This window comes from Oryctolagus cuniculus, unplaced genomic scaffold (assembly GCF_964237555.1).
Source record: "Oryctolagus cuniculus unplaced genomic scaffold, mOryCun1.1 SCAFFOLD_57, whole genome shotgun sequence".
NCBI lineage: Eukaryota > Metazoa > Chordata > Mammalia > Lagomorpha > Leporidae > Oryctolagus > Oryctolagus cuniculus.
In genome coordinates this window covers 737,083-798,030 of record NW_027208388.1, presented here as the reverse complement: position 1 = coordinate 798,030, position 60,948 = coordinate 737,083, and the positions used below count along the sequence as shown (strand labels likewise).

General features: G+C 43.7%; 1 protein-coding gene and 3 pseudogenes across 1 annotated transcript; 2 read left to right on the top strand and 2 right to left on the bottom strand.

Annotated features, from left to right (window-relative positions):
- Positions 1-310: 310 nt before the first annotated feature.
- Positions 311-2,348, top strand: LOC138848384 (transcription factor SOX-2-like; annotated as a pseudogene).
- A 125-nt stretch (positions 2,349-2,473) lies between these two features.
- LOC138848397 (alpha/beta hydrolase domain-containing protein 17C-like) lies at positions 2,474-19,359 on the top strand. The gene is made up of 3 exons (XM_070067879.1): positions 2,474-4,874; positions 8,256-9,474; positions 11,677-19,359. Exon 1 carries the CDS (start codon positions 2,879-2,881, stop codon positions 3,569-3,571), a length of 693 nt encoding a protein of 230 aa, XP_069923980.1. The 5' UTR covers positions 2,474-2,878; the 3' UTR covers positions 3,572-4,874; positions 8,256-9,474; positions 11,677-19,359.
- LOC127486730 (L-lactate dehydrogenase A chain pseudogene) lies at positions 7,865-9,372 on the bottom strand (annotated as a pseudogene).
- A 9,682-nt stretch (positions 19,360-29,041) lies between the features above and the next one.
- Positions 29,042-32,336, bottom strand: LOC138848396 (protein LYRIC pseudogene; annotated as a pseudogene).
- Positions 32,337-60,948: the final 28,612 nt, after the last annotated feature.

Below are 60,948 nucleotides of genomic sequence, written 5' to 3'. Positions count from 1 at the left end.
GAGGTATGAACCTTTGCCGATTCAAGCCTCACAGATTCTTCCTGTTAATATATAAACAAACATAACGACAATAGAAGACGGTTGTTTATTAGCTTGTTCCAAAATGTATCAGGAGTTGTCAAGGCATAGAAGAGAGTGTTTGCAAAAGGGGAAAGTAGTTTGCTGTCTCTTTAAGACCGAGACCGAGAGAAAGAAGAGAACGAAAAGCCTTTCCAGTAATAATGATAATAATAATAATAACAACAACAACGACAGTTGGTGGTGGTGGCAGTGGCACCGGCTGGAGACCGAGGGAAGCGCTGCTTTTTGATCCCGATTCCAGTCTCTCAGTCTCTCTCTCTCCTGCTCTCTCTCTCCGCCAAATCTCTCCTCATCTGGTCTCCTCGGGAAGCCCCGAGGAGGTGCTCACAGCACCTCTGCCCCTTCCCCTCCTCCTCTCGCCCCGCCCGCAGGCCCCGAGTCCCAGCCACCAAGGGTCGGGCCAGGCCTGCGCACAGCGCCCACAGGTGCAACAGGACCGAGACGGAGCCGGAGCCGCCGGGCCCGCGCACACACAGCGCCCGCAGGTACAGCAGGATGGAGACGGAGCGGAGCCGCCGGGCCCGCGGCAGACTTCAGGGCGCGGGGTGGGGCGGGCGACAACCACAACAGTCCGGATCGCGTCAGGCGGCCCATGAACGCCTTCCTGGTGCGGTCCCGCGGGCAGCGGTGCAAGATGGCACAGGAGAACCCCGCGATGATCAGCAAGTGCCTGGGCGCCGAGTGGAAACCCTTGTGGGAGACGGAGAAGCGGGCGTTCACCGACGAGGCCGAGCGGCTGTGAACGCTGCACGTGGAGGAGCACAGGGTTATAAATTCCCGCCCCGGTGGATCAGTGCACGCTGCCTGGCAGGCTGCTGGACCCAGCGGCCACAGCAGGTGAGCGGGGTGGGGGGCGGGTGCCGGCCTGAGCTCAGGCGCGAACCAGCGCGTGGACAGCTACAGCGCAATGCAGGACCCGCTGGGCTGCCTGCAGCTCCCGGCACCGCCTAGATGCAGCCCAGGCAGCCTGCGATGTGAGCGTGCTGCAGTACAACTCCAGGAGCAGCTCCCGGACATGCATGGAGGGCTCTCCCACCTACAGCACGTCCTACTCGCAGCAGGGCACTCCGGCATGGCGCTAGGCTCCAAGGGCTCGGGGGTCAAGTCCAAGGCCAGCTCCAGCCCCCAGCCCCCAGGCCTGTGGTTGCCTCTTTCTCCCACTCCAGGAAGCCCTGGAATACGGCATGTTGATGACTAGGCCCAATGCCTGTCCCAGAGTCGATGTTCCTAATCAATATATTCCATGGATCATATAGAGCCTGATCACCTGGAAGGCCCCCTTCGTGTCTAGCTGAAGTCTTCCATGAGGCAATTCTAACAACTTCGCTCTTCCCCAGTTATTAATGGGGCAAAAATGTCTGCAACTGAAAATCCACGAGCACCCACTCCTTCCAAATCGCTCTCTGCCTCCCAAACAGTTTTTAAGAAACAGGACAAAGATGGAGACATTTGTCTGGATAGAGGGAGCCAGTCGATTTTCAGCTAAAATACTGCTCTTGACTCAATCACAATCAAAATCTCAGAGCCTGGGGATGGTGTTGTGGCATAGCAGATAAAGCCACCAGCTACAACACCAGCGTCCCATGTGGGAGTTGGTTCGAGTCTTAGCTGTTCCACTTCTGAACTAGCTCCCTGCTCAGTGGCCTGAGAAAGCAGTGGATGATGGTCCGAGTGTCTGGGCCCCTGCTACCCATGTGTGAGACCTCGATGAAGCTTCTGGCTCCTGGCTTCCACCTGGCCCATTGCTGGCCATTGTCCAATCTGGGTAGTGCACCAGCAGTTGGAAGCTCGCTCTGTCTCTTTCTCTATGAGTTTGAAAAATAAATCTTTAAAATAAATATCTTCTCAAAACATATTTTCATTAAATTTGTATAGAATAACGATTTGCATAGACTTAAAATTCATCTCAAATAATAATATTGCCAAGAGAATCCTGAAAGAGAAAAATACAGGTAAAAGCTTTCTAACTGTAGCAGACTTTTAAATGTTAACATGTTCTATCCTTTCATTTTATTTTAGCAGCAGAGAGTGACAGACACAAAAAGAGATCATCTTGTCACTGGCCCACTCCCCAAGTGCCAGCCACAAATGGGATGTGGTCCAGGAAGAAAACAGAAGCCTGGACTCGATCCAGGACCCCAGGGAGTCCTGTATGGGCTGAGGGCATCCACGTCGTCTAAACCAGTGTTCCAAACACTCATTCCAGTGCACTGCATGTTTTGTAGATAAGCAAACATTTTAGTACTCATTTGAAACACTGAGTTACAATGAGGGAGGGAGGGAAGGAGGGAGAAGTAGAGCGAAAGGGTGGTGGGAGGCAGGGAGGGAGAGAGAGAATAAGGGAGGGTGGGAGGGGGAGGGGGAGAGAGAGAGAGAGAGAGAGAATCTTCCATCCACCGGTTCACTCCCCAGATGGCCACAATGTCCAGGGCCCAGCCTGGAGGCAGCCAGGAGCCGGGAGCTTCATTCGGGTCTCCCTCGTGGTGGCAGGGGCCACGCACATGGACCATGTCCGCTGCTTTTCCCAGGACATCAGCTGGGAGCTGAATCGGAAGTGGAGCAGCTGGGACACAGACGGGCGCCCCGATGGGATGCCGCGTGATAGGCCACGGCTTTCCCGGAAAGGCCACAATGACCGCCCCTAGAGCACCGAGTTAGAGCACTGACCATCCGGAACGGCGCCTCCGTCTGACGCAGTCTGGGAGGGCTGCACTGCCCTTCACGCACGCTCGGGCCGCCCCCTGCCCCTCGCCCTGTGCCCTGCTTGTCCTGCAGCGGCAGGCGCCAGGCCGCCCTGATGCCAGGCCCCAGGATGAAAGGGCATCTCGCTGGGAGAACTGCGGCGGCTCTTCACTGCCCTCCCTGCCCGAGCATCAGCTCCGCCAAGCCGGCCTTCCTGCCGCCAAACCCACCTACGCCGAGCTTGTGCCCGAGCGGCGAGGCCCAGGGTCACCGGCCTGAGCGGCCGCCGCGGCTCCAGCCCCTGCCTCTGCAGACTAAGGAGGGCCCGGCGCAGATCCCAGAGTTTGCAGCCTGCACCGAGCGAGCGCGCGACTGGCGACACCGGCAGCGCGAGGTGGACGCGGCCGAGGTGTTCTTCGCGCCCTCGGCCAGGCACGACCCGCGGAGCTGCAGGTTGGTGGCCCGCCCGCCCTGCAGCCGCTGCGCGCTGCTCTTCTCCCACACGGGCACGCGGGGGACCAGGGCCAGATGTCAGCTTCCATGTCGGCCTCGGCTCGCGCATCAGATGCAGCGTATGGGATTCCTCGGTCTACGGCTTGAGCCCGGCCAGCCCCCCAGAACCGCCATGCAGACCCGCAGGTGCTGCGCCCTGGGCAGGGTCCCAGTCCCGAGAACTTCGTCCTCTGCAGGCAGAGCCCGGGGACTGCGGCCGCGGGGGACTCGGCCTCGCGGGGCCGCGCGCGCTCGTCCTCTGCTGCCCCCTGGCGTCCGCTCTGCGCGTGGCCTGTCCGGACCCCAGGAAGACTGACCGCTTCCTGGCTGTCCCAGCACCGAGGGGATTTCTGGTCTCCTCTCACCTGCGGGTCGTTCTGGGGTGAGCATGAGGTCCTCGGCCTCTCTCACGGCCTGGCCGTGTGTGAGCGCTGACCCCGGGGGTGAAGCCCTTCTGGGCATCAGGTGTGCAAGATGCTTAAATTGCTGTATGACTTTATGACTTGTATCGGATGCTGGTATGGGTTGTATCGGATACGGGTATTTCTCTTGTTTCTCCTTTTTTCCCTCAAAGTTAAAAGCGTTAAAGCACTGTAAGCCTCGGATCGTGGTGCAACTGGACTGTAGTGATTGCTGGGTTGTCTACTGTTGTTTTAATGGGGCACAGGGGCTGGTAATGGAATAAAGAATGCATGGATAGGGAAAAAAGAATACAAAACAGAACATTTAATTGGGCACAATGAAAAAGACAGAAACGGGAAAAAAGGGAATTTCAAGTAAAAAAAAATGGGGCATTTTAACATACCATCAACTCATGAACTGTTTGGGACAAGTGAACATTCATTTTAGAAAGTTTATAAATACAACACCATGTTTCAAAATAATGCATGGATCGACCTAAAGAATCCAATTAAGGGAAATAATATAAAAACTAAATGTAATGAAAATGTAAAGGCTGGGCAAATGCAAGAGGCTTGAAGACATTTTTTCTGGACGGCCTGCTTTGATTTCTTAAGATTGACCTAGATGGCACATGTGCCAGTATCTGAAATCACAGAGCACAACTTTGTCTTCGCATCTGTTAAATTCCCACTGCAGCCGCCCAGGACTCAGGGGGACGTGGCGGGAGCATAAACTGAGGAGCAGGAGCTGTGGAGAGGGATTTTAAGGGCGTCTACTCCGGAAGAGGCCTTCAGCATCCTGAAATCCCACGCCCCTGAGTCCTGGGCGGTGCAGACGGCTTCCACAGGCTCCAGTGGTTCGTCTCCACAATGACCCCAACACTCGGTCAAGTCCACCAACATCTGTAAACAATCTAATCCCTCAGTTTTACCAGGTGGGAATCAGGCACATGCGCACTAAGCACACTTGGCCGCCGGACTTCTGTGCGCAGGCGCAGTGACTGCCCTCTAGAGATGCGCTTGCGCACTTGTGTTTAAGGGCGTTGCTAGGTTACAGTCATTGTGAGCTGGGCGGCTGGAGGGGCCCTGAGATTCTCTGTTGGGACCTCGAAGGAAACCCGTGTTCATCACAGGACGGCCTTGGGCTTCCAAGGAGAGAGAAGTGGCTGCAAAAGCTTTTGGGAATATAATATATCTAGCGTTTTCATATATTTATATGTAGGTATATACCGTTATAAATTATTTTATATATACATCCATATATATTTTAAATGTTTTTGGAGGATATACATGTATAATCTCCTAAAAGTGTTTAAATAATATTAAATAGTTGTTTATGGAGTAAAGATAGCTAAATTATTCTTTTTTTAAAAAAAAAAGTTGAGTTTAGGCCCATGCTGTGGCTCACTAGGCTTATCCTACGTCTGCGGCACCAGCACTCTGGGTTCTAGTGCTGGTTGGGGCGCTGGTTCTGTCCCGGTTGCTCTTTTCCAGTCAGCTCTCTGCTGTGGCCCGGGAGTGCAGTGGAGGATGGCCCAAGTGCTTGGGCCCTGTACCCACATGGGAGACCAGGAGGAAGCACCTGTCTCCTAACTTCAGATCGGCGCAGCTCGCAGGCTGTAGCAGCCATTTGTGGGGTGAACCAACAGAAGGAAGACCTTTCTCTCTGTCTCTCTCTCTGTCTAACTCTTTCTGTCAAAAAAATTGAGTTTATTTATTTGAAGAGTTACACAGACAGAGGAAGACAGATACAGAGACAGAGAGATACGCCATGCACTGGCTCATTCCCCTGATGGCCACAATAGTCAGGAACTGATTGGGCCAAAGCCAGGAGCCAGGTTCCCCCATGGGTAGCAGGGGTCCAAGCACTTGAGCTGTCTTCCTCTGTTTTACCCAGTGCATTAGCTGTAAGTTGGATCAGAAGTGGAGCCACTGGGACACAAACCAGCACCCATGTGGGTTGTAGGTATCACTGGCAACAGCTTTATCTCTCATACCACAATCCTGGACCCCAACATTATTTCTTGTTTTGTAGTTGTCTTCTGTGTCTGAAGAAACAAGTTAGTTCCTTTGGTTAACTATAGGAATTAATAAAAATATTTAGTTGCACTAGGTATAATAATTAGAAATATAACTATGTATATTAGATAATAGATATTATTTTTAACTCCTTATTAAGTTATTATAAGATGAATATCACATGTATTGCTTGTTTATTATACTGATAAATTTTTCACCTATAAGTTTCCTTAAACTTATAGGTAAAATATTGAGATTATAGCCTATTTATATGTTTATGTATATCTTTGTATGCATTCATATAAAGGTATATTTATAAATCCTTTTGTACAAAGTTGTACACTGATAATGTGCCAGAAGACTAAAATTATTATTTGAATATTTTTTATGTGTATGTAGATTGATGGAAGTTATTTTTCATGAAGTTATTGTGTTAACTCTTGGTGTTTCTCAATATCTTCTAAAATCATCTTGTAAAAAAATACTTACTTTTAAACAAAAAGATAATTTCCTTTTTCAACTCTTTATTGGTGAGTGATTTCACAGTGTTAAGTGTATATATTTCTTTCTTTAGATGTTTATGACTTACACCTTGTCCCTTGTAACAACAATTCATAGTTTTATCCTCCCTACATGTAGCATAATACAACTACTAAGAAGTCTTTATGCCCAAATTGCATTTTTGTTTCATAAAATGGTAATCAGGTAACACAAAAATTTGCTTTTTCATCCTAAAAAAGAAGGGGTAATGGGAATAACTACATTTATCTAAATTTTTCCAACTTTTAATTAACCTAGTTATGAGAATTTTGTTTACTAAAAAGCATTAAAAAACATGCAAGTTAAAAATAAAATTTATCTTCTGGATGTAATGAAAATATAACAATATGTATTTTAATGAGTGAACATTTTCAAAAGTTTTTTAAGAAACCCACTCACATTCAAAGACAAATATTGGCTGGTGCCATGGCTCACTAGGCTAATCCTCCACACTCTGGGTTCTAGTGCTTATTGGGGCCCCGGTTCTGTCCCAGTTGCTCCTCTTCCAGTCCAGCTCTCTGCTGTGGTCCGGGAGTGCAGTGGAGGATGGCCCAAGTGCTTGGGCCCTGCACCCGCATTGGAGACCAGGAGGAAGCACCTGGCTCCTGGCTTCGGATCAGTGCAGCGCACCAGCCATGGCAGCCATTTGGGGAGTAAACCAATGGAAGGAAGACCTTTCTCTCTGTCTCTATCTCTCACTGTCTAACTCTGTCTGTCAAAAAAAAGACAAATATTGATATATAATACCTGCCTACCAAGGATTTCCTATTTTAGATTCACAAGCTTTTTTTCCATTTTTCTTCATAAAGTTTCAGGATAGAATGGAAGGAAAATAGACTAATTCCATAACAATGATTAGAGTTATGCTGCTTATTTCAGACTTTCATTAGATCAGTGGCTGAGGCATAACTATTTTACATAAGAGTTATAACAGCAACAACATGTAAAATCTACAAGTAGCTTAGTTCTGGATCTCCATTAAACCTCATGGTTCTCCAAGCTGTGCAGTCTTCTGTGGGTGAACCTGCTCACCACTTTTCAGTTAGTGACTAAGCATCCTAGGATCCATTATTGCTTTCCTGTTCACCCTGTATTGCTGTAACCCTCTAAGCCCAGTCCTACTTTTTCATTTAGTCACAGCAGGAAAACCTACAAATACTTCTTTTTTAAGATTTATTTATTTTATTTGCAAGAGTTATATAGAGAGAAGGAGAGGGAGAGGGAGAGGGAGAGGGAGAGGGAGAGGGAGAGAGAGAGAGAGAGAGAGAGGAAGGTCTTCCATTGGCTGGTTCAATCCCCAGATGGCTGCAATGGCCAGAGCTGAGCCGATCAGAAGCCAGGAGCCAGGAGCTTCTTCCAGCTGAGCCAGAAGCTTCTTCTGGGTCTCCCATGTGGGTGCAGGGGCACAAGGACTTGGACTATCTTCTACTCCTTTCCCAGGCCATGGCAGAGAGCTGGATCAGAAGTGTAGTGGCTGGGTCTTGAACCGGCACCCATAATGGGATGCTGGCACTGCAGGCGGCAGCTTTACCTGCTAAGCCATAGTGCCAGCTCCTCAAGTATTTCTTTTTTTTTCACTGTTCAAGGTTTATTTAATGATTTAGTTGGTATGACACATGGATAGCTGGTTGCATTGCTATATGTAGATCTTTCTTTTTACATTATGTGCAGTGTACACTACTCATACATACAATACACAAAATAAGATCCTTTAGAACAGTTATGCACAAGACATGCAATATTGAGTTTATACAATATTGGATCCCAGGTTATGACTGACTAGGAAAAAAAGTTGGACTAAGCACGTTTGGTGAAGGGACCAGAAGTTACGTAGCACACAGTAAACGCACGTCTAGTCGGAAGGGCAACTGGAGCTCGTGCAACACAGGCAGTGGCACCTCAGAGGTGGGGAACTATAACTTAGGCTGACCAGCTCAGGATGACACAAAGTCAGTGTCACCCAGTACCTGGATGTAGCTGTCGGATTTTGTAAACCATTCTATTTCTAACTTTAGGAAACATGGTTTTTTCCCTCCCTAGGCCATCATGATCTCACTGCTTTAATCATGGATCAGATTAAAAAGGACCACATGCACAACCTCCAACTAAAACCCTGTAGTAGCCTAGACAGTGAAGTGGTAGGACATTATCCAAAGACTTTAAAACTGCAGCTCTTTTTGGATTCCCCAAAGCGTGTCTGCGCTCTTCTTCAAGTGGGCCTCTTCTTCAGAGGTCAGAGTCACCTTCACAATGTCTGAGATCCCATTTTGTCCCAAGACGCAAGGAACACTAAGAAGACCTCCTCCTTTATTCCATAGAGCCCCTTAATCATGGTGGAAATCAGATGCACCCTCCTGAGATTCTTCATTATGCTTTCTGCCAGATCTGCCACAGACAATCCAATGGCCCAGGATGTGTAGCCCTTCAGCTTGATCACCTCATAAGCACTGTCTACCACTTGTTTGTGAACCGGTTTCCACTGTTCCTTGTCTGCATCGGTGCCTAACTCTGAGTGCAGAGTCTTCAGGGAGACATCAGCAACGTTCATGCCGTTCCACACAGGCACACTTGAATCTCCATGCTCGCCAAGGATCCAGCCGTGACAGCTCAGTGGGTGAACTCCCAGCCTTTCCCCCATCAGGTAATGGAAGCGGGCTGAATCCAGATTGCAACCACTTCCAATCACACGGTTTTTGGGAAAGCCACTTATCTTCCAGGCCACATAGGTCAGGATGTCCACTGGATTGGAAACAACAAGCAACTTGCAGTTGGGGCTGTACTTGACAACATTGGGAATGATGAATTTGAAGATGTTCACATTACGCTGGACCAAGTTCAGACGGCTTTCTCCCTCTTGCTGTCGTGCCCCAGCCATGATGATCACCAGCTTGGAGTTGGCCGTCACACTGTAGTCCTTGCCAGAGACAATTTTAGGGGTTCTAAGGAAAAGGCTGCCATGCTGGAGATCCATCATCTCTCCCTTCAGTTTATCTTCCATGACGTCAACAAGAGCAAGTTCATCCGCCAAGTCCTTCATTAACATACTGATGGCACAGGCCATGCCCACAGCACCAACCCCCACAACCGTGATCTTATTTTGGGGGACATGTTCTTCCTTCAAAAGGTTGTAAATCAGCTGATCCTTGAGAGCTGCCATTTTGGACCTGGAACCAAAAGGAATCGGGAGTGCACGTCAGACAGGCGTGAGGGGCGCTCGGTAATGGGACCCGGGCTCAGCGGCAGCGGCTCCAGCACTCAAGTATTTCTTAAATACTTTTTTGTTTGAAAAAGTTACAGGTGGTATTGGGGAAAGGCAGGTAGATCTTCCAAGGTTTACTTGCCTGAAGGCTGAAAAAGTCAGAGATGGGCCAGACCAAAGTCAAGAGCATCAGCTAAGTCTCCCACATGTGTAGCAATAGCCCAAACACCTGGACCATCTTCTATTGCTTTTCTTAGGTCATTATCGGGGAGTTGGATTGAAGTGGAGTCTCTGGGACACAAACTCTTGCCCACATGGTATACTGGTGTTGCAGGCGGCAGTTGTATCCACCACATCACGATTCCAGCCCCTGTTACCAAGCACTTTTGATAAGAAATTTTCAAACCATAGCACAAGTTTTATAACTGATTTAGTCATTTGCCATTTTGGCTTATCCAATGAAGCATTAGAACATTATAAATACGAGTGAAACATTCCCCCAAATTTCCAGCAAAATCACCATACAGTGTGTATGAGATCTGTTACTATGAGGCAGTTGAATTTGTGGGGTTTTGTCATGTCTCATCAGTCAATGAAGCTTCTGGTTCATTCCTATGTGTGGCCTTCCCAGTACCCTTGTTTGAGTTTAATAAGTTTATCCAAATATATTGTCCAAAGACAGTTGATTCTATGAGGAAAATTAGGGTACTGGATGATGAGTCTGTTTTCTTTTTAACAAAATGTTCATGCTGAATGGAGACTTGGACCCCAAGATTCAGGATCCACTCTTCTGGCCAAACCCTCTCCCTGGAGCTTCATAGTAGAGGCAAAGGAGTCCTAGAGTGGTAAAGGCCCTAGCTTTTCATGGCCCAAGCAATTATTGATCCCGTGGTCCAGGGTGACCAAGATTGAGTGATGCTAACTCACCTCATCTGTAAGCTACCAAAGCCTGAGTGCAAGGAAGATGTGAGTAGATGAGAAAGATAGACAAGGGCCTAGTAAATGATATTTATTGGAGGGATCTTGGAGATGTGACTTTCAGTGAAGGGCTGACTTGTCATATCTGAAATATCACCCCATTACACACTCCCATTGCTTCATTCTGCCTTTGTTATTCCCAGAATGTGAACTGTTTGAAACCTATCCTCTCTGCATTTTGTATTTGGAGATAATGCTGAATCTCCCTGTATCCTGATAGTTTTTTCTGGTGGCTCAGGAATTGTCAGGTTCTTTGTACCATATGAGAAAGATGTAACAAAGCGTGCTCTAGGACATTGTCTGTTGACAAATGTCAAATGATTAATAGATGTCAGATACCATGGATTTTAAGTAGAAGCATTTACTTTATAGAAATTGTAAACCAATGCTCATGATGTTCAAGCAGTTTAAGTGGCAGTGGTCTTGCTGACATCCTTGCTGACATAGTCGGCATGAATCATGCCCATGATAATATCTATGTGAAGCTCTCTTGATTGTATTTGGCATACTATTAAATTTTTCCACACTCAGCAAAGTGTATCAGCATTTGATGTATTACAAATCAACAGAGGCTTTTTGTTGTAATTTTATTTGTAATTTTTAAAGTATTTATTTGAAAGGCAGAGCATGAGAAAAGGGAAGAGAGAGATGTTCCATCTGCTGGTTAATTCACTTGCCAAATGTCCTAACAGCCAGGGCTATTCCAGGCTGAAGCCAGGAGGCAGGAATCCATCTGGGTCTCATATGAGGGTAGCAGGAATCCAAGTACCTATCCATCATCTCAGATGATGTATTTTAGGTATGTAATAGCAAGGACACAATCCAAGAATGTGCATATGGGATATGGTTGCCCCAAGCAGTAGTCTAGCCTGTATTCAACCTTCTCAAGTCTGGTGATTTGTCCTGATTCTTTCCTAGACCTTGTATCTCCAACAGGCAAGTCCCAGGTTTCTTCATAATATCACTATTTACTAAAGTAAACTCCAGTAGGCAAATACTTTTCAAAGGGTGTTGGTATCATATATGTTGATATTCCCATTAGCCTAAGGATAACTAGATTTAATCACTGCCAATTACTCTAATTTTGTGTGCTCTTTCAAAAAGTCTTCTGCCTGTTTTCAATTGTAAAGCGCTAATTCTCCACAGGGAGGTTGATTTTTATTTTGTTTCTCCAGCTAAGGTGTCGGTTATTCTGTATTTGCATGATCTTCATTAGCACTGTGGACTCTAGGAGAAAGTCAGGCCAATTCTCTCATGATTCCCTGCATTTACCTTCTCTTCCAGGTATAGTTGTAGAGACCTCTACATGTTTCCAAGACCAAAGGAAATGAATACATCTCCAGTAAGTTGATTGATTATTTCTTATTTTGTTTTATATCATATTATAGGAGATTTATGAGGGCTTTAAGTTAAAATGAAACAAATAAATGTGATAAGGTAAAATTTTCATGGTTATAAGAAATTAGAGCCATCAAAGCTGATTGTATATTGGTCTCCAGGTCTTCTGATGCCACAATAAAGGCATATTTGTTACATAGGATTAAAATCAGAATTTAGAATTTGCTAAATTCCTATGGGATATGAAGTCTGAAATGGTCTTTATTGGTTGTATAGATGATATAGTAGAAGTTAATATCAACCTACAAATAAACATGCAACATTCTGCAGTGGTGAGAGTTACCCTCTGCTAATATACAAGTCAGCCAATGAAGTTTTTAGGGAATTGCTGAAACAGCGTTTGGGAGATTGTACTGCATTTATGGATCAGACCAGGAATTTTTGGAGAACAGAATCTGCTGCAGGTTCTCAGACGGCTCTGTATACTTTTCTTCTAGCCAGTCTCTATAGGTTGTTTGTGTTGCAGACTTTTCCTAAGTTATATTTTCAGGCAGATATTCCATTCTTCATTGATACTTCAAACAACTCACAGTAGTTTCAATTGAATTATTCAAACATGAGTCAATATCATGTTATATTCTTTAGTCGTTGCTTTGCTTGATTATTGTCATATTAAAAATTACATATGTGTGGCCGGCGCCACAGCTCAATAGGCTAATCCTCTGCCTGCAGAGCCGGCACACCAGGTTCTAGCCCTGGTTGGGGCACCAGATTCTGTCCTGGGCACTCCTCTTTCTGTCCAGCTCTCTGCTCTGGCCTGGGAGTGCAGTGGAGGATGGCCCAAGTGCTTGGGCCCTGCACCCGCATGGGAGACCAGGAGAAAGCACCTGGCTCCTGGCTTCGGGTCAGCGTGGTGCGCTGGCCACAGCATGCTGGCCACAGCAGCCATTGGAGAGTGAACCAATGGAAAAGAAAGACTTTTCAATCTGTCTCTCTCACTATCCACTCTGCCTGTCAAAAAAAAAAAAAAATACATATGTTTGTGTGTGTCTGTATGTGTGTGTGTGAGTTAAAGAGACATAAAGAGAGGCAGGTAGGCCAGGAGAGACAAAAGAGAAAACCTCTTATCCACAGACTTACTCCTCCAAATACCCACAGTAACCAGGGCTGTATCAGGGCTGAATCCAAGAGCTGGGAATGTACTCCTGTCAGAAGCCCAATATCATGAGCTATCACTACTGCCTCCCAACATCTGCATTAGCAAAAACCTGGCATCGGAAACAGCTGCGAATCAAACCAAGCACTCTGAAGTGGGATTAGAGTCTTTTTTTAAATTTTTTGACAGGCAGAGTGGACAGTGAGAGAGAGAGACAGAGAGAAAGGTCTTCCTTTTTTGCCGTTGGTTCACCCTCCAATGGCCGCCGCGGCCGGCGCGCTGCAACCGGCACACTGCGCTGATCCGATGGCAGGAGCCAGGTACCTATCCTGGTCTCCCATGGGGTGCAGGACCCAAGTACCTGGGCCATCCTCCACTACACTCCCTGGCCACAGCAGAGAGCTGGCCTGGAAGAGGGACAACTGGGACAGAATCCAGTGCCCCGACTGGGACTAGAACCCGGTGTGCTGGGGCCGCAAGGCAGAGGATTAGCCTAGTGAGCCACGGCGCCGGCGGGATTAGAGTCTTTATAAATTTTATCACTTTATATAAAGGACTAGATTTCCTTTATTTCATATATACAGGTTTTGCAAATAATTATTTTATTTATTTATAAGGCTAAGTAGAGGGAGAGAGACAGACACAGAGACAGAGAGATATCTTCTCTCTGCTGGTTCACTGCCTAAATGGCCACAATGGCTGGGATTGGGCCAGGCTGAAGCGAGGAGGCACGTGCTTCTTCCAGGTCTCCTACCTGGGTTCAAGGCCCAAGCACTTGGGTCTTCTTCTGCAGCTTTCCTATGCAAATTAAAAACAAAAATGACATTTTGATATGTGATGATCTTAACAGCCCTTATCTTGACTGTTGAGGAACCTTTTTTTCATACTAATTATTGAACTCTTAATTGTTGGATTAATCCTATGACTATAATGTTAACTGTAAATATATCTTAGTAAAAATAATTGGAATAAGAATGGAAGGAGGAAGAAGAGTGGGACCATGGGCAGGAGGAATGGTAGGATGGAAAGTATCACTATGTTCCCAAATCTATATATATGAAATACATTAAATTTGCATATTCTAAATTAAAATTTAAAAATAAGTGTGATATACAATATTATCATAATAAAGAATAAAAATCATAAAATTGTCACTATATGAGCAGATGCAGAAAAACAACTTGTGAAAATTCAAATTTGTTCATGGGAACTCTCTAAAAGTTGTCACAGAAAGAACATACCTCAACACAATAAAAGCCATAAACAATAAAAGCAGAGCTAACATTAAAGTCACTGATGAAAAGTTTAAAAAGTCTTTTGTCTAAGATCAGAAATAATACAAATATGTCCATGCTTACCATTTCTTTTCCATGTAATGCTGAAAATCCTAGAGAGAATTATTAGGCAAGAACAAAAATATCATCTGTATAAGAGGAAGAAGTAAAATTGTTTCTATTTGCCAGTGATAATAATGAATCCAATAAAAAACTGTTAGAAAATAAATAAATTCAGGAAATCTCAAGTTCTAAAATCAATATAAATATCATTAGTGTTTCTACAGATGAATAATATGTTATCTGGGAAAGAAATTAAGAAAATCATCCCATATATAGGAGCATGAAGAAATAATGTTTTAGGAAATAATGTGTCCACATAGGTGAATATTTTATACACTAAAATTATAATACATTGATGAAATAAAGAAGATACAAATAAATTAAAAAAGTCTCTCATAATAAATTGGAATAATATTATTAAAATAGGCATATGACCCAAAGCAATCTATGCATTCAGTTCAATTCCTATAAAAATAAAAACAATCTTTTATTCAGAAATAGAAAAAAAATCTAAAATTTCCTTGGGACCAGAAAATATACTACATAGTCATAGTAATCTTGAGCCCAAAGAACAAAACTGAAGGTATCACACTTCTCCCTTGAAAATATATTATAAAGCTATTGTAATTAAACAGTATGACACCAGCATGAAACAGATACATAGGCCAATGGAATAGGATGGAAAGTCCAGAGAAAATATCCAAGGATTTAAGTCAACTTATTTTTGACAGACATATCAAAGAAGCACAATGTGGATAAGATAGTCTCATGATAAATGGTTTTGGGGAAACTGTAAATGCAAATATAGAAGAATGAAATTAGTCTCTTTTCCATGTCATATACAAAAGTCAACTAAAAGTTGATGAAACACTTAAATGCAATACCCAAAACTATAAATCTACTGTAAGAAAACACGTGGTGGAAGCTTTACTCTTCTGAGCAGTACTTTCTTGGATAGGACTCTAAATCTGCAGACACCAAAAGCAGGGATGGACAAATGGGATTGTGCAGTTGATGAGAATGTAAAGTAGGACATCAGTCATCATGGAAAACAAAGCAATGAGAACAGAAAACTGTCAAATAATCCACCAACTGTGTTCCTGGATATATATACAAAAGAACTAAATCATTATATTAAAGGGATAGCCCCACTCCCCTGCTCATTTCAGCATTGTTAACAACAACCAACATAAAGAAGTTACTTAAGTATCAATAAAAGGATGAATAATTAAAATATCTATGTGTGTATATATATGTAATGAAATACTAGTTAGCTTTAATAAAGAAAATAATTCCACAATTTGCAGAAACATAGGTGAAATTACAGGACATTATATTGTGAAATAAGCTGAATAGACAAAGACAAATACTGTATTATCTCATGTATATGTGGAATTAAAAAAATCTCACAGAAACAGAAAGTAGAAAGGTGGTTACCAGAGGCTAGGGTATGGGGCAGGATGGGGAAAGGAAAAATGTTCACCAAAAGGTACAAATTTTCAGTTAGTCAGGAGGATATGTTATAGTAATCTATGAAACCACTTGTTTGCCGCAATTAATAATGCATTGTGTATCTAAAATTGCTAAAAGAGTAGTATTTTACCATAACCAAAGATAATTTGGTAATTAGCATGATTAAATCTTTCTACAAACATACATACATTTTAAAGGTAACATCGGGGGCTAGTGCTGTGTCATAGCAGACTAAGCATCCACTTGCAGAACCAGTATCCCGCATGGGTGCAAGTGCATGGGCTGGCTGCTCCTCTTCCGATACAGCTCTCTGTTTATGGCCTGGGCAAGCAGCAGATGGTGGCTCAAGTGCTTGGGCCCCTGCATCTATGTGGGAGAACCAGAAGAAGCTCCTGGCTCCTGGATTCTGCTTGGCTCAGCTCTGGCTATTGCTGCCACTTGAGGGGTGAACCAGGATGCTGAGCTGTGTAGACGCTGGCTCCTGATTTCAGCCAACAGTCATCAGGGATCCAAGAACTGCTTCTGGAGGCCCAGGATGGATGGAATTGTTTGGCCAAAGAGAGGGGCACAGGTTACAGCAACCAAGACCTGGCCCTGGGCTGCTGCAGAAAATCAGCTGGAGCAGCAAGGGCCAAGGGAAAAGGCCAGTGCACACTGTGGGGACAGCAAGATGCAGCATGCGACACAGGGATCTGGTGCCGGGAGCTTTTCAGGTATCTTAGGATCAAGGCCGGGGGTGCAGAGGCTGAAGGACCTGGAGCTGCAGCAGGAGCAGAGCCAAGCTAAGGCAGCAGGATGGGGATCACAACTTTCTCAGGCTCGGGCAGCTCCAGTATCAGCCTGGAAAACCAATATGGAACTACGCTCAGAGCTGTCTGACTCACTGTGCACACTGCAGCCTGAGGGCACACCCCTGGAGATCATTGCCAGTGCTTCCAGAGGAGAGACAAGTGGAAATCAAAGTACAAAGTGAAGCTCCTGGAGAACTGGGCATCCTAGAGACCCAGCTAGAGCAGTATTGGTGTGGGAGCCACCACCCTTCAATAACAACAGTAAAATTTAAAATGAACCAAAACTGATGTACACTTAAAAATGAGGATGTGGGCCGGCGCCGCAACTCAATAGGCTAATCCTCCACCTGCGGCGCCAGCACCCTGGGTTCTAGTCCCTGTCGTGGTGCCGGATTCTGTCCCAGTTGCCTCTCTTCCAGTCCAGCTCTCTGCTGTGGCCCGGGAGTGCAGTGGAGGATGGCCCAAGTGCTTGGGCCCTGCACCCGCATGGGAGACCAGGAGAAGCACCTGGCTCCTGGCTTTGGATCAGCGTGGTGCGCTGGTGGCAGCGTGCTGGCCACAGTCTCTCTCTCTCTCACTGTCCACTCTGTCAATAAATAAATAAATAAATAAATAAGGATGTGATAAACATTAGAAACCATGGGTTCGGATATCTCAGAGTATTTTATCATGGCTCATTAGACAAAAAAAATTATTATTCTCAAACAGAAGGGAAAAAAGGCATCTTGGGCCAAATATTAGACAGAATGTAACTGAAGTTTAAAGCCTTTAACAAAGAACTATGATATTTTGGCAAAAAGTAAGGAAATATTGTACAAAAACACAGCAAACGAGAAATCAATGAGGCAAAATGTATTGCAATTGGAAACTCACACATAAGTTATAAAAGATTTCAATTACCCAGGTATGTTGGCTATATTAAATAAACAACAAAATAATAAAGATTTGGAGAACATAAACCCAATTTTAAAAATCCATATTTGTAGGTTTAGATGAATTAGATTAAAATGAGAACATCATATTTTTATAACTCACTACATTTAATCTACACTACAACTGAAAGTTTTCTTGCCAGATAAAATACAGAAAGCAGTTAAATGTGTTTTAGATATAAAGGGAACACATGGGATGCCATTGCTGAAGGCCAAGGCATTAAGGGGCTGGGCCACAGCTTTGGCCCCTGGCTTGAAATTTACATACAAGTAGTTTCTCTGCATTTCTATTTGCAAAATTAGTGGCCAGGCTTTAAAGAAATCACACTTGCTACATAAAATAGAATTTTGCATTTAAAGCAAGATTCACAAAAATTAAGTAATAAATGACAACAGAAACCTTAACTCCCCCCAAATCATACAAACGAAACCTATATTAAATGAAAATTGAGAAATACTCTCTGGAAATTCAGTTAACCAAAGAGTGAATAAAAGGAGAGAACACAATTAGGAGCTTGTTTTTAAATTACAATTTAAAAACGACACACTGTGCCCTAGACTCACAGCTACACAAAGAATGGCTCCATGAAATCGCAGATCCAGCATCACACTGGCGCTTGTTAGACCTGCAGAAATTTATGTTCATTTAAGACTAGTAAGTCATTTTCCTGCCGCGCTCAGACAGAGGGCCGGGGCCGCGGGGAGAGGCGGAGCCCGGGAGCAGGGCCTGGGCGCCCCGCGGGGAGGTCGCGGCCTTGACCTTGACGGGGCTCGGCCTGCTCCCCTCCCGCCGGAGATGAGGGAAGATGGCCGTGTCTGGGCTGAAGGCCGAGCGGAAGTTCCTGGCGTCCGTCTTCCCGAGAACCACGGGCGATTCCGCATGGTCAGCGGGAAGCTGGAGGAGCTGCACTGCCCGTTCCTGGTGCCGCCGCCGGCGCCGCGCTGCTCTCGCCGCACCGCAGCATCGCGGATCTGAGCCCTCTTCTTCAGAACGCGCTCCTCGGACCTCTCTCGGCGGCGGAACTGCACTATTATGACATCAAAATCCTGCAAGATTACGTGTCTTACACCACCGGGTCTGATCGGACAGCTCGCATAGCCGTCAGCATGGACGACACAGAAGACGCAACAAATCAGCATCTTTACAGCAGGGACGGGAACTCCAGGCCGCTCCAGATGGTAGAGAGGCGAGGCCTGGGTTCAGGGGCCAAGGGCCTCCCCCAGGGCTGCACCCTTTCACCAGTCCCCTGCTGGGACCCTCCTGCCTCCCCAAGGGTCTTCCTGGGAGAATCCCACCTGAGGCTGCAGTAACCTGCTTAGGGTGAGGTAGAGAGTATTGGCTGTTTATTGGCTTCTGGGCCTTTTCCCTTTCTTCATATTTGTAACTCATTTCTCTGTGTGTCATTTGTGGTGGTTTTGATATTTATCTTGTGAATGTTTACAATTATTACATAATATAATCGTTTTATCTCTTGTAGATATTTGTTTTCTACTCTGCTTCTTGCCCTTTAATATTTTTTTTATCTCTTGCTGGTACTTAGTAAGTAGTGGAAATCTTTCTAGTAATCTCATTACATTTGTTTATTATTTGTATTTTTTTAGATTTTTATGAATTATCTCTATGTAAGTGTCATACTATATGAAAGTTTTATTCCTTAGAAATTATCTTTACACCTTTGATTTACTTTTTGCCATTTTATTTCCCTGACGACCCTCCAGTAGGAAGTTGAAGATAAATAGTGGCAGCCTCCTGATCCAGGCTTACTTCCAGGGAAGAAAGCTGTCAGTGGTCCTGTATTAGCTGTGTTGTTCGTTGTAGGTTCCCTTTGTTCTTGACCAGATTGAGGAAGTCACTTTTTGTTTGTTTATTTTTACTGATAGCAAGTATTTTTTCACTAGATGCAGAATTCTATTAAATGCTTTTCAACATGTAATCTAACTGATCACGTGATTTCCTTTTTGTATTTTTCACCTGTTTAGATGACTTGGTAACATTAACAAATCTTATATTTTTAATTATCTCTTGCTTGTAGTTTATTATATTTTCATACATGATTTCATTTATTATTTCATAATACTTTGCTTAGCCTATTTGTATCTCTGTTTATGAAAGGGCTGCTTTTAAATCCTGGTCCACTTGCCTCATCATTGATGTTAATGTTAGTTTCACAAAAGAAATTTAAAAATATCTTCTGCTTATTTACACTTTGCATAGGTCTGGGAATTTTTGTTTGTTTCCTTAGAAGTTTGGAGTATGCCATGTTTAATTTGAACTTAGAAAGATTTCACTTTAAAATTGTGTTTCTGAAGGATTTTCAGAGTATAGAATAAAATATTCAAGGACAACTTAAGAGAATCCAGAACAAACATGACAATGAGGGGGATTTTGGACAACTGGCCTTTGTTTCTGGTAAGTCAAAGAAATTTTAAAGCAAATGTGCAAGATTAAATGACAGAAATGGGCTAAAAAACAGATCAGTCATTAGTCCTGCTTTGTTCCTTGGACATGTCTGACGTGGAAAAAGGGAAGTAATCGTTCTTCATTAAACTGGGTAGAGGCCGGCGCCGTGGCTCAATAGGTTAATCCTCCACCTGTGGTGCTGGCACCCCGGGTTCTAATCCCGGTCGGGGCACCAGATTCTGTCCCAGTCACTCCTCTTCCTGTCCAGCTCTCTGCTGTAGCTCGGGAGTGCAGTGGAGGATGGCCCAAGTGCTTGGGCCCTGCACCCACATGGGAGACCAGGAGGAACACTTGGCTCCTGGCTTTGGATCAGCGTGCTGGCTGCAGTGACCATTTGGGGGATGAACCAATGGAAAGTCTCTCTCTCACTGTACACTCTGCCTGTCAAAAATAAATAAATAAATAAACTGGATAGAAATGCACTGTTGAACAAAAATAAATATTCATGAAATCATATAACCGTGATGCTCATAGAATGTTCTCATATAGGAAAAAGTAATGCTGTATTTTCATTATGAGATCTGGGATGATATGAGTCTTAAAAGTTAATAGAAAATGTGTACTATGGAAAAAACTATGCAGGTATATAAATATTTTTGCACAAAGTACATATCTTTTAATTTCATTTTTCTACAATCTCAATATTCCCTTGTGTGTATATATGCTAAGCAATCTCCTATGAATCCCATGTTGTTTTTGTACTACCCAGTATTCAGTGTGAGTCTTAACCTACTTGTTCTAAGGTTATACATTATGACTAAAAAAAAATAAAACATCACATCTGCAGTTGTTAAATTTTGGACTTTTTTATTTTCAAAGCTTTACTTATTTATTTGAAAGGCAGAGTTGCAAACTCAGAGAGAGATTTTTTCATCCACTAGTTCACTCCCTATATGGCCACAGTGCAGAGCTGGGCTGATCTGAAGCCAGGAGCTAGAAGTTTCTTCCAGGTCTCCCATATGGGTGCAGGGGCCCAATTAGTTGGGCCACCCTCCACTGCTTTCCCAGGCACATTAGTAGGGAGCTGGATGGGAAGTAGAGCATCCAAGACTCAAACCAGCACGCATGAGATTCCAACACTACGGTGGTAGGTTTACCTGCTATGCCTCAGCACCAGCCCCAAAACTTTGGACTTTTAAATCAGAAACTTCATGGATTGGAACTTAAAGATGCTGATCTTGCTTTCTCTCATAAATATTTGGCACTGACTACCAATAAACTCAGGGTGCCAAACTTCACTATTTGGATTCCTGTCTATGCTGATAAGCATCCACTGCCAGCTGTCTCTTTTATTTGAAATTTGGTTGTATTTAAACACAAAGCGACAGAAATACCAGCACTGCTGACACACATAGAATTTATGGTAAAATAAACAATACTTAAACCTTCAGTTGCAACAGTCTGTAGTTTCTGTTTCATCCTGTAAATTTTCAAAGCAGCCAAAGCCAACAAGAATAAAATGAGGAACAGTAAGACTCAAAGACAATACTTAGCAATACTACTAATGTCGATGATGTTAAAATTTTAGTTATGTGCCCTGCACAAATTAAGTTCTTTCACATTCTGACCCAAGAACATAGATCCCCAAAACTACCTTAATGTATGCTTAGAAATCTGAAAACAGATGTAGAAAAGTACTAATCTAAACCAGCCCTCATTTCACAAGGGAAGACAGGAATCTACATATGCACACTGATTTAACACAGTAACAGGGAAAGAAAGCCAAAGCAAAACAGTCCAAATGAGCAAAACTCTGCTTATTGAGATTTCACATAATAAACTTTATAGCTGTTCTCATGGATAATCTGCACATACATAATTATCCTTCATTTTCATATATTTCATTTTCCAAATGAGGGCAAAATAGTGTCAGTAAGCTCTTTGAAGGGCATTATAAAAGCTATTAGCCAACCTTTTATGTGAGTGTAATCTACACATTCATTTCTCCAAGCTGGGACAATGAAGATACTTAACTAGTGACTGATATGAATCAGGATTTCTTTTTTTTTTTTTTTAACGGGCAGAGTGGACAGTGAGAGAGAGACAGAGATAAACGTCTTCTTTCCATCGGTTCACCCCCCAAATGGCCGCCACGGCCGGTGCGCTGCACCAACCCGAAGCCGGGAGCCAGGTGCTTCCTCCTGGTCTCCCATGCAGGTGCAGGGCCCAAGGCCCTGGACCATCCTCCACTACACTCCTGGGCCACAGCAGAGAGCTGGACTGGAAGAGGAGCAACCTGGAAAGAACCCAGTGCCCCAACTGGGACCCAGGGTGCCGGCACCACAGGCAGAGGATTAGCATAGTGAGCCACGGCGCCAGCCATGAATCAGGATTTCTAATACCCATTAAAAACACTTGAAGAGAATTACTTACCTAAACTATTTTGGAGAATCAAATTAGGTAAAACTCAAATGAAAAAGACTACTTTAAGCATGTCTCCACTCTCACACTATTCTAAACCTTCTACTCTGGTTTCAAAAATTATCTAAAAAATTTGTTGTCAAACACCAGAAATACTAAGAATATAAATCAATGATATGATACCAGGAATTTGGCTAGCTATATTGAGAATTTGAAAAATATTGAGAATAAAGAAAATACTGAGGGGGCAGCAGATGGTGTGGTTACAGTAGTCTCATATGAGTCCTGTATATGATTCACATTCACAAATAGGTGTATATGCAAGCAAAGACCTAAAATCAACCTTAAATCTACATTTATGGCCAGTGCCATGGCTCACTAGTCTAATCCTCCACCTGCGGTGCCAGCACCCCAGGTTCTAGTCTGGGTTGGGGCACCGGTTCTGTCCCGGTTACTCCTCTTCCAGTCCAGCTCTTTGCTGTGGCCTGAGAAGGCAGTGGAGGATGGCTCAAGTGCTTTGGCCCTGCACCCACATGGGAGACCAGGAGGAAGCACCTGGCTCCTGGCTTCGGATCTGCACAGTGCACCGGCCATGGTGGCCATTTGGGGGGTGAACCAATGGAAAGAAGACTTTTAACTCTGTCTGTCTCTCTCTGTCTAAATCTGCCTGTCAAAAAAAATCTCCATTTATTTCTTCTCCTGCATGTAGTTTATGTTTTTAATCTTTTTTAAAAATATTTTTGACATATATTCATTTTATTACTTGTCTAATGCTACATTCTTAATTTATTACCTATGATTCTCATCGCACTCAAATTTTCAGATCAACTTTCTAGCAGTTGTTATTGCCTTCTCATTCAAGTTATCTGAAAACATCACTATAAACTCCACATGTAACTTGTTCCCATCATTTATGGTTTCTGGTCTTGAGGGTTTTGCTGTTTTTTTTTTTTTAATACCTTAGATTTTATTATACCATCCAGAATTTTTATTTTGTTTGAATTTCCATTGTTTTTCAAATAAAGTGTTTTTAATTTTATTTGCTTTTCTTTTTTATTTTTTTTTTATTTGACAGGTAGAGTTATAGACAGTGAGAGAGAGAGAGACAGAGAAAGGTCTTCCTTCCATTGGTTCACTCCCCAAATGGCTGCAATGGCTGGCGCTGCGCCGATCTGAAGCCAGGAGCCAGGTGCTTCTTCCTGGTCTCCCATGCGGGTGCAGGGGCCCAAACACTTGTGCCATCCTCCACTGCTTTCCTGGGCCACAGCAGAGAGCTGGACTGGAAGAAGGGCAGCCGGGACTAAACCCCAGTGCCCATATGGGATACCGGTGCCGCAGGTGGAGGATTAACCAAGAGAACCACAGCACCGGCCCCTAATTTTATTTGTTTTTTAAAAAAAAGAGTTTTACATTTTGTTCAAAGTGTTTTTCACTTTATTTGAAAGCCACAGATAGTAGAGACAGAGAGATCTCCTATCAGCTTGTTCACTACCTCAAATATTCATAACTGGCAGGGATGAACCAGACTGAAGTCAGACACTTGAAAGCCTGTCTTGGTCTTTCATGTGGGTGGCAAAGATACAGGTATGTGAGTCATCACCTGCTCCCTCCCAGAGTTCACATTAGATGGAGTGTGATAGAAAGCAAAGGAGCAGGGACTCAAACTATGCATCTAATATGACACACAGGCATTGAAAGTGATATCTGGGGGCTGGTGCTGTGGCACAGTGGGATAAAGCCCCAGCCTGCAGCCCTAGCATCCCATATGGGCACTGGTTCAAGTCCCAGCTGCTCCTCTTCTGATCCCACTCTCTGCTATGGCCTGGGAAATCAATAGAAGGTGGCCCAACTCCTTGGGCCCCTGCACCCACTTGGGAGACCTGAAAGAAGCTCCTGGCTCTTGGCTTTGGATCATCTCAGCTCTGGCCATTGCGGTCATTTGGGGAGGGAACCAGTGGAATGGAAGAACTCTCTCTCTCTTTCTCTTTCAAATAAATAAAAAAATTAAAAAGTGACATCTGAACTGTTGTGCCCATCACCTTCCCAGTTAAAAAATTGTACCAAACTAAATTTTGAGCCTATTCAGGGAAAATTACTTATTGTCCTGACAGCTTTGTTAGACTATAGTAGAGCCCGGCCTCTGAGCACTGCCCTTTTGCTGGAACTAGTATGGGGCAGCTCATGGAATCCAAGCAGTCTTATGCAAGAGAGAAAATTGCATACCCATTTGCTTACATATTCATTTTTCTTTTGCTTCTGCAATAATCCTGTAAAATATTCACATCACTTTTATGGAGACTAGCCAAATTAGTTTGGTTATACAAAGTGTTTTCATTTTGATACCAGCAGTATAATGATATATACTTAACTTAAAATCAGCAAAAAGGTTGAATAGAGAGAACACCTCACTTTTCATAAAGATAATAGTTTATAAATTGTTCTGCCTTCCTTAAGTGGTGGGAAACCTTCAGAGTGCTTTGATAACTTCTATGAAGACAAATAAAGCAGTTTCTGAACAGTAATGCTTTCTTCACCACTTCTTTAATGTTCTGATGACAGAGAATAAAGCAAAAATAAAAGCCTGTGCTGCTGTTATCTTTGAAACTAACTTTATTTAGTGAGATACACACACACAGAATAAAACTCATTTCAAATAGATAATACATGCAAAGGACTGTATATTTCAAATATATTTATAGTAAAAATAATTTTTGTGAAGTTACATAACTCCCAGCATTCCTTTCTTGTCAAGGTAACATAAAATATCAATATTTCACAACACTTGATAAAACATAACTATCAATTTAATAACTGCAGAGAAACAAGTACAGCTGGTGCTGCGGCTCAATAGGCTAATCCTCTGCCTGTGGCGCCAGCACACTGGGTTCTATTCCTGGTCTGGGCACCGGATTCTGTCCCGGTTGCTCCTCTTCCAGTCCAGCTCTCTGCTTTGGCCCAGGAGTGCAGTGGAGGATGGCCCAGGTGCTTGAGCCCTGCACCCACATGGGAGACAAGGAGAAGCACCTGGTTTCTGGCTTCAGCTCAGCGTGGTGCGCCAGCCGCAGCGGCCATTGTGAACCAATGGAAAAAGGAAGACCTTTCTTTCTGTCTCTCTCTCTCACTGTCCACTCTGCCTGTCAAAAAAAAAAAAAAAAAAAAAAAAAAAAAAAAAAAAAAAGAAGAAGAAAAGAAAAGAAAAAGAAACAATTACAGTTGGAAAATGTTACAGTTGGAAAACCAAACCCTGTAAGTATACCTAGAAGTTCCCATGCTGTCTGAACATTTCAGCCTGAAATGGTATCCATTCCACCCATTTATATTCATTGATATAAGCTCAATACTCAGAGCCAACTACCTCTTACAGACAGCAAATAATCAGAATTTGAGAAGAGTTCAATATTATACTATGGATAGCAATAATGATGATAAATATCATGATTTCTCTGATTTTGTATCTCATGCTCATTTAAATTCAGCATGGTATCTTCAATCTCATCAAAGTATTCCACTTAAATATTTATAACATTTTTGGAAATAGGTGAACATTGTAGTTTGACAGATAAACAGTTATTCATGGGCAGTTTATAGGCATTATAGCCCAGAAGTTTTTTTTAATTGTTTTCATTCAACTGTTTTATAAATAACTTTACAGTTTTATTAACGATGTTTCATCAAAAGTTTTAGAGATATAAAACTTTTATAGTACCCCCAGTACTATATTCAAGAAGATTGGTGAAAGTGGACATCTTTGTCTTGTTCAAGATCTGAATATAAATTCTTTTAGCTTTTCCTCATTCAGTATGAGATTGGCTGTTCTTTTGTCATATATAGTCTTTATAATTTTTGTAAAGATTTTATTTATTTGAGAGGTAGAGTTATAACAGACAGAGGGAGAGACAGAAAGTTAGTTCTACCATCTACTGGTTCATCTCCCCAATGGCCACAATGGCCAGAGCTACATGGTTCCAAATCCAGGAACCAGGAGCTTCTCTGGGTCTTCCACATGGGTGCAGGGACCCAAGTACTTGGGCCTTCTTCCAGGATGGAGAGCAATGTGGTTTCCTTTTCGAAGTCCTGCAGTTGCTCAGACACCAGTCAGCTTCCCAGAGTAAAGCATAAGTCACTGGATGGGTGTGGAATTCCCTCTCTGCTAAAGCTGCGAGTGGCAGTCATTTTTTTTCTACCTTCATTTGGTAAGATGGAGGCAGAGGCTCAGAATGAGCAGCTGGTTGCACTGCATGACAGACCACAACTGTGTTCCTGCCTTCTCTCCTCTTGCCCCACAGAATCTTCATTGTTTTGTCACTTCTCCACCAAAAACACCTGCCCCTGGAACTGTGGTCCTTCCTTTGTTCTTTTTATAACCCAGAGCAGCTGAAGTCAGCACGGCTATGCCCTATTTAGACATCTTGGATCTCCATCTGAATGCATTTCTGCCATGTTGTTTTGATTACTACAACTTTGGAAAAATGTCCAACATCTCTGCTTAAAAATGCACATTTACACCACATTGTGGTATTCCCTCCCATGTTAGATTGGCTATTATCAGAAAGATGAGAGAAAACAGGTGTTGGTCAGAATGTGGAGAAAAATGAACCCCTACACACTCTTGGTGGTATATGTAAGGATAGCCATTTTGTTGTATAACATGAATATTACTCAAAAAATTAAAGATAGAAATACCATACAATCTAGCAATCCCACTATGGGGAACACCCTCAAAGGAAATTAAATCCTGATGTTGAAGGGATATTTGCACTCACATGCTTATTGCTGAATTATTCACAACAGCTAAGAAACAATATACCAGTCCATCAGTGGTTGAAAGGATATTTAAAGGGATATATGTTTATATTCAGCTTTTAAAATTTGAGACAACATGGATGAACCAAAATGACACCAGGGTAAATGATACAGACCAGGGATAGAGTAACCAATATCATCTCTCTCACTTATGTGAGAAATCTAAAACATCCAGTCTCATGGAAGAGTAGTGGCTCGATCAAGGGAAGTGGTGGGAAGGGAAAAGGGAGACATGAGTCATTTGGTATCAAGTTACAGTCAGATAGGAGGAATAAGTTCTGATGCTCTACCACATAGCAAGTTGACTATAGTAAACAGTAATGAACTGGCCAAAAGAGAGGATTTCAAGTGCCCTCACCATATACCTCACCATATACCATATACCACAGTTGTTAACATACCTATTAGCTCAGGTATATGGTGAGGGCATTTGGTATGTTAACAACTGTGACTCAAGAAGTATACATATTATGTACTTTATATACATAGGGGTTCAGGAGCATAGTAATACTTCCCATTGTACCCTCCTTCTTGCACACCCTCTTACCCTCCTTCCTCCTTCCTTATTTTTCTTTTAATTTTTACGACATCCTTTCAGTTTATTTTATAATCATAAGGTTAACCCTCAACTAAGAATTCAAGAAACAGTAAGAAGAAATAAACATTGTTGAGCAACAGTAGAGACAAGGGCTATAAATAATCATCAAATCTCAAAATGATAATTTTGCTAAAATACATTATGTTTTTGGTACTGTTTGATCTTCCACAGATTAGGGAATACATATGATATTCATCTTCTTGAGACTAGCTTATTTTACTAAGTACAATGGTTTCCAGTTGCATCAATTTTTTACAGCTGAGTAGTATTCCATAGTGTGTGTGTGTGTGTGTGTGTGTGTATTTAGTCATTGATGTTGGACATCTGGGTTGATTCCTCATCTTTGCTATGGTGACTTGAGCTGCAATAAATATGGAGGTAAAGATAACACATTTATATGCTTATTTTATTTCATTTGCATAAATTCCCAGGATTGGATGGCTGTCATATAGTATATCTATTTTCAGCTTTCTGAGGAATCTCCATACTGTCTTCCACAATGGCTGAATTAGTTTGCCTTCCCACCAACAGTCAATAATAGTACCTTTTTCTCCATATCCTCACTAGCATTATTGGTTTTTGATTTATATGTGAGATTGATTTTAACTGGGGAGAGGTGAAACCTCATTGTGATTTTTATTTTTATTTCCTTGATGGCTGGCATGCACAATTTTAATGACAAAGGGAGAAAGAGCTTGAATTTTTGAAATGATATATCAGAACCACATTGCTTCTAAAAGCAGTGCTTTTACAGCAGTTCCCTTTTATGTCCAGATAGTGGAAGTAGCTGTATTGTGAGGTCTGCCACAAAGCTGTCAAAGACCTAGATGCTCTGGACAACAAATAGAAAACACAGTATGTAAAGAGATTTGAGATATAATCATATGTGGGTGTTAGATTTTTCAATTATTATGTTCCAAATGAAAGTTTAGAACACTCATGGCTGGAACCCTAGCATTTCACATAGTTCTAGGCATTGTTGACCTAGACTATTTGATTGGTGAATGTCTGAATGACTGTTTTTAAATAAAATCCAGCATTCATGTAGCTGTCAGGTTTTTTTTTTAATCAAAAACCTACACATCTGGTTTTAAAAACACTGGATTAGATGACAAGGCAATGAAAATCAAGAGGAAACTTCTCCAAGTACTTGAGACTAGAGTGGTGACCCTTTGGTAGTGGAATTCCTGGCATGGTAGTATATGGCCTCCAGCCAAATAAATTTAAATTTATTTTATTTTAAATTTATTTTATTTAAATCTGTAAGGTCACCATGCTAATACCTCTCTATACCAGTTATCAAGATACATGGTGATGTGTCAGTATTGGAGAATTTGAGAAGAAATAGGTTGTTACTGTAGTCAACACGAAATAACTTCAGAACAGTGTTCTTTGTTAAAAAAAAAATTACAAACTGAGGCATGGAATGTCAGACCAACAGCTTTGCAAGGCTTCTGAGAAATCTTTCACATTATTTTTTTCTATTTGTTGAATTTATTTAAGCAAATCGATTTAGAAATACCATAAAATTAAACAAAACTTCTGACATATAAACAACTGGCATGTTCCTGAAACAAATGCTAACACCTGATAAAAGTTAATCCTTGTTTAGGAAAGCTGTCCATTAATAAGGTCAGTCTTCAGCAAAACTAAAACCATTCTCTTTCTTTAGCTTTCCTAGTCTGACAAGGCAATACCATCAAACTACAAAGACAATGCTGGAAGGACAGATCAGTAGCATTGTTTACAGCTGTTAAACAACTTCATTCTTGGTGCCACATAAAAACAGATTAGCCAATCACATTAAATAAAACATGACTTTTTTCTTTCTCACAAGTCACTAAGTGGTGTTAATTATGGTCCTTGTCAATCACTTTTGGTAAAGGCTATTTACAGTGTAAATAATTTAAACCATTAAATCATTTACAGTGTACATGGCTGAACATGTGTGTGTGAATGATTTCAAATTTAAAGTAAAAAATTACTAGCAACTAAGAGTTGATGCTGTAAGAAAAGGAATTGCTTGGGAAAGGAAAATGTGAGCTGAATTTTACCTGAAAGTTTTCAAGGCATAAACAAGAGCATGTGAGTACAATAGTTTTCCTTTATTAATTTCAAATATACTGTATTTTGAACGATTCAAGTAATGCAAGGCTATCAGAAATAACTTCATAAGCCATACAAGTATTAACTACATTTTCAATGTCTGAATTAAGAACGTTTTAAAAATTGTAGACTAAACCATGACAGTTTAGTTAAATAAATGATAAATGACTTTTTATTTGTACTTGTGATTCTTTTAATACAAATTGCTACCAACAAATATGTAAAGATATGTCAGATTACGCATTTAAACAAAGTACTTTGATTTAAACATAAAATAGATCCAAATGGTGCAAGTTTGTGCATAAGATCCCAGGAGTTGCCTGCTAACTTGAAGACAATCCTTTCTCTAATCAGAATCCATTATTCCTCAGCTGCAGATGAGATAGGGCACCATCTGTTGTAAACAGGGCACTGTTGTAAAGCCAGGATAATAGTCTTAAATTAAAATAATTCTCATTCAATGAAAAGACTTTCCCAAGTCTCTTCCAGCACTGTACGTAGAATAGTTTTCTGATCTCTTAATTTCATAAATTAACTTTCTTTGATTCCATTTTTATGGTGGTTGAGTTCAGTTTTGTTTTAAAAATTGGTTAAAGTTTATATAAAACTCTGTACATATCCACAAATTATTGCATAAACAGCATAATTTTCAAGACAGTGTTTGCAAACACATGTCCAATACAGGGAAAGAAAAAACACTCAGTTTTCCCATCTGGCTTTTTTCTTCTTTTTTATTTGTTTGGGATATTCCTTGGTTCCAGACTTGGTCTGGGCAGGAGGCACACTACTTTGCTTCATATTTGACTTGGATTTATCTGTCTGGCACTTGGGAAGAGTTCTTGTCAGAATCATCTTTTGATAAGCTAACCGATGACTCGGTAGAAACCGCAGGTGGAAGCGTCTTGATGGGGTGACTGTTTTGACAAGTACTTCAGGTGGATCACTAGTGCTTACAGTCTTTGAGGAAAAAACCTTGTCATGTTTTGGATGGGATTTAGAGGTATTCACTGGAAGCTCTTCTCTAATTTCCTTTTCTAATTCTTCTGTGTCCTGTGCAAGAGTTATCTTCCACCTTGCTGCTTCTTTTTCTTTTTCATCTTTTTCTTTTTCCACTTGGAAGAGCTCCCTCTCCCTTTCTTTATCATCATCTGAAATCTTGTGATCATCAGGAATTGGTTCTTGAGACTTCAGAAGTGAAGCTCTTTCTTCATCTACCCAGATCCCCCATTCTCCTGCTGGTGCATTCCAATCAGAGCCGGGATCTGCAGAAGACAGACCATCAATGTCAGAAAATATTGAGCGGTCACTCCAATTCCTTCCCCAGTCTTTTCCATTTGCAGTAGCATCTCCAGTGTCCTGACTCCAAGCAGATGGCTCAGTTTTCCTCTTGCCTGCAGTAGTAGGTGAAATAGCTTTCCACTTCTCCTCACTTGCACTGATCTGTGAGGAGGGCTTTATCAATTTTTTCATTCCAGCTTACTCCATTGACAGTGAGGCTTTCATTTAATCCTGAAGAAACCTGAAGTGTGGAATCTCCTTTTCCAGACTTAAAGTTGCTAACTTGAACATCTAGATGAGAATCAGCTTTATCCTTCTTGGAACCAACAGGAAATGATGCAGTTGCAAGTTGCTTGGTGGGAACTGTGGTGATATTTTCTATCCCAGGGACAGTTGAATCCAATGAACCAGAATCAGTCAACATTTTATCACATTTACGCTGCTGTCGTTTCTCTCTGACTAATTTTAGTTTCCTAGGCTCCTTCATCAACTTCCTTTCCATCATGGCGAGGACTGTTTTGCACTACTTCAGCACTGACTTTGCTTTCTTGTCTCTCTCTCATGGCTGTTTTGCTGTTCTACTTCGAGGAGTTCGAACAACTTCACCCTCAGCCACTTCAATGGTCCGTCCATTTGGTCTGGGCTTCTCGGGCAGTTTCTTCCGGTTCTTCTTCTTGCGCCCCTCATTTTTGAGGTTCTTCAGCAAGGCTAGGTCATCAGGGCTGAGGCTGGCGAGGCCGCCAACTCCCTTTTGAGTGGTGGGCTCCTCCATTTCTTGCGGGTGCCAGTGCAAGCCGCGGCCCAGCCTTAGCATCGCAGGAAGAGCAGCAGCAGCCCGAGCGCTCCCATGCACCACCAGGATCACCCAGCCCAGGTACCGCTTCAGCTCCAGGCCCAGGTCGAGGCCCAGTTTGGTGCGCAGAAAGCCCAGGAGGGCCGGGAGCATTTCCTGCATCCGGGCAGAGCCCTCCTTGGACTGCTGGGCCAGCTCGTCCTGCCAGCTCCCTGCAACCATCTTCCCTCCTGGCAGAGGGACTTGCAGGATGATGCTGGGGCATAGAGATGCCATTTAAGAGTCAGGGGGAAGGGCGGAGTGCCGGGCTGGATAGCCTCAGGCAAACACATCGCTGTCATTCCTCCTGCCAGAGCCAGGAATCTGCCGCCACAGCTAGGGCAGAGGGGGTGCCCAGTTCTCCCCTAGTCAGCCTCACTCTGACACAGCCAGGAGGAGAAGGGCAGGCGGAAGTGAGCATCTCCAGTGCCAGCCCTTAAATGGCATCTCGATGCCAGCGCCAGGTCCCACTGATCTCCCTTGGAGGAACAATTGGAATCTATCACTTTATAAAGGCCTGATCAATGATGTGACTTACACTGGAGCAGTGTGACCCTTGGAGTTATTGGTTTCTATGCACTGAGTAAAGTTATCTGGAAAATGTCAAAGAATGATAATAAATTAACTGAAGAAAGACCTGAGAAGTTGTGGATCAGGACCAAGATGAGGACTATCTATTGATTGACCAGAAGCAGAGGCTAATCCAAGGCAGTGATGAACTTCAGACCCAGCATTGGCCTGCTCATGAGGCCCAGGGCCACCCATGTTAGCCATCTTGGGCATGGCTCCATGAACTACTCTGATAGGACAAATCACTCAAGATTTTGCAGATTCTTGAAGTTGCCAGTTCTGACCTAGAGCTGAGAGCTCCAGGATTATCCCTCTTCACACAAGCCACTGACAGCAATGCTGATAAACAAGGTGTTGCCTGAAGAAGTAATCAACTTGACCAAGAGATATTTCAAAAACAGCAAAGGCACTGTTTTATGCACAGCCCAACCAGATTCAAAAAAGAAAAAGATTGTGTCTAACTGAAAATGTTATCAGATGTTGGAGTGTGGATGAGAATTCTGACTGCATCTACAGGATGGGTTATCAAGAAGGGGAGACAGAACTCCCAGGCACATGTGAGAACTGCTTCCCACCTGAGGAGTGTCTGCTTCTTCAGGGGAGACTCAGTTTAACCTTAGGGCCTTATAACTGAGTCAGCCCCACCAAGTTCATCTGGGGTAATCCCCCTTACTTAAAGTCAATTGATTATGGACTTTGATCATATCTACAGAAGACCATCATAGCAGCCTACATTAGTGTTTTACTGAATAACTGGAGATTGGAACCAATCAAGATAACTCATAAAAGGGACCATCACCAAAATTTCCCTTCATTCCACTTCTCTTCTCAGATGAGCACTGCTACAACAAACCCTTAATGAAAACTTTTATGTCTTGGTCCTCAACTAAGCAAGGTTTTTTTCCATGGGTAAATTTTATTTAGAAAGGTTCTGTATGACAGCATTATTCACATTTGACATTTTTCCTCATTAAAAGCAATTTATAATCCAAATCAATTTACAGATTCAATGTAATCTCAATCAAAGTTTCACAAAAGTTATTCTCAGCTTTCAAACAAATGACCCTAAAACTCATATGGATCACAAGAGACCTTGAATAGCTAAAGCAATCCTAAATAATAAAAATGAAGCTGGAGTCATCACAATACCAGATTTCAAGACATATTACATATTCAGGGCAGTTATAATCAAAACAGCTTGGTACTACCACAAGAATAGACATGTGGACAAATGGAACATACTAGTAACTCCAGAAATTAATTCACACATCTACAATCAAGTAAACTTTAACAAACTAAAAATCACTCCTGGGAGTGTCTTTGGGTGTTGGGGTAATTGGATCTCTGCATGCAGAAATATGGAAAAAAAAACCTTAACTTACATCTTATACAAAAGTCAACTCACAATGGAACAAGGATCTAAATCTAAGACCTGATGCCATCAAATTACCAGAGGAAAGGTTGGGGAAAACACTGAAAGACATTCACATAGGAAAAGACATCTTGAACAAGACCCTGGAAGCATAGGCAATAATGGCAAAAATACACAAATGGGGTCACATCAAGCTAAGAAGCTTATGCACAGAAAGGAAATGCTCAACAAAATAAAGAGGCAACCAACAGACTTGGAAAAAATATTCACAAACTATACATCTGATAAAAGGCTAATATCCAGCATATATAAGGAGCTCAAAAAATCAACAACAAAACAAATAATCTAGTTAGGGAATAAGGATATGAACAGACATTTTTCAAAGGGTGACATACAAATGGCCTACAGGCTTAAGATGCTCAAAATCACTAGGCATCAGAAAAATGCAAAGAACAACCACCATGAGGTTTCACCTTACCCCAAAGGAAATCCTGGTGTGGGACTGACTGGCCAGAGTGTCCAGGGCAACAGACAACCACAGAGGACTGTGCCCCGACAGACAGCCCTGGGGGTCAGGAATGCCTCACCATCCAGAACCCTCAGGAATGGTAACCAGCAAGTGCTTTTGTTGAAGGATGAAGGTTCTGACCCAGAAGGGCAGTGCCCGCCTTGCCCACTGTCCACAGTGTGGCATTCACCTTCTGAGAGCCTGGGCTGCTTATGAGAGGCCTACAAAAGGTTTCCAATGCAAAAATTACCTCAGATGGTCTGCAATGACACGAGGATTCCCCAGTCTGTTGCCTCTCGAAATAGCAAGTCCATTATGTCATAGTTAATATACAAGCATAACAATAAACACAGCTGTTTCAGAATCACTTCTGTGTTAAATGTGCATGCAAACAGCAGGTCCCTGCCATGGTTTCTGTGAGCAGACCAAGTAAAGTCTGGGTTAAACCCACACAAAGCCTGCTGATGCTGAAGGAGATTTCTGAGCATGTTTTCGGTTGTGCTTGAAAGATGTTCATTTGTGGAAAACTACTCAGGGCTTGACCAGTCAGCCTCCTGTGAATGCAGCAGCCACTAAGGACAGAAAAGTGTCACCTGAGCTGTCTATCTCCAGCACTTGTCCTAAAGGGCCAATGTCCCCAAGACCGTGTCTTGTCACCGTGCAGATATGGGTATTTGTTGAGTGAGCCCCACTGGACTTTAAGTCTTGCTTAGTGCAGGGTAGGCCATAACCATTTCTGCATTGGCTGGAATTGATTTGGTCCACAGCGAAGTTTGTTCTCCTTACTCAGCACCCTGTCCTTCAGGGCTATGCAGTTTGAAAAGTGACCCTTCAGCGGGAGCTACAATATTAAGCTTAATTTCAGGGTCATCACCTCCAGCTGGGAACTCCTGCCATGCAGCCACAAATAAAAACAGCTTGAGTCCACTGAACACGGTGTAGTGCTGAGAAACAAATCCGGGTTCCCTTACAGAAATATCCCCCGACCTCAGAATTCTGGCATCTTTACTCACTATGCCACAGCATTGGCCCCTGGAATTCTGGAATCTTTTACACTAAGGATGATTGATTGATTGATTTAGTTAGTAAAGTGACGCAGTTTATTTTGGTTTCCTGGTCATTGCGGGGCATTGCTGCACCCTTCAGGGCTGAGTCCTCCCCCTGAGAGGGTGCGCACTCCTTGGAAGAGGGCTCTGGGGACCGGATACAGCAGAGGGTTTCAGGGGAAGAAGCACAAGAGTCAGAGTTCTGGAATGTGGGGAGAGTCCTGGAATGTGGGGAGAGGGGCGAGCCAGAGAGCTGGTGCAGACTCCTGCATAGACTGCGGTGGCACAATTCTGAGACGTGGTCTGCACTGCCGTCTGCAGGGGCACCGCATGGAGGGCAGGAGCAGCCCGCCACAGCTCCAAGTCCATTGGGCATCGGGGCCTGCCCTGCCTTCCCCCGGCATGGGAGGACCAGCCACACTCAGCAGCTTACCCAGCCAGCAGGCGGAGCCTCACCCAGCTCCCAGAAGCTGTTGAACTCCTTCTGCCCAGGAAGAGTTGGGCACTTCATGCACAAGGTGCAGCCGGAGCTCCGGCTCCAGTGACATCAACACCTCCAGTGCATGAGTTCAGCGTCCATGCCACCCAGGGCGTGCACTGGTGGTGGGGTCCCAGGGCACTGCAGGACACAGGGCCTTGTCCTGGCTATAGCGCCGCCACCTGCTGCAGGTGTGGGCTCTCAGCACCCGAGGCAGCCTGGTAGGAAAGGGCTGGAGAGAGTGTGGTGGCCCAAAGGCCACAAGTGCCAGAACAGGATAGAGGCTGGGGCAGTCCTGACGGAGGCCCCGGTGGCCGCAGCCCACCATCCAGGCCAGGGCCGTGTACCACTGCAAACTCCATAGTGCGTGGGCACAGTAGGTTAGCAAGGTGGACTGTGGCTTCGGGGCTGGGCTGTAGCCCTCAGTGAACAACAGGTGGTAGGCAATGGTGGGTCAGGGCAGGAACCCCATGCCATCCCCACCCACCCCCGGCCTGGCCAGCTGCTGCTCTGTGACCGGGAGCCTGGCCCTTGAAGTTCCTGCAGTTCAGCTGTGCTGCAGTTGATTTCTCAACAATGTTGCAGTGGATTCGTTTCTGAGAGGAGGAGCGTGGTGGGGGCAAGAGGCGTGGAGTCACCACATAGACCCCGGGAGTCGGGTGAAAGCAGGTTTGAGGCAAGCAGCCCGCAGACTCGTTTATTTCAGTTGGTACAACATCTTATATAGCCAAGACCAGCCAATCTGGTCAAGGGGCGGTCTATGCCCCAACCAATCACAGCCTGTTGCCAGGCAGTTTCCAAACCCATCCAATCACAGCCTGTTGCCAGGCAGTTTCAAACCCATCCAATCACAGCCTGTTGCCAGGCAGTTTCAAATCCATCCAATCACAGCCTGTTGCCAGGCAGTTTCCATTGCCAGGTGGGTTTCAAAGCCATTCCTGAGTAACTGAGGCTCGCTTGCCAGTGGCCACCTTGGCATGACCTTCTCATTCCACACACAGCTGCACTAAAGGAAAGTGGAACCCCACTCCTTTTCCCATCTGGCCCAGGATACACTGAGCTCCGCCCTCCTGCAAATCCCACAGGCACAGCTCTCTAAGGCTTTTCCTTTGGTTGTTCGTGGATAACTTTAATAAAGGTCATTTAAGAGCAGTGTAAGGGGTCAGCGCTGTGGTGTAGTGGGTTAAGGCTCCACCTGCGGCACTGGCATCCAAGTAGGGGCCGGTTCGAGTCCCGGTTCTCTCTGCCTCTCCCTCTATGTAACTCTGACCCTGAAATAAATAAATAAATCTTTTGAAAAAAGGAAAGTGTCAGTTTTTAAGGACTCAAGAAGTGAGATTAAAATCAACCATTTAGACAGGGTTTTTAGTGCATATATCAACTTACATTGTGTGCTATTTTAGTGTTTGGGGAAAATGAAAATATTATCTTTAGCATAACAGATATGTCTATTTTAAGTGTAAAAAATAACAAATGCTGGTGAAGATGTGGGGGAAAGTTACCCTGATGCACTTTTGATAGGAATGTAAACTTGCATAACCATTATGGAAGAAAGAGGAATCCTCAGAAAACTGAAAATAGATCTAGCATATGACCCACTTATCCCACTCCCAGGAATTTACCCACTGGAAATGAATCAACATATGAAAGTTTTCTATACCCCTCATGTTTATTCCAGCTCAGCTCAAAATAGATAAGATGTGGAATTAACCCCAGATATCAATCAACTGACGACTGGATAAAGAAATTGTATGTATAGGTGATGGAATACCACTCATCCATTGAAAATAATAAAATCTTTTCTTTTGCAACAAAAATGATGCAATATAAGACCATTATGCTTAGTGAAATAAAGAAGTTCATAAAACACAAATATCATGTTTCCCTGATCTGTAGTAACTAATATACAGAGTACAAAAAGTAATTCATTGGTGCATATTTGTTAATCTGAGATTCAATTATTTTTATAGCCCTAATCTATACTCCTGAAGAGCAATTGTTTTTCTACTTAGTACTTATTGAATCCTTTATTTAATGAAACGTTAAGCTTGTGATTACAAAATAAATTTAAATTATGCCATTGTGAAAATTTAAAAGAAAAATAATACAGAGGAGGGAAGCTGGGAGTGAGGGAAAAATGGTAGGGTAGGAAGTAACATCATGCTCTTAAAATTGAATATATGTGAAATGCATGAAATTGGTTCCCCTTATATAAAAATTGAAGAAAAATATCAACTTATATGTAAACTGTTGTTTGTGCATTCTGTTCATTTTAGCTATATGGATTATTAACTGATTTGTTTGTATTTAGTGCTGTCCTTATGGTGGATGTTTTATGCCTGTTCTCAGCACCTCTGACTACTATATAATTTAATTTCCCTTTTTTCATGTCTACTTTTCAAGAAATAATTGAAATAATTTACCTTTTATTGGGTAAAGAGTCCTGTATCAGGTCAAATTGTTAATCATGTCATTCAAGTCTTCCATATCCACTTTTACTTTGTCCAGTTTTTAATCAATTTGAGAGTGGGATGTTGAAATTTCCAACTATGATCATGGTTTAACTATTTCTTCTTAAATTTCTTCTTAAATTTCTATTAGATCTTTTTTGCTTCATGTAATTTGAAGCTCTATTATTAGCTACATAATGTTTGGAATAGTTATGAACTTTTGGTGAATTAGTAACCTTTATCATTATGTAAAAAAATGAGTCACCTACAGAAGACATCTCTATACACACATCACTCACACATCTTTGAGTCACCATCATATTGCAATCAAGCCCTCCCCAACCCACTAACACATGCTATGAAATAGCTGCATCTCAAACTTACTAAAGAATTCATGTCTTGTCAGTCTAATGGACACTATTAGCCATGCCCTTTTTCTTTAAATGAAATTTCCCACAGTCTTCTACACACCTCTCAGTTTTTCTTCTTTACCTCTATTGCTGCCCCTTGTAAATCTGGTTTCCTTTCTGTCCTTCCCTGGCCTGTGGGCACAAGGGCAGTGAGAAGGCCCCTATGGACTGACAGTTGACTGCATGCTGAGTCAGCAACATCTGCTCTCCCTCTGGCTCACAGGCTGTGGCAACCCCACACCCAGGATGCCTAATCCCAGAGGTCCAGCTCTAGGTGTCTGGAGGCCTAGTACTGCTCAGGGCTTATAAAGGGTCTGGTGGATGCTGAGCTACTGCCCAGGGTGGCCACGGCCTGACCTGCAGCTCGTGTGGACCCATGGTGCCTTGGCTACCACACAGGCCTCTCATGAGGACCCCAAAGGGTGCATCAGCAGAAGGCAACAAAATCAGTAGCAAGAAGTTTTCTGAATATATATTAACTTTTTCTCACAATAGATATATAAACATTTAAATATAACTTTAGATTCAATTTCAAAAATGGCTGTAATTCTCAACTGGCTCTCAAAATTGTCAGATCATCAACAATCCTCTCTGATGAGCCCACTGTCATGCAGCCCAGCCACCACTGGCCTCAGGGACTCCCACCCCTTCACCTTTACCTGAAGGCTCTCAGGTACTCTGCACACCTGTGCTAAGGCAGGCCATTGGCCTGAGACCTGAGTGTAAGCTGAGGGCACAGGGCTGCCTCCTGTCTCTGGGTCCTGGGCACTCCTGCTTTATGGGTGATGGGGAGATGTGAGGAAGGTCCCCAGGCTCCAGCACCAGGTGGGGCCCACTGCAAACCTGAGCAGTGCTGTCTTCAGACCTGAAACTGGCTGGGGACTCCTTGGCTACGAGAAGCCACTCTGGACCCCTCTCAGATCCCACCCCTCACCATGGGCATGAACCTGCACCTTATCCAGGTCCAAGGGCTCAGCAAGACTTGGTCTCACTTGTGTATGGCAACAGCAAGAAGAAGGGAAAGAGAGTTATGGTGGACTGCCTGGAGGAGGTGTGTTTGTCAGTGGGGGAGAGCTGGTCACAGAAACCATGCTTCTCTGCTCTGCCTTCCCACTGCCCAGATCTTCATGGGTCCTGTGTGGCTTGAAGACACTTTCCACAAACCATGCCCAGCTTCAGCCAAGAGCCGAGAGCACCCTTGCCACATGGCTGTCAGGGTCTGTATTCCAGCTGGCTTCTCCAGGATGGAAGGCAAAAGCAGATCAGGGTGCCTGCAAGGACAATTTCACTCTGTTGCAAACTCTCAACATCAGGAAGGAGCTGGCTGGGCTCTGGAGGGGGCCTCGCAGCTCTGCCTGCTCCCTGGTTGGGCTTGGAGAGGGGCACCTTGGAAGAGCAGTCACATGGAGGGGCAGACTTGTTCCTAGGAGCACCTCTGCATGTCCACCAGGGGCAGGAGGCATAGGCCCTGCTGCCTGCATCCTGCAGAGTATGAAGGAACTCTGCTCCAGGTTCATCCTTGCTGGGGAAAGCACATGGTCCCTCTCCCAGCACACTGAGTGTGACACTCTCCCTGGCTGCCTGACACATGACCAGCATGTCCCTCCTCCACAGGCTGGCTGCCATCTCTGTGGATCACTGGCCTTGGAGCTGGCAGTGAATGGCCAGGCATGTATTGGACTAGGAAGTTGGTGAAGTCTACATATTAAACAGAAAACCTAGAGCCCTGGATTCTGGTTTGGTGATGGAGAGCATTGGAAAGGGTCCTGTGTTGCACACTGAGTGTGACCACAGGGTTGGGAGGGTCAACACAGTACCCATACCCCCTCACTGGGAATTCCCCAGGGTCTCGATCCACCCCCCAGCCATCACATTTCTTTTCCCACTGCCCACTGTCTCCATCTCTGCAGACCAGCCATAGCATGGGTTGTCAATGCAAACCCTAACTCTTCTTTTTGTGAGATCTAAAAATGAATGAACATTTGCCAATGTGGACGGGACCACTGAGGACTAGGTTCTGGGTGGCCAGGGCCTGGTGATGCTGGTTTCAGGAAGATGTGGAGCAGAGAGGGAGGGGAGTTTTCTCTGTTTCAGTGCTATGAACATAGTCTTCTAACCACATGCATTAGCACTGTGGGACAGTGTCCTGGACAGGCAGGTGAACGTGGAGTAGTACTGACCTGAGATGGAGTTCAGGCTCCTGGGGAGTCTGCACACAACTTGGGAACCACATTGACAGGCAGTTCTGAGGGCTTCTGTTTATAGCTAAACTCACCGAGTGCTTGTCGGGATGAGTCTAGAATCAGAGTGATTAGCAGATGGGACTACCTCATGGAAACCTATGGGAGTCCTGCAGAAGGATACACTCCCAGGCTTCCTGCACATATGGGGAAAGCAAGGATCAGAGATGTCAGTGACTTCATTCTCCCAGCAAGAGATGGGTCTCACCATGCTTGGGGGTAGAACCCCAAACCCCTCGATCTCATCTCTCTGTCAGGGCTCTGAGAGGTCACCCAGGCAGCAGTACTGCAGGTAACTGGGCTGATTAAGACTGATTGTTGCTGTCTCCCCAATAACACCACCTGGAGAAAACTCAGGGACCATCAGGGGTCTGGGGGGCACTACGGTTGATTCCAAGAGCAGTGGGGAAGGTTTCACTGACAGCAGAGGAGCAGGTTGTGCAGCTGTCCCCTAGCTGTGCATCTGTGCACAGCCTCTCATGTTTTCTCACTGCAGGTCAGATGAGGTGCTGGCTGCATATCTGCTGCCCAGGACCACACTGACTCAGGAACAGCTGCTCACTGACCTCAGGCCTAACCATAATCTGCTAAACCCAAAATGAGCCAGGCAGCTCACACTGCACGCTTAGGGAACTCTCTGAGTGCTCAGACAATTGAGTTGGTGGACAATGCAAGAAAGGTAGAGAAAAGGGGGCCAAGATGGGTTGTGACCCTGTATTGCCCAGAGATGAGAACAGACCTGTCCTTGGTCATCTGGGGGCTTGGTCAGGTAACAAGAATGTCAGCCTCAGAAAGCAGGCTTCTTCTGGCTATCCCCTGCTGATGCAACCCTGCACACGGATGTGGTTCTGGGTAGCCATGCCCTGCAGCTTGGGAGACCTTGTGGAAGAAGGCAGAGCTGTGTGCCACAGCAGACTGGGGAGAGTGGCTCCATGGACTTACCTGGTTCTGTCTGTGAGGCGGGGGAGACCCACAGCCCACCATGCAAGGCTGGATTTGGCTTAGACAAGTCTGTGTTACTCCCTTAAGAAGACTGATCCAGGTGGCTGTGTGAGGAATGAGCCCAGAGAGGGAGCAACAGGCAGGCACCTTCTTGGGTCCCTTTACTGCAGCCTCTGGTCAGCAATGACAGGAGGAAGGGGAGTGAAAGGTTGGGTTCTTAAGCTGCTCTGTTGCTGTCTTGATAGATTCTGTCCAGTCTTAACAGGTGGCCCTCTTTCCTGTCACCTTCTAAGTTCTTGGTTTCAATTTCCTGATGTTCTGCTCCAGGGAGCCTCACTCCCTCACCCCAAGTCATCTCCCCTCTCCTCCAGGCCTGCATTAGGGAGGGAGCTGACTGATGTCTCCCAGTGGTGGAAGAGGCTGCCCATGGAGCCAGGGTATCTGCAGGGGCCTGAAGGAAGGGGTGGGGCCTCTGTGACAGTGTGGGTGGAAACAGAGGCCCTGGCTGTAACCAAGTTATACTACGTAGAAAGGGTCACCTCCAAAGGCTTAGAGAGGACTAAGGTTTTTCAAAAAGATTTGTTTTATTTATTTGAAAAACAGAGTTACAGTTATTTAAAAAACAGAGCCGGCGCTGTGGCTCACTAGGCCAATCCTCCGCCTTGCGGCGCCGGCACACCGGGTTCTAGTCCCAGTCGGGGCTCCGGATTCTGTCCCGGTTGCCCCTCTTCTAGGCCAGCTCTCTGCTGTGGCCAGGGAGTGGTGGAGGATGGCCCAAGTGCTTGGGCCCTGCACCCCATGGGAGACCAGCATAAATACCTGGCTCCTGCCATCGGATCAGCGCGGTGCGCTGGCCGCAGCGTGCCAGCTGCGACGGCCATTGGAGGGTGAACCAATGGCAAAGGAAGACCTTTCTCTCTGTCTCTCTCTCTCACTGTCCACTCTGCCTGTCAAAAAATAAATAAAATAAATAAAAAAATAAAAAACAGATAGAGGTGCAGCCCGAGAGAGACGTCTTCCATCTTTTGGTTTACTCCCCAAATGACTGCAATGCTTGGAGCTGGGCAGATCCAGAACCAGAAGCCAGGAGCTTCCTCTGGGTGTCCCACATGAGTGCAGGAGCCCAAGGACTTGGGCCATCTTCTATTGCTTTCCCAGGCCACAGCAGAGAGCTGGATCGGAAGTGGAGCAGCTGGTCTCACACAGGCACCCATATGGGGTGCCAGCACTGTAGGTGGCAGCTTTACCTGCTACGCCACAGTGCCAGCCCCAGAAGTAAGGTTTAAACAGCAGCTCTCCACACATACCCCCCACTGCTGTTCATTCTGCAAGTGGCAGAGGGAGCTTCAGATTCAACAGTGTGCACACAAGCCAGATCTGGCAGTAGGAGGTCATGTGCTCCAGGCAGACCCCAGAGGTAAGCAGAGCAGCTGGGGGCTGAGCAGAGATGCTGTCTCTGCTCCTGTCTGTCCCCCTAGGGGCTGTGGCTGCACAGAGCTGGGAGCACAGGGATAGGGGTGCCAGCCCAGAGGAAGCTACAGGGACAGGATGTGTCTGGGGACACTGGCCGAGAGGCTACAGGTGACTTTCACCAAAACAGGGTTGGGTGGGGGCTGGGTGCCATTCTGTATTTTCACAAGGCTCTGGGTGTGAGCTTCTCCCATCTGCACCACAGCCTCTGGCCCAGAGCTGGCTTGGGGACCCAGGCTTTTGGGAGAGGCACTCAGCTTTGTGAGGCAGCGTCCTTCCCTGACTGCCCTCTGGTGAGACCCTGGCTTCAGTGAGGTCGGGAAATCAAGGCAGGCCTCTCTCGATGATCTGATTTTCCAGCTGTCTGAATGACAGGTCCTGGCCCCGGATGACTGCACAGCCCTCATTCCTCCCACTTCTCAGAAGCTTCCTTGGATGTTCTGACACACCCGGCTAAGGCAGCTCCTGCAGATTCTGGCTAAGCCTGACCTTCCTCTGAACCAGCTTGACCGAAAAAGCCCTACCCAGCCTCGGTTGGGCCCAAGTGGCTTTCTCTGAAGAGCCCTGCTGTCACAACAGGAATTGCTGGCTGTCCTGGCAGCAGACAGGAAACATCATTCTGTTGGGGGAAAAATAACCCTCTCAGCACAAACATAGTAATAAATAAGTTGCTAGCTTATATACTGTGCTAAATTGACCCAGGGCTGACTCTGCCATGTCTGAGCAGAGCCTCAGGGGTGGACCGGCCAGGACCCTCCAGTGAGCATCCTGGTGTTTGGGAGGCAGGAGCAGCCAGTGAAGGAGAAGAGGACAGAGGACACCTGTGTGGTCACATGGCAGGGGAAGGAGGAGATGCAGTGAGGTTTCTGGTCACAGCCAGAGTGGTGTCAGGCACTGGGTCACCTCACTAAATGTGATGAAATGCAGCTTTCCACTCACATCAGGACCTGGTTCTCTGTGTCCAGCAGGTGCAGTCCCATGAGTCCCCTCAGATGGTTGCAGTGGACACCAGCAGGATGGGGAATCCTTGGCAATGCCCACTAGGGAGCCAAAGACCAGGTTCCCTGGCACAGCTGCCCCCTTGCAGAGTGTGTTCAGGGAGAGGAAGCCTGCTGCCCTGCAAGGAAAGAGACACGGACAAGGTTGAGAGGACACAACCAGCAGGGTCAGTCGTGGTCACTGTCACTGACCCTCGCATAGGTCTTGTTGCAGACACGGTTCTTCATAACACATTTCCATGGATGGTTTGACGCCCTCTAAGCTTGGATTTCAAACATTTTCTGCGCCCAGGTAAACCCATCTTTTGATTGCATTTTCTATAGACTTGCAGCCATGTCATCCAGTGTCGATGCAGCAAACAGCAATGGCTGTCAGAAAAGACGGCAGGGAAGCCAGGCTGCCAGAACTGCTCCCTCATCCTCTGCTGTTTTTCTCACTATACCTCTGCCAGTTCATGTTCTGCCCAAAGCTTCACATCTATCATAACTGGAGAAGAAAGGGAATTTTAGGAGCAAAAAATCTTGGGGCTAGTGTTGTAGACAGCGTGATGAGCCACCACCTGAAACACTGGTATCCCATATGGGAGTGCCAGTTGGAGTCCAGGCTGCTGTACTTCTGAGGCAGCTCTCTGCTAGTGCACATGGGAAGGCAGCAGAAGATGGCCCACGTATTTGGGCCCCTGGAACTCACATAGGAGACCCAGATGGAGTTCCAGGTTCCTGGCTTAGACTCAACTGGTGTAGCCATTTGGGGAGTGAATCAGCAGATGGAAGAACTCTTTCTCTCTGTTACTCTACTTTTCAAACAAATGAAACAAAACAAAAATAAGAAACCCTTGGCACAGTGATGTTGGAAGAAAGGGATCTTTCAATGAAAACTAATTGTGACTGACCCAGAATCTCCTCTCAGGACAGAGGCAGGCATGGAGCAGGGCTCAGGCTGGAGAGGCTGGTCAGTCCCTGCTCAGATGCAGGTGTTGGGCCACCTCCCTCTGACTGTAGGGAATTAGGCCACCTCCCTCTGACCCAGGCCAGGGAGGGGGGAATGAGGAGCAGCTTCCTATCCTGGTCTCCTTACAAGAGTGACCTGTGATTTTACATTGTCAGTTTCCACAATTTCAGAAACATCCATGGACAAGAGGAGATTTAACTTTCACCCAGAGTTAAAAAAAGAGATGTATAATGGTGACAATAATGTTAAAACTTCTCTTGCTTTATTCCTCTTATTAGAGGAATTGATGTGCTAGGCTTTAAGTAATTAGAGCCCATGGGATTTTTGGAGAAACTGGCAGGCATGGAGTCTCAGCTCTCATCTCCAGGGGGCCCTGCCTTCCTTACATGTTTTCAGCAGCAGGGACTGAGCTCCAGGCAGAGATTCCCCAGTGAGTTCTGGTGCCAGGTCTCAGACCCTCCCCAGAGCTCCCTGTCATGGTGAGGGGCATGGGTCCCAAGAACACTTTACAGGAGACTGGGGCCACTGTGCTGGAACTACAGTGAGACAGCCATCACTTACGGCAAACGAAAGGGAAGGAAAGCTTGTCCAATCTTCAGTGGATGTGGATTGAGTGACTTTATCAATGATTTTGAGTCAGTAAACTAAGCTTTGTGTGTGAGGGCACACAGCCCACCATACCCATGGAGTGTGAGATCCCATAACTCAATGCCAGCACAGGGTGACTGTGTGTTAAAGGCACAATGAGCACAGGTAACCTGTGGACACCTAAAGCCCAACGAGAAAGCATCTTGCATGCTGCACCAGGGAGCATTTGGTTCTCGTCTGTCTTTGATCTGTAAATGCACCGGTGTCCTGAGGCCTTCTCCTCACTGCCTGTGCTGTTCCCAGCTGCCTTGCCCACAGGAGTCGTCCTCGTATTCAGTGATGTCTGCTGTCTGCTGCGGTCATCACTCAGCCTCCCCTGCACCACACACACACACAACACAGGGAAGGACACAGTCTCCTCTAAGGACATGAACTTGTTCAAGTGTGGATGCAGGCCTAGACCACACCTAACGCAGGACAGTGTGCCATGCTGTCCTCTGATTGAGACACCTGCAGAGAACAGGGAGTCTGTGGAGTGATGAGACTGCCACAACTGGGGATGGTGTAGAGGGAAATGGACACTCCGAGTGGAGGAAATATGAGCTCTGTGGGGTGAGCTGGCCACATGGAGAGCCCTGGAACAGCAGCACCAATAGGAACTGCTGGAGGCTGTTTCATCCAGAAGGAGCTCATGTAGAATGGCAGCATCACCAGCAATGTGCACCTGACACCCGGGGCTCAACAGACTCAACAGGCTTCATTATGTTGGTTTTTTAAATTAACAAACTTCCCCAGCAACTTCCAGAGGCTTAAAAATTGTGTAAAAAGGGGTGTTTGCACTGCCCAGTTTCCCAGTTGTCATGATTAAGAGTGTATGCTTGCTGCTGCTGCTAAGCCAGCACCCAGACCTGATAATGGCCATGTCCATGGTCCATCTGCACATCCTGCTTGATGCTGCATGCTCAATGGGCTTTGAAAAGCAAACAGCAACAGGTGTACCCATACAGGACCACACAGGATGATGGCATCACTGATCTGGGCACCCCCGGGCTCTGCCAGTGCAACCCTGGGAACTCCTGGTCTTTTCCTATCTCCATGGCTTTGCCTGTTCCACATGTGCTATGGTTGACATTACGTAGTGGGTACCCTTACACACCAGCTTCTCTCACATTTTAAAAAGTAGACTCTAGTGTTTGGTCCTAGGTCTGAGGTGCCAGCATCCTGAATGGGTACCAGTTTGAGTGCCAGCTGCTCCACTTCTAACCCAGCTCCCTGCTGATGGCCTGGTAAAGCAGTAGAAGATGGCCCAAGTGCTTGGGTCCCTGCACCCACATAGGAGTCCTGGAAGAAGCTCCTGGTTCCTAGCTTTGGATCAGCTCAACTCCAGCCATTGTGGTCATTTGGGGAGTAAACCTTTATCTCTGTCATTCCCTCTCACTGTCTGTAACTCTACCTCTCAAATAAGTAAATAAAATCTTTTAAAAAAAGAAAATTTACAGAATTTTCATCCAATTGATGAAGACACAATGAAAAAGTCAACCATACTGATCTTTTGTTCTCTGTACTAAGATTGGCTTACACTACAACTTCATTGATGTATACATGACATAGAAATAAAGATAAACAGTGGAGGGTTTGGGCTGTGGCATAGCCGGTAAAGCCACATTCTGCAATGGCTGTGACCAGGCCAGGCAAGCTTCTTGCAGGTCTGCTACTTGGGTGGCAGTGGCCCAAGGACTTGGGCCATCAACTGCCTTCTCAGGCACATTATCAAGGAGCTGGATCAGAAGTGAAGCAGGCCAGCACTGTGGCTCAATAGGCTAATCCTTCACCTTGTGGCGCCAGCACACTGGGTTCTAGTCCCGGTCGGGGCACCAGATTCTGTCCTGGTTGCCCCTCTTCCAGGCCAGCTCTCTGCTGTGGCCCGGGAGTGCAGTGGAGGATGGCCCAAGTGCTTGGGCCCTGCACCCGCATGGGAGACCAGGAGAAGCACCTGGCTCCTGGCTTCAGATCAGCGCGGTACACCACCCACAGCGAGCTGGCTGCAGTGGCCATTGGAGGGTGAACCAACGGTAAAAGGAAGACCTTTCTCTCTGTCTCTCTCACACACTGTCTAACTCTGCCTGCCTGTCAAAAAAAAAAAAAAAAAAAAAAGAAGTGAAGCAGCCAGGTCATGAATCAGCACTCATTAGGGATGCTCACACTTCAGGTGGCAGTGAAACCTTTTATGCCACAGCACTGGCCCTGGTTTTCTTTATTTAGAAGTGTTTAATTTTATTGTTCTTTTATCAATCATTTCTTTTTTCAATTTTTGATATATATTGTTCTCATTTTCAATTCATTTTTATCTAGTATGTATTCCCATTTAGTTTCATAAAATTTAACATGAGAATGATTTAGGAGTGTGCATTGTTTCTGTAACTTTAAAATTTTCATGAAACTTTAAGAAATTATAAGAATAGTATCAAGTGTTCTTGGATACCCATTACTCAGATTTACAAGTTAATCCTTGAAATTGCTTGTTCTCTCCACATGCGCATCACACACAAACACACACTATACTTGTTTTATCTCTATTGTTTGGAAGTGAATTGCAAAGTTTTTGCCACTTTTCCCTTAAACAGTTCACTATATAACATTTTCTAAGAACAAGAGTATTCTCTTAATTCATAATACAGTAATTAAGAAACTATAACAGTTTGATAATAGTGTTACTCATCCCCAAACTCTATATTTGAGTTTTCCACTCATTCCAGTAATGTCCTTTACAGCAGTTTACTCTCTTCTATGTACCACCCCTGTTCCCGTTTAGCATCACATATTGAATTTAGTTATCATATCTCTAACCTTTTTCAACCTGGAAGAATTGTTGTCTTTCTTTTTCTTTCATTAACTGGCTAAGCCAGTTAACTTGGATTTGCCTTGTGATTGTCTATACCACATTCAGTTCGTGATTTTGTGGCAGAACGACCCCAGAAGTGATATTGTGTCCTTCTCAGCACATTGGATCAGGAGATACATGATGCTGACTTGCTCTATCTTTGGAGATGTTAATTTCATAATTTCTTAAGGTGATATCTACCATTTTTCTCTACTGTGAAATTGGTAGTTGTCTATTTGTAATAAATTGTGGTGAGATATTTTGAAACCATAATTAAATTATTAGGAAACATTCATTCACCCATTTTAGTATTTATTGATAATTATTGTTTGGCTCTGTTATTACTAGCATGTTTTCTAAGTGGCTATTTTTACAAATCCCATTATTTTGTTATATTAATTGGTTATTATAATTTATTTTTTAGAAGATTGATTTACTTTATCCAAAAGGCACAGTTACAGAGAAAGATAGGGGGAGAGTAAGAAGAGTCTTCCAACTGCTGGTTCACTCTTCAAATGGCCACAAAAGTCAGGGCTGAGTGAGGCCATAACCAGAAGCCAGGAGGCTCATCTGGGTCTGTCACATGAGTGCAGGAGCCCAGGTACATGGCCATTCCACTGCATTCCTAGGCACATCATTAGGGAGCTTGATTAGAAGTGGAGCAGCCAAGATTCCCATCTGTACCCATATGGGATGCTGGCATTGCAGACAGCAGTTTAACCTGATAACAGTAGTAGTCCAACTTTAATAAAAGTGTTCCCTTCTCCCACACCTATTTATTCACTTTTATAACAATAGAAGCTCATAGAATTTTATTTTACTTAACAAATTAAAATGTGCTACTATTTAGATACTCAACTCCTGTATTTGACCCGTTGTAGCCATTCAAGCTGCTTTCTGTATCCTTTTGAATTCTCTCCATTAATCTAATCATTTCCATTTTATTGGCATGATTAAATGTTCCAATGTCATTTCTAAATACTAGTCTCTTTCTTCAGTCTGGAAGAAATCATTGCACTATAAACCTGTTTCCTTGCAGTGAAGAATACCAGAAAATAAGATGTAGGTGAAAGGACTACAGTGCTTATTTTAGTCTAAAACATATTTTAATCTTAATCTCATAATTCCTTCAATTCTAGAATATATAAGCATGTAGTTTTAGGATGCTTATCCATACTGTAATAAAAATCAAACATAGTAGAACTCATTGTCTATTCATAGTTTTATCTGTCTTTATACTGAGGTATCATAATCAGAATAATGTATACAAGTTTACTTTGATATGTTTTCCCCCATTCAGTGTGGTTGTTTTTCATTTGAACTTCATTTAAGTTTGTTCCTGTTTTATACTCTGACATTATCACTCAATTCCTGTTTGATTGCATGAGTAATACATCAACAAGTTTGTAAAAGTTAAATAGTACAAAAATGTGTAATTACAACAGATATTACTCTGCTCCTACAGTTCTTGGTGTGTGTTAGGGGAGAAAGTGTGTACCCTAAAAATTCATAATTTGAAGAAGCTAACCCCTGGTACCTTAGAATATAAATTTATTTGGAAATAGGACCATTAAAGAAATGACTGATTAGCCAGCGCTGTGGCTCATTAGGCTAATCTGCCTGCAGCGCCAGCACTTCAGGTTCTAGTCCTGGTTGCTCCTCTTCCAGGCCAGCTCTCTGCTGTGGCACTGGAAGGCAGTGGAGGATGTCCCAGGTGCTTGGGGCCTGCACATGCATGAGAGACCAGGAGGAAGCACCTGGCTCCTGGCTTCAGATCAGCGCAGCGCCAGCTGTAGCGGCCATTTTGGGGGTGAATCAACAAAAGGAAGCCCTTTCTCTCTGTCTCTCTCTTTCTCTCTGTCTATAACGCTACCTGTCAAAAAAAATGAATGATATACAGTGAGCCTTTTGGCGTGAACTCTCATCTAATGTCTGACACTCTTACAAAAGAAAAAGATTAGGACAAAAGGATCATGTATGTTCACACACAAAGAAAAGAACAGATGAGCATACAGGAAGAATGTGACCATCTTTAAATCAAAGAAGGAGGCCTTGGAAGGAACCAGACCTATTGATACTTTCATCTTGGAATTCTAACTTCCAGTACTGTGAACAAACACATTTCTGTTATGTAAGCCAGCCAGTGTGCACTTTTATGATTTCCCTGGAAAACAACTATAGTAAAGATGTTGCTTCATCCTGGGTCACAATATGTGCCTGCATCCTGTATTATGCTACATTGCACTTGAGTAGATCTAGTTGCAACAGAGTGGTTCTAGTGGGCCAGGAAGCCAATGATCATCCCCTTTTGAAGATTCCACTCCAGATGATGCTTGGGTTTTCAGAGGAAAGCTAGTCTCTTGGATACCGGACTGTAAATTACTTCTGGTAAGAGGATCCCAAAGTGACTAAATGGTTTCATACGGTGAGTTTCATCCAGGTCCAAACAAGATGTGCTATTTACAAATGTCAGTATCTCACTCTTTACCAATAATTCCCATAAATTTCACATGAAAAAATATGGAAGGCTGGGAATTCAACTGTCATCATAATTCAGCAACCTGAATAATTGTGTGTGTGTGTGTGTGTGTTTAGCAATTTCAATTCAGTGACTATAGGAAATGGGAGACTCTTCTAGAATTTTCATGAAAATGTTCTGTTTCTCAGACTGTGGTTTGAGCTGAGTTTGCAGTGTGAGATTGTCAATGTTTGTCTTATATTTTAAAGATTTATTTATTTATTTGAAAGTCAGAGTTAGAGAGAGGCAAAGCAGAGAAAGAGAGAGAGAGAGAGAGATAGACAGACAGACAGACAGACAAAGTCTTCCCTTTGTTGGTTTACTCTCCAAATGGTCACAATAGCAGGAGCAGAGCCAATCCAAAGGCAGGAGCCAAGGGCTTCTTCCAGGTCTCCCATGCGGGTGCAGGGGCCCATGGACTTGTTCCATCTTCTACAGATTTCCCAGCCTATAGCAGAGAGCTGGATTGGAAGTAGAGCAGCTGGGACTCAAACTGGCACCCATGTGGGATACTGGCACTACAGGCAGTGGCTTTACTCACTACATCACAGCGCCAGCCCCTGTCAATATTTTTTTGTATGTGCTCAAGAGGCAAATGAATCCACCCCATACAACAGTCCTTATGAATGATCATTATGGCCATAATCAAACATAGCAACTATTTGGCTCCCAAGTCATGTGTTTTACTTGCCACTACATCAGAATTCACCACAACTTGTTTCAATTTAATGTCACTGCAGGTCACAGACTTCTAATACCAACATCTCATTGTCACAGACTCTGCACTATAGTTAAATCCAGAGGATTAGTAAAAAGAAAAGAACAGATCTTTGCAACAAAGAATTAAGGGATGGCTAAAATGCAGGGCCAAACTAATCCCCATATCCCATCTATACAGGCCTATTTCCTTGGATGAATTCCATAACAATCAGTAACTATTGAAGAGAGAGAAAACACTAGTAATTTGAACTGAGAAAGTTTAATATAAAATTATCTGTAATATAAATACAGTTACAAACGATTGGTGACTAATAAAGACAGATCATTTAAATGTCATTAGTATGGCAGATATAAGGATGACTGAGGTAGAATACCCAAGAAAGAGTCTTTCCCAGGGTTAAGGTTCCTATTTGTTCATATCTGTTGGTTAGGGCATAGCTGTGACTCACTGGCAAAATTGGTTGTTTTTTTTTTTTTTTGCTTTGAAACTTTTATTTAATGAATATAAATTTCCAAAGTACAGCTTATGGATTACAATGGCTTCCCCCCCATAATGTCCCTCCCACCCACAACCCTCCCCTTTCCCACTCCCTCTCCCCTTCCATTCTTTACTTAATGTATGCTAAACTGATCTTCTGTATATAAAGAGAAATGAAAATGAATCTTAATGTGAATGGAAGGGGAGCAAAATTGTTACGATGAAAGCTCAGACTAACATGAGCCAAGTAAGGCATGTAGGGTACAAAACAGGAAGAAGCCCTCATTCTTATATGTCAACTGTACTACTTCTGTGAGAATGAATGCCTTAGATTTTACACCTAAGTCTAGCATTTTCTTTATATTCTCTTTAAGTGAAAATTACATGCACTGTTTTTCACTAGAAACCTATATTTGTGCTTCTCACTTTATAAGTGATTATGCCAAATCACTCATTCATTTTCATCAAAATACAGTGGCTAGTGTTGTGGGGCAGAAGGTTAAACTGCTCTCTGTGATGCCAGCATCCCATCTGAGCTCAGCCTGAGTCTTGGCTGTTCCACTTCCAATCCATTTCACTCCTATGGAAGGTGGCCCAAGTACTTGGGACCCTGCCAACCATGTGGGAAATCCAGATAGAGTTCCGGGCTCTTGACTTCACCCTGACCCAGTAGAGGCTTTGTGGTCATTCAGGGAGTGAACCAACAAACTGAAGATCTCTCTCTCTCTCCTTCCCTCCCTCCTTCCCTCCCTCTCAGCTTTGTAAATCTTTAAAAAGACAATAAAATAAATACCTTAATGAGTTCATCCCTTTTCAAATTTCACTTTGTCTTTGAATTATTACTATTACCTAGATATGTCATCAGTAACCAACTTATGCTAACACTAAAAGTAACCTGTTGATTTATTGGTAGGCTCTATCATTGTGACATCATCAAGTAACTCAAAATTCTGTCAGTTGCTATAGTGATTTTATGGTACAGAGTTCCCTATAACCAGATATATGGGGATCTTTTTATAGGCACATATTAATTTTACTTTATTCTTCCATTATTCAAAACTAATTATTGACTTGAAATTTTGTTATTTAGATTGAAACACTGGTATCATCTTTTACATTATTCTAGTAATAGCCATAATATTTTCATTTAGTTCCTCATCATTACCATTTTCCTGTGAGTCAGTACCTGTAATGTTAGGCATACTTTTCAAATATTTCCATGTATATTTGTGTCTGTCTGTTAATATTCATACCATATTATTCATCTCACCTATGGTAATCAAACTATAATGTGAATCATAAAATTAACATCCCTTATTTATTTTCCATTTTGATTCTGATTTTGTCACTGTCATATGTGTATATAATTAGTAATCTTTCTTTTCTTAATATCCTACCATGGGTAAACTGTGGCCATCCTGGTTTTCATTTTGTTGTTATTGTTGTTATGCAGTCATCAATCTCCTGCATATTCTGGTGGAATACTTTTTTATCTTGTATTTTTAACTTTTAAAATGCATATTGCATACATATATGCAAGCAAGAGAACATTTACCTTTAAACTGTGTGGACATATTTGTCATTATTGCAGACTCATCTTACTCAGAGTAACTTTGATGTACATATATTTCTCAAAATCATGTTGATGTCAAAATTTTCCATACATTAGTTTGAAACTGTGATAATACTGTTTTAAAGCTTTTCTACAAATAGCTTGAACTTGTGTAGACTTAAGATACTGCAATATTTCTGAACTGTATTGGAATAGGTTACTTAGGAATATTTTTCAAGTATGATCTCTATCTTCTTGGAACTCTATAATCAAAACTGCTAAGTTACCATTTCTTTTTTAATTTTTCATTTATTTTGTTTGGGGAATACAACTTAATGCATTTAATATATACAGATTTGGGAATATGATGCTTCTCCCCCCCACCCATACTCCTGCCTTTCTTCTTTCACCCTCTTCCTTTGCTATTCTTATTTTTTAAAGAAATACGTTTTCAGTTAATTTTTATACTCATAAGGTTAACCCTACACCAAGTAGAGAGTTTACTGATTAGTATGAAGAAAAAAAGAAGTAAAGGACAAAAACAAAAAAGAAAACCATGTTCTCTAACAATCAAGGGCTAAGTTATCCATTTCTACCTTTAATAATCATAACATAATATATAGCATTATACTTAACCCAATTTTATTTTGTTTTGTCTTGTCATTGATTATTATCACTTGTTTATATTTTCAATAATGTATACCAAATCTGCTATGAGGAATCTGGATGTATTCTGGTTTACTTGGTTTTTGTTTTACATTCATCAGAATTTAATTTTTTATTTCAAACACTTTAAAAAACAAAGGCAAGTTGCAGGCAACAGGTTGCACTTTTATATTCTTGCATTGCAACGTCTTCCTTAATCCCATGCTTCAAGCAACAGTCAGAAAGAGCATCACCTGAGAACATTCCCACCACTGCATCTCCCCCCAGGTGCTGCTTTGCTGCTGCTGAGTAGGCTGCCAGACTCTGATGGCATAGCTAACACACTGCCCAAGAGCCTCCAGCTCTGGTGGCAGGGCCACTTGAAGCAGAGTCTCACAGAGGCTTTATAGGGGGAGCGAGCAACACAATGCAATGGGTGGTTGAGGCAGGTGCTAACTCCATGAAGACAGTCCATGGAAAGTGGATCCCTACAGTTGAAGAGAAGCATAGCAAGAATGTCATCAGGAGTAGCAGCTTTGCCAAGACCTCAAAAATGAGCTCAAAGAGAAGGAGTCTGTAGCACTGGTTATTGGTGCTCTTCATTTTCTTGTTTGTTGCTGTGCAACTCTCCAATTATTCAAGTATCTTGATGGGCATGTGAAGTGACTACCCTTTTAGATGCTTCCATTCTCCAGTGAATTTTTACTTGAACTTATCGCTGATGTGTGATACCCTTGTTAAAACAATTCAGTAAGCCTCCTCCTGCAGTGCCAGAATCCAATACTGGTGGTGGTTCAAGTCCTGCTGCTCCTCTTCTGATCTAGCTCTCTGCTATGGCCTGGGAAAGCAGTCAAAGATGGACCAAGTGCTTGGGCCCCTGCATCTGCATGGGAGACCCAGAAGAAACTCCTGGATCCTGATCTCAGATTGGCCCAACTTCAGCTGTTACAGCCATTTGGGGAGTGAACTGGAAGACCATTCTTCCTCTCTCTATGCCTATAACTCTCTGTAACTCTGCCTTTCAAATAAATTAATAAATTTTAAAAAATAATTTTTTAAGATTTGTTTATTGCTCTCTTCTCCTTTCTCTCTCTCTCTCTCTCTCTCTCTCTCTCTCCTCTTCCTCGCTCGGCTCCTCTCATCCTTGCTGTCTCTCTCCCACTCTCTCTCCTCTTTCTTGCTCCCCTCTCTTCTCTTACTCTCTTTTTCCTTCTTCACCCCTTCCCTCTGGTCTGCTGGGTTTTCCCCAATAAACCTTTTCCCTTACAAAAAAAAGAAAAAGATTTGTTTACTTGAAAGGCAGAGTTACACAGAGAGAAAAGGAGAGGCAGAGAGAGAGGTCTGCAATTCTGCTGGTTCACTCCCCAACTGGCTGCAATGCCAATCCAAAGCCAGGATCCAGGAGCTTCTTCCAGGTCTCCCATGTGGGTGCAGGAGCCCAAGGATTTGGGCCATCCTCTACTGATTTCCCAGGCCATAGCAGAGAGCTGGATCAGAAGTAGAACAGTTGGGACTTGAACTGACACCAAAATGCGATTCTAGTGCTGCAGGCAGAGGCTTAGCCCACTATGCCACAGCACCAGCCTCTAAAAAAATAATTTTTAAGTTACAATAATTGACCCTACTTAGTAAAGAGTAGTTTTTTTAACGTGGCTATTAAAACAATATGCAGTATGGGTGATTAGATTAAATATATGTAGACAAGAACTAGACATCATTAACCCTGATGTATAAATGCTATTAGCCACAATGTAAAATTTGGGCTTTTCTGGATTTTTTAATAGCTATTCACTTCATTAATCTCTTTAATTAAAAGCGCACTCCTGAAAAGGTCATGTAACTATCTTGTAATAAGGGCCTTTTCAATGGTTCAACTACACAGTTTGCCTAGTTTTGCCACAACTGCTAGTACCTAAGATTTTTTTAACAGTTTCTAAATACATAATATAAAGGGAGATGCATACAGCCACAATGTTTATGTTTAACTATTGTTTCTATTACACTATCTTGAATTATTGCATGAGTGAATATGCGAACATAATTCTCATAAAAACAACTTGGTTGAACATTTTGTAACTTGGTCACTGCAGTTTCACTAAAATCAATCACGGTAGAGCAAGGTCAGAGAAGTTTTGGGGGCTGGCCCGTGGCTCACTTGGTTAATCCTCCACCTTGCAGCACTGGCATCCCATATGGGCACCGGGTTCTAGTCCCGTTTGCTCCTCTTCAAGTCCAGCTCTCTGCTGTGACCCGGGAGGGCAGTGGAGGATGGCCCAAGTGCTTGGGTGTCTGCACCCACATGGGAGACCAGGAAGAAACACCTGGCTCCTGGCTTCGGGTAGGCGCAGCACTGGCCCTAGTGGCCATTTGGGGGGTGAACTAACAGAAGGAAGACTTTTCTCTCTCTCTCTCTCACTGTCTATAACTCTACCTGTCAAATAAAAAAATTTAAAAAAAAGAGAAGTTTTGTTATGTTAAATTATTTTCAGCAGAATTATTTTAATGTCTCAAAATAATTTACTATACTAGACAAAACCTTAGAAAAAATAGCATCAAAAATGGCAGCCTAATCAGGATATATTGTTCAATCCAATGTGCTAAAGACAGCATGTTAATAGCATATTTAATACCAAAACAATGTAAAATTTGACACTTAGTTTAGAAATGGCTTTTCTAGCTGTGATTAAAATGCTCTTAGGGTACCAGGCACATCAAACAAGGACGGCATCTGGAATTAGATCATTACTCTTCCCATTATTGTTTGATTTTATAGGTTATAATTGCTGAAATTTTATTTTTACTAATGTTAAGAGTTTGTCAGGCCGGCGCCGTGGCTCAATAGGCTAATCCTCTGCTTTGCGGTGCCAGCACACCGGGTTCTAGTCCCGGTCGGGGCGCCGGATTCTGTCCCAGTTGCCCCTCTTCCAGGCCAGCTCTCTGCTGTGGCCCGGGAGTGCAGTGGAGGATGGCCCAAGTGCTTGGGCCCTGCACCCCATGGGGGACCAGGAGAAGCACCTGGCTCCTGGCTTCAGATCAGCGCGATGTGCCGGCCACAGTGCGCTGGCAGCAGCGGCCATTGGAGGGTGAACCAACGGCAAAAGGTAAACCTTTCTCTCTGTCTCTCTCTCACTGTCCACTCTGCCTGTCAAAAATAAAAAAATAAAAAAATAATTTAAAAAAGAGTTTGTTATAAGGTATATTGTGGGGATTTTGCGTACTGTTGAAAATTGAATGTATTGGCTGTCTATGCACTTCACCATAACTTGGTGACAAAAGTGTGAGCAGTGTCTATGTTTTAATGGAGTGGATAAAAACTACTTATGTTTGCTTGTTAATTGCCTCAGGTTATCTTTTTAAATAAGCATTTTTAAGAGGAACAGAAGAGAAATTTCCTACCTAGTCTATATAAACTGCAAAACTCATAACATAACCTCAGATATGGAGGAGAGGAGAGGAGAAAACTGCAGTGGTTAGGATATATAGGAACTAACTACTCTGGAGTCAGAAAGGAATCAGCTGATGTTGGATCAGATTTTTAATTGAATTGTTATGTGCCTTTCTCACCAAGTAAATCAATCCCTGTATTTGTTTCCCCTTTGAAACAAGTCACGGTTGACTAATTCTATTTTATTCCATTTAAAATCAAAGTTTTTTTCTAAATTCATAGCAGGTTCATTTACTTTAAATCAAATAATTCCATTTCAAAATTTCTTTTGGTTTACTATAGATAATTAGCTCTGAGTTTTTGTTTTCTTAATGTACGTTGTCTTGATAACTATTACTGCTGAATTGCGATAGCTATAGCTAGCAACCATTTTACATGAAAATTGTATTCCCTTTGTAATCTCTGTGTGATTTACCAATTGAGTGCATTTTATATTCATGTGTGGGTAAATGAAAACTATGTCTATTTGATTTAACAATAGTTTCCTGAAAATATGATGCTTTTCTTCTAAAATAAAATGATAAAGAATTCTTAATTGAGTATACTCTTTATAGTTAACAGAAAAATTTTTAAAGGCTGCCTAACGATATGTGATAGTTAAATTGAATGATAGGATACAAAGAAATAGATATGAAGTTTATTACAGGAAACTGAAACAAAGGAAAATATATAAAAAACACAATGAACCAAATACTTCTCTGCTTAGAATTTACCATCTCATTATTACTCATGTCTGGTTCAAAGAGAAAGCACAGTTCTTTGATATCCCTTTCTCAGTTGCATTTTACATATCATCTAATGTTGAGCACAACATGATAATAAATACTTATTTAGGAAAAAAATCACACAGAGCAGAAATTTGCAATGCATACATCTTCATACAACTTATATACAGATGTTTATAACAACAATAAAATAAACCAATAAAAAAGAACACTTCCGGTGGACTTTGTCCAACCATCAGGGAGCTGGCAATCCAGAGTGCTCCTCAGAGCAGAGAGGCTTCTCCTGCAAGACGCCCGCTCTGCCTCTGCCAGAATCCAGCCCCCCAGCACGCATGCTCTCCCGCGACAGGCACCTGCTGCCCAGGGTCGGTTTCCCAAAACACGGTTCGCTAGGGCACTGCACCTCCTGGCCGGCCACGAGGCGACAGGCTGCGTCCCAGGAGTCCGCAAACCCTCCGTCTGCAGGGTTCCCCACGCCAGCAGACCTCACGGGCACGCCTGACAGGAGTCCCCAGCGTCCCCGAGTCGGGCCAGCCACCTGCAGGAGCGCCAGGTGAGGTCAAAGGCGGGCTCCGCGAGCCCGCCCCGCCGGACACTCCCCTGGGTGCCTCGCCGCCACTCCCCTGCGGCCCCAGAGACGCCGGCCCGGCGCCGGTCCGCGCCCCCCTCACGCGCTGGCCACGCGGGACGCCCCGCCGCCAGAGGAACCACGCGCGTGGCTGTGGCTGGGGCCACACCGGCCACGCCGCCCGCCGCGGGTCCCAGGGACGCCGGGCGCGCGAGCACCAGTGGACGCAGCCGCACAGGTGGCTCCTGACCGGGCGCCCGCGCGGCCTGGGCGCTGCCAGAAACGCCAGGGGCAGGGCGACCCCCGCGGGAGGGGGTGCAAGCCGCGCCAAGACCGGGACCGGGCAGAGCCGCCGCACGGTACCTGCTGCGGGGGGATCGCACTCCTCCTCAGCCTCCGCCTCAGCTGCAGCCCCGACTGGCCCAGATCTATTTTCAATTGACTTTATACACATAGTTTAACTCTGTGCTAAGTAAAGAGTTTGACAAATAGCATGAAAAATAAACACTGTTCCTAAACAGTCGAGATAAGGGCTGTTCAAGTCACTGCTTCTTAAAGTGTCAATTTCACTCGAGAGAGAGCCTTTCAGGTTCTCTATTAGATATCACAGTTCAGGGAGAACATACGGTATTTGTCCCTTTGGGACTGGCTTATTTCACTAAGTTTGATGTTTTCCAGACTCATCCATTTTGTTGTTAATGACTGGATTTCACTTTTTTTTACTGTTGTGTAGTATCCATGGCATACATATTCCATAATTTCTTTATCCAGTCTTCAGTTGATGGGCATTTGGGTGGTTTCCATGTCTTAGCTATTGAACTGCAATAAACATGGGGGTGCAGATAACTTTTTCATATGCTGATTTCATTTCTCTTTGGTAAATTCCCAGAGTGGGATGGCTTTGTCTTATGATAGGACTATTTAGATTCTGAGGGTTCTCCATACTGTCTTACATGCCCACCAACAGTGGATTAGGGTGCCTTTTCCCCACATCCTTGCCAGCATTTGAAGTTTGATGATTTTTGTGTGAAAGTCATTCTAACTGGAGGGAGGTAAATCTCATTGTGGTTTTTTTTTTTTTTTTTTTTCTCATTGTGGTTTTGATTTGCATTTCTTCCAGGGCTAGTAATCCCGAGCATTTTTTCATGTGCTTGTTGGCTATTTGTGTTTCCTCTTTTGAAAAATCTGTTTAGTCCTTTGCCCATTTCTTAAATGGGTTGTTTGTCTTATTGTTGTGGAGTTTCTTGATATCTTTATATATTCTGCTTATTAATCCTTTATCAGTAGCATGGCTTGCAAATAATTTCTCTCATTCTGTTGGTTGCCTATTCACTTTTCTGATTGTTTTGCAGTGCAGGGGCTTCTCAATTGGATGTAATCCCATTTGTCAATTTTAGCTTGGGTTGCCTATGCCTCTGAGATCTTTTCCATGAACTCTTTACCTATGCTAAGTCTTGCAGGGTTTCCCCAATGTTGTCAAATAATTTGATGGTATTAGGTGTTAGATTTAGGTATTTAACCAATTTTGAGTGCA

Bases quoted from the DNA above. Each gene is read 5' to 3' on its own strand.
- LOC138848397 (XM_070067879.1), top strand. From the start codon at position 2,879: ATGCCAGGCCCCAGGATGAAAGGGCATCTCGCTGGGAGAACTGCGGCG.